Raw genomic sequence first — 70,708 nt, 5'->3', positions numbered from 1 at the left:
GCAGATGTGCAGCTTCCCTTCAAAAGAACTTGCCTTCCAGCTGCCACTTTATACTGGCAGCTCCCAGGCCGCAGAGCATCAGAATCCAGGGCCATTGCCCTGAGGTCACAATCTTCCCAGCAGGCCCTGGCCTGGACTAAATACCACACTGGGCATGCCTCACTTGACCATGCAGTTGCACATGTGCCCCTCCCCACCCTCTCCTCACATTGGCTGCCCTGCTGTCATACCCTCATGGTGGTCTGAGGCTTCTCGAACCCCTCTTTACCCTGCATTAGTGCCTCTCCCAGCTGTTTCTCAGTGATGACTTTCTGTGAAAAGTCAATACACAGGTACACAGCATGTATACAAGAACACATACACACTTATGCACATCCTGCCCTGGACAGAAGTGGGGCTGGTAGAGGCAGTATGCTGCAAATACTCTGCATGGGAAGCACAGGCATCCCTGTAACCTGCAACTCCCTAGATGGGAGGGAGGTTGTCCATGGAAAAGGCCGCAGACTGGTATAAACAGTTCACCAGGAGACCACTTATCATTGGGTTGTTATAACAGTCAAATCTAAAAGTCATCTACATTTCCAGCCATGGAAGTTGGGTTGTGTAACTCTCTGCACCCACACCGTGGAATACCAGGGGGTCACTCAAAAGGCCTCAGGGCAAGTAACAGCTTCTGTGGGAAGATGCCTCCTGCGTGGCATTTGGGGACAGAACAGGTTGAGAGGTGGATACCAATGCACTGCAGTTGGCTCCTTAAACCTCTTCACACATCTTCTGCAATGCGGCAAGGCTCAGGTTGCTGTGCCCTGGTGGCCACTAAGTAAGGAAGCTTGAAGCCTCCACACTGCTCCCTGGCTCCTGACAGAGAAAGAAGGAGGGGGAGTGACAGGGCTTGAAAGGACAGCCACTCTCAGCGTAGGAGGATCAGGGAAATAGTTTTTACTTAACTGACATTTTCCTGTAATTTTTCCACTGAGCGTATGTCACTCTTAATGTTCCAGAAGAGAAAGGGAAATGTCATGGTTCCCATTTCAACACCATGTCTGTGTCTGCCATTTCCTTTGCATTTTGGATAAAACGTTCCCTGCAAGCATATCTTTCTGGAGCATCTATGTTTCCTAGCAGTCCATGTGGTCCCTTAGACCAGAGCCTTAGAAATGACTTCACCTGCAGTCAGGAAGTACCTAGGACATCCTCCCTGAGGGCCACACTTCATCAGGATGTGCATCAGTGGATGACTCAGTACAAACTGGGGCCGACTCAGAGACTACTGAGTATAAGATTCGTCCTAAAGAGTCTTGCTTGTGTAAATAAACTTCAATGTTTGAAGTAAAGTAATGTTATAGTCAGATTTGTTTCAGCTGCCTTTGAATGTACACACGCACACACACACACACACACAGGTATTCCCCAAAAGAAATACACTAAAGTGGTTAACTGATTTAATCCCTAGTGAGTTGAATATGGGTAATTTTAATTTTCTTTTTAGAATATTTCCTTACCTTCTCTCTCTTTTAAGGATTTACTTTTATTTACAATAAGAATATGTTCTCAGTGTTTGCAGGTGCCGAGGTGTCCAGAAGTTGGCATTAGATACCTGGTGCTTGAGTTCAAGGCGGTTGTTAGCAACTCAACATGGGGCCTGGGAACTGATCCTATGTCCTCTGGAAGAGCAGGACGTGCTGTCAAGCACTGAGCCTCTCTTAGCTCCATCCTTGGGCTTCTTGATGCTTACAGAGAACGGCTACAGGTTTTGGAGGGAGTGCAGAGCAACACGAGGAAGGGCTGGGCATTACTGAGGACCAGCTTGGGCCTGCACTTCTGGGAACAGGGTGCTGCAATCACTGACTGCGATGGTTTATATTGTCAACAAAACGAGATAGGATCTAGAATCATGTAGGAGACAATCCTCTAGGGACACCAGTGAGAGATTATCTAGATCAGGCCAGCCTTTGGGCATGACTGTGAGGGCTTATCTAAGTTATGTCAACTGAGGTGAAAGGGCCCACCTTTACTGTAGGCAACATCATCCCACGGGCTGGGGGCCTAGACTACAGGAAATGGAGAAAAGGAGTTGAGCACTAGCATGCACAATTGTGCTTCTCAACTGTGAGTGCCATGTGATGGTGGCCTCCTGCTCCTGCTGCCATTTCCTCCACGCCGAGATGGGCTGTGTCCTTCAAACTGTAACTGAAATGAATCCTTCCTCCCTTAGGTGCTGGGGGAATTTAAGACAGGAATTTTGTCAAGGCAATCTGTACACTGATACATTAAATGGTGCTCCCAGGCTCCAGGAAAGAGGTCTGGCATTTCCTATGAAGCCTCGTGTGGCTCCAGGAAGGACTGAAACTGGAACGAATAAGCTAGCTGCACACACAGAGGCCCAGCCCTGTGCACAGAGGCCATTACCCACTAGGGCATGATATCTTCCAACAGGAGTCTGGTGTGTGGCTGGGGTGAGTTAAGGTCATGGGTACATCCTGAACTTCACTACCCTGACCTGCTGGCAGGTATACGGGAACGTTCCCTGTGAGACTCTTAGAAGAGAAGTTCATTGTCTGCCCCATATACTTGGGGCTGTCTGGATATTGCCCACCTGCTCTGTCCCCAGGCTGTGGCTGAGACATGGCTCACTCTGGGCTGTAGAGCTAGCAAGGGTCTCAGGGACAAGCAGGGTATTTGTAGGCCTTAGTCCCCTCTCATCAAAGGTCTGCCCTGACCCTGGCTGCTCTTTTGGGGTTGAATTGGGGTAACATTCCCACTCATCTTCTCTGTTCCTAGAGGCCCTGGACACATGGCCTGGACTTGAAGTGAACCGTGAGTAGAGGAGCATTAAAATTATGACGACTCTGTACCCATGAGGGGTGTTCCCTGGTATCTAAATCCCTGAGGGCTCTTGCTATCTGTCATAATCCATACTAAAGAAGAGGCTTCCTGGCCCCTTGCTTTTGATTTGTGTGCCATGGTCGTGTTCAGCAACTGCAGGATGACAGCTGGCTGAGTCCTACTGCATCTCCCCCTTTAAAGGACCTCCACGGTGCCCTCTAGACTAGCCTTTGGCAAACACTGAGCGCACATGGAGGACCCAGGAAAGCACCCTCCAGCTTTCTGCTGCCAACTGATACTGGTGTACCCTGAATTCATGTTAGAACTTAACCCCCAAGAGGACTATGTAGGGAGGTTTACTTAGAAGTAATCAGGTCTTTGGGCTCTGCCCCTATAGAAGGCCTGGAGGGATAGGGACTGCCTTCCTGACTGTTTTCTTGGGTGAAGAGATCATGACCTCTGGAAGCAATAGCAGCCTCACCAGACACCAGGTCAGCTGAGACTCAATTGTGAGCTAACAAGGCTATAATATATATAAAATAAGAAAAAATAGGGCCTGGAGAGATGATTCAGTGGTTAAGTGTTTATACTGCTATTCCTGAGGACCTGAGTTCAGTTCCTAATCCCTCTGACCTCTGTGAGCACTTGCATTCAGGTGCATAATACCACACAAACACCTGCACACGTAATTAGAATAATAAAAATAAATCTAAAAAAATCTTTTATTTATTGGCTTTCAGGTCTAACATTTATTGTATCACAAAATAAAGAGGACAGTTAGGAAGGCCTGCTCAGACTACAATAGGTCCTGGGAATGGTTGCGGGCAGCCATTGTACACACTGTTGGCTGTGCACGAACGGGCCTGCCTGCTGTTTGCTCAAGGTGCCCACACTGGGACATAGTCCAGACACTGTTAGAGTCCTCCATGCCACAGGGCACCACCAGGCATCCATCTCAAGAGAAGAATCCCCTTATTCCCACCAGACACAACTTTATTTAGCATATCTTGTGTCAATCAGGTATCCAGGCTGCTCAGACCCAGTGCACAGAACTCAGACTTTGGAACATACAGGAGCATTCTAGAGCTGATGGTGGCCCTGTTCAATAAGTCCACAGGAAAATATTCCCTGAGGCAAAGCCCTCTGGGAGGAAGCTAGAAGCTGTAGGGTCCTGGCTGAGGTCAGCGGGAAGATGTTCCCTGGCACTGTCCTTTAAGTTCTGCCTGGAGCAAGTAAGGGCAGTAGACAGGTGCAGGGTTTATGGAGAGCACCAGACACCCACGTGAGCAGAACAGGCTTCTAACCCTAGCCAGATGGCAGTACACAATGATAAGAGCAGTTTATACCTGTCAGCATCGACTGGACTTCTGTTTTGTCTCTAGTCCATCATTCACTTAAGGGGAGAAATAGTTGTTGATTTAAACATAAGTTTGTAAGCCCCCCCCCCCCCACCACACCACTCTCTCTTCTTGAGACAGGATTTCCCTCTGGAGCCCAGGCTCTTGTGGAACTCACTATGTAGCCCAGGCTGGCTTCACATCTGCCTCTGCCTTTCCACTGCAGAGGGTGGGGGGATAGGGGGTGGGGGGAGGGAAAGGGGTAGGGGGTGGGTGGGAAGATGGGGGGGTGAGGGGGTGTTAAGTCGCCTATGCCACCACACCCAGCTTAACTATGCAAATCCTGCATGCTTAAATCTTCCATTTGTTTCCAATCAGCAAAGAGGAAGATATATTGAATCAAACATTCAGATTTGCCTCTCTTAGAATGATACAGAAACAGGGTGGTGGGGGAGGGGAAGATGGGGTGGCAGTGGGTGGAATGAGAGCCTGATTGATCTTGTCCATCCCCTCCCTGACTGCTGTCCTTCCTGCTTGTCACTCTTTCTGGCTAGGGCCCAGCTCTCCACTGGAAAGTATTTCCTTAGCTGCTGGGCCCTGACTGGACTGACTGGTTAAAGGCTTGAATGGGATCCTGTCTGTGGAAGTACCTTAAACCCCTCACAGCCCCAGGCCAGGCCCCAGTGCGATCTGTAGGAGAAAACCATTGGTAGCTCTGAAGGCTGGGGTCCCTGGGCCCTTCCTACCCATCCCTTTCTGTGTCTGTGCCTGGGGTGCCCTTGGTGCTTTCTCAGCTCTGTCTACTAGGTCTGGGCTGCAGAGGAAGGGCAGAGGCCCTGGCGCCACTGCCTCTTCTGGGTGAGCCTGTGACAGAGGTGTTTACCATGGATGCCTGCCTCTGCTCAGGTCGACCTTTGCCCTTCCACAGCCAGCTGCAGCCTCCTCTCCGGGAGAACCTCTCTGTAGCTCTGTCATTGTCTGTACCACAGCTGTACCTGCTTGTGATGCCCGCCGGCGTTCTGGATCCCTGGTCTTATTCCCAACCATCCCCAGGCTCTGGGCTCACCTGCACTGTCACCACTTCCCATGGCATTCACGTTTTCTAAGGCAGATGCTGTGGCTGGGGAGCTGAAGGAGGAGACCTGTCTCCTTGAGGCTTGTATCAACTGCAACCCTAGCCCTGGAAGCCCCTCTCTCCCTCCCACCTTCCCTGCCCCTCGGGCCCCACACTGGTTCCTGCTCAGGCACCCTTGGAGGAGCCTGCCCCAGGAAGTCTTCCCTGACAGTGGCTCCTCTTCATACCTACACTGCTCCCACATCCTGTCCTCCCCACGGGGGTGGGACTAGGGTAGGGGTTGAACTGAAGGCATTATTGCTTCTTGCTGCTGCTAGCCAGGAGAGTGGTACTACCTTCAAGGCTCTCAGCCAGGTCTGTGCTTGCCTTAGTGACCCTGCTTTTTGCCCCAACCTCCTCCCTTGTTTGCTAAAGGCAGTTAGTTTACCTGAAGGCTCCAGGGCAGGAGTGGTGCATTGTTGACTGGATAACAAGCTTGGCTCTGGGCCCATGAGGCTGCAGTCAGGAAGTCTCAGGCCTGCAGAGAGAACACAAGAGTATTCCAGAGACCCAATACACTGCACATACTTACACAGCTTCTCCAATACATCTGTACACACACAGATGTACAAACAGACACATAAAGATACGTACATCCACGTGGATTTAGAAGCACACCAACCCCCAGTGCACACAAGCTCAGGTATCCATATGAAGGCTCAAAGACCCAAGACCCAAGACACCCAGACATGCATCCCATGAAATCCCAAACACTGACCTCACACGGGAATGCTTCATATATAGTACCACATACTGGCATGAGTATTCTTGTGGACACATACATGTGTGTCTCCCCATCCCTCTCACTCCTCATCTCACTAACACAGCCCTCTGGAGAATCCCAGCCTACACCTACTGCAGCCCCAAGGGGCACAGGCATGTTGGTCTGGCAGCTAGCTGCAGTTTCCTAGGAAACACTGTCACCACCATGTTATTGCAGAGTCTGGAGAGGCCTGGGGCACATGCGGGATGAGCCCAGAGCCTATCTAGAGTTCAGACTACAGAGGATGTGCCAGATGAAAAGGAGATGCTCACTCAAGGATCACTCCTTTAAGCCCTAAGTTTTGCTCCCCTTGGCACCGTGTGCTAGAGCCTGAGGAAGAGCGCTGCTGTGAGAACCCTCTTCTCAGCTACTTGCCTCCACTCTGCAGTGCCCACGGGTGCTTTTGCTCGTGAAACACCTGTCTCACTGGTGGTAAACACACAGACAAAACAACAACAACAAAACAAACCAGCCATGGAAAGGAGGAGCTGAAGAAAGTGGGCCCTAGAGCCCAGCTTGCCCAGAAGGAACAGGATGAGGGTGGAGAGCTATGAGGCCCAGTGCATGCAGAAAGGAACAACAGCCTCAGGGGGGGGGGGTCCGGACTCGAGCCTCACTCCCAGTTTTGCCCCAGACTAATCTTAAGTGTGGGTTCACATGTTGATGGAGACCAGGCAGGGCCAGGAGGATGAGAGAGAACCCTAAGAATGTTGACAGGATGCCCACTCTATCCCATGGTTGCCAAGCTACAGGAAACAAAGCAAGTCAGGGCCTGCCATTGGGACTCTCTGTGGGGTATAGGGGTAACTTCCGGGAGGCCTGGATACCAGGGAACAATCAATGGCTCAGAATGCTAATCATGGAAGGCTGGAATTAGTGTGCAGTAGACCCTGCCCTTCTTGCTAGAGGGATCTTTGGCATATCTGATCCCCAGAGCATCCTCAAGCCAAGAGCTTTGTGTGGATGGAGCATGGGTCACCAGAAAAGGGACAGAGGCATTTACAGGCAGAATTCTAACTCTATTTCCTTCCTACACTGGATGCCAACCCCTGGCTCTGGCTGAACCTGAGTTCTAAGATCTGCAGCGGGCAGGGAGTGTATGTGCTCCTTGGAAGGAGAAAGTTAAAACAACAGGGGTAGAAAATGCAGAATGAATAGACAGGGTAGGAGAGAGCAGGAAAAGACCTGGGAGTACAGAAAGTGGTGGCCCCAGGTAACTGCATAATCTGCAACTGCACTAAGAAGAAGGATGCCTAGTGCTGGTAGGACCACCCTGTCAAGGCTCCTTTTCCTCGAGTCTCTCTTCCTTTCTATGGCAGCATTCTCCCTCCCTGGATCTCTGTGTCCATTCACACAGTACACATTTCTCTACAGGTCTCTACAGGGGGTGGGGGAGTTAGGGGTGGGAGTAAGGGTGGGAGGAGGTGGGGGGGGACGACGACAACACTTGATCTACAGGAGCCAGGCCCAGGCCCCACCCATCTCATCTCCCTGGCTTGCCAGAAGTAAGGACAATGACTATGACAATGAGGTCATGGTCATGACGGTGGTGATGGTGAAGACGTGGAGATGGTTGTGATGGTGGTGAAGATGATGGTGGCAAAAATGATGGCTATGATGATATGGTGATGGTGGTAGAGTTGAAAGTACTAATGTGGATGATGTAAGAGGCAATTGTGATGTGATAGTTTTAGTGGCGTTTATGGAGGTGTTGATAATGAAAAAGATGACAATGAAGGTTCTGATGAAGATAATGAAAGGTGATGATCACAGTGGTGGTGAAGCTGATGGAGGTTTTGATGGTGATAATGGTGATAAGTCAATGGTTCTGATGGTAGTGGTGAAGATGAAAATGATAATGATGATGATGATGGACCACCTGCAACCAACTTCTTAGGCCTCCAGCATGCAGCCACCAGTGACCCTTGCTACTTGTTGGATGCCTGGGATCCCTGGAATGTATTTCTCCCTTTCCTTCTCAGAGCTCTCAGCGACTGACTGAATCACAGGAAGACAGTGAAATGCAACCATGCTATGTGCTGTGTGAGTAGGCATTAATCACATTCCTTCTGCAGAGCTTAATCAGCTCCTCCTAATCAATCTGCTTTTTCTCAGAGTAGACCGGGTAATTCTTTGAGCCATTGTGCAGACAGCAGTCAAAGCCCACCTGGTGCTAATGAAGGTGGAGTTTCAAAAGCAGCATGTTTGATTTTGAAAACGCTTTTTAAAAATTCCTGTTAGCATTTTACTTCTTCTGATTGACAATATTTCCATATGTCTATAGAGCAGAGACTTAATCCATTGGGGATGAGAAACTGAGACAATGGAAACTAACATGTTTATGTTAGTTTCTGATTTCTGATTCAAATAGTCATTTCCTTCTCTTAAGAATATTAGCAGCCTTGGAACTTTGTTTCCAGTAGTTCATATTTCAAGTGTTGTCCATTCTCACTCCAGCCTCAAAGCCTCAGGGATGGTCTGTTGAATATGGGCTTTGGTATCCAGTGCAACTTGTAGTACACATGTTGCTACCCCCCCTCCACACACATACCTGTGCCACTGTAACTGGAGTTTTTTGTGGCCTGTGTGTTTGTTCACTTGAAACAGTGTATGGCAGAATTTGTGGACAGAGGCTTCTATAGGATGTTGCAATGAGAGACCTGACAGTGTGACTATACCTAAACCCATAGAATGTGCAGCTCCAAGAGTCCACTCTCATGTGGTGAGGGGATGTCTGTTGGTAACAGTGTGCATATCAGCTCTGCCAGACAAGTCACCCCACTGACAAAAGTGAAGGACAGGGGAACCACAGAAATCAATGGGACTCTTCAACTATTAGCTAATTTTCTGTAAATTGAAGATGACTCCACAAAATCAAGCCTGTTACCTTTTTGCATCTATTAATTGTGAAATAAAAAGATCCCTTGGCTGCCAACCCGCCCCCTACATATGCACACCACCTTAGAGCAATGCAGGAGTTTGGGAAAGAGGCCCTGGGCCAAGCCAGCAAGTCCACCACCAATTGACCTGCAGCCTGCACCTGCCAGAGCAGATTGCTGTTTGCCTCTGCATATAAGGAATAGGGCTGAATATCATGGAGCCACTGCAGATGGGAAATCATTGGCAGTTATAAACACAGCCTAGGGAGCATCCATGGGCATGCATGGAAGGTACCATCACACTACCTCCTCCCACACAAATGCCAGAATCAGCCAGCAGCCCTGCTCTTTGACACACCTGCTATGATCCATCCCCGGCTATGAAGATCTGAAATTATTTTCTAACATCAGTGTTTCCCATTCTGAATGCACACATGCTTTACTTTCAGCCATTGCAATTACAGTAATTAAACCAAAAAGCTCAACTCTGGGAAGAGGCAAGGTGTTTCCAATTTTGGCATCAATAACATAATTAACATCTGTCCAACATTCTAGGCACTGTGCTGGTGGGTAAAACTATTTTCACTCCCAGTAAACACTAACCCAACCACAAAGCCCCAGAGAGGGCAATACATTTTCCTGTGAAAGATCAGCTTCGCAGCGGGCTGTGGATGTGTAGCTTAATAGGGTCGTTTTCTTCCATATTTTAAAATCCCAGAACCAAATGCAGCTCAACAATCAGGCTAAGTGATTAGTCTGCTTTAGAGCTGATGTGACTGAAGCTAGGCTTTAGCACATTAAACATTTCAGAGGAAAACGTACAATATGCAAGAAGGATGCTGCCAAGCCAAGAAGAGGCCTGTTTGTGGGAATGCTGCCAGTTAGCAGGAGCTCTAGGGAACAGCGTGTAAGACGGAATACTTACAACCAGTCAGTCGCCAGGCTGAGAGCAGTACCGTGCCTCACCTTGTGCGGAACCCAAGCCACATGTGATAGAATTGCAGGCAGCAGAAGACACATCTGGGCCAGTGTGAACTGTGCCTAATGCAGCAGATGCCATGTGCTCGGACTCTGCCTGCTTCATATTTACTGCAGAAGCTGCGAGTGTGTGGACTGACCCCAAACTGCACACACGGGGGGGGGGGGGGCGGAGGCTCAGTGCAAGGAAAGTGTTGTTGACTCTGAATCAAGAGTGTCTTCCTGGGTGCCATCCCGAACAAAAAGGATGCTGACAGGGTGCACGACTGCCCCCCCCCCACTTCAGACCTTGGTCTAAGGCACTCTGAACAGCATGTCTGCTGGAGGAATGGTGGGGTCTCCCTTCCACTAGGGTACTGTCCCTAGTGATCACCCTTAGCAGATAATCTGGTGGTATAGGCTGGATGCCTTCAAATCTGGACAGAAGAGAGGAAGCCCAAGTGAGGCCTTGGAGCCAAGGTATAGTTCAGTCCTGCCCTTGTCTTAATAGAGCTGATGGCTGGCCACAGTGGCCCACTTGTCACTGTAAGTCACCATTATGGCTCCTGCCTGAAAATGATCCATACCTGTGACCCATGGGACCCAGAAATCATATACAAACCCATGTCCACACAGAAACCCATGCAGCAGTGTTCTTGGCAGCTTCATTCACAGTGGTGCAAGGTCTGTCAACAGATGGGCTATTGGGTACGCAGAATGGGGTGTTATGGAGGTGGGTCAGAGATAAAGGGCTTGCCCAGCTTGCAAATGGCCCTGGGTTCAATTTCTATCATTTTAGAAAAACACCCACCCAAGGCAACAAAAATCTTTTTGCAAAATGTGGCACACCCATGTGACAGAATATTATTCAGTCTTAGAAAGGATGGAGCATGGGTGCATACAGCTAACATGGATAAACCTTGGTAACACATTACCCAAATCGTGTGCAGTGTGACTTCATGGACACAGAACATGAACCATCAGGATAGAATGACTCTCACGGCAGAAGTCAGAGTACTGATCATTAGGGCCTGGGATAGAACAGTTAAAAGGAGGAAGGAAGGGGAGTTGGGGGGAAACGTACAGCTCAATAAAAATAAGTAAAAACTAAAAAAAAAAAAAAAAAAATCAAAAACCATTAAAAGGTAAGGAGTTTCCTTCAGATGACATGGTGATGTCCTCAAATAGGCTATAGTGGTGTGTGTGTGTGTGTGTGTGTGTGTGTGTGTGTGTGTGTGTGTGTGTGTGCGCGCGCGCGCATGCACACACATTAAATAGACTCCATTCATTGCACCAGCCATTTAAGCAAGCCCCTCAGTCAGGATGGGCCTCTGTGGTGAGCGGCTACCAGGAAAGACTCATACTTGACAGGGTCCATTCAACGTCCCCATGGGCTGGTGTCTTTACTGCTTGGGCCACCCACCAGGCTCTGGCCTTCCTGTTCCAGGCAAAAACTAAAGAAGGCGGACACGCATTCTGTGACTTCCCAGTGATCTTCCAGGGACCTTCTTAGTGAGCTATGTGACTTATACAGATCTGTCCCTGAGTGTGCCTTTTGTCAAGTGTGCACTCATCTCCCCAGCCCTCTCCTGTGTAAGGCTCTAACCCTTCTGCATGGTTGGGGGCATGGGCAGCCAGTCCTGTGCTCTAGAAACCCTGGACACCTCAGGCCCCTCTGCCCCAGCCCCTCTTCTTCTCTGGGACTACCCCACCATTACCACCACATGGGCCTTGCTATCATGTCTCCTAGACAGTCCAATCATCCCATGACCCTTGTTCTATGGGCAGATACCACTGTGTCCTAATGCCCACTTCCAGATCTCTATGGTTTCAAGTTCTGATTCCCACCTACGCCCTACAGACTAGGCCTTGTGCTACGAATGCTGTTCCTTGCTCTCTTCAGACTAACACTCCAGCTCCTCGGCCTCCACTGTCCCCTCTAGTTGTGGACACCGAATCTGTTCTGCTATGGGCTTCATTGGGCCTCACTCCCATGCTCTGACTCCAGGCTGATCAGGAAGGATAGGAATCCCACTCTTCCTGTGACTTCCTAGAATCACAAGGAAGCCAGCCCTCCCTGTGCCCTACTGTGGCCAGGGCCTGCCTGCCCTAGGCAGGGCTTCCGTAGATCCCAGTGCAAAACCCAAGGCAGTGTCAGGCAGGCAGCAGCTAAAAATAAACCAGCTGGGGCAGAGGCTGGTTGGCGCCTCCGGAGGGGGGCGGGCAGGAAGGGAGCCTGGGCTGGTGACAGCAGTAGCCATAGTCCTAGGAGGGGGTGGGGGCACTGACTCTTCCTTGAATCCACAGAGGCTGTGGGAGGAGGAAGTCAGTCCTGGATCAGACCTGTGGGCAGCTCCCCCTCAAGCCACAGCCCCTCCTTCTGGCTGGGCATTGGTCAGCTCTGGAAGCTTCTTTGGGTTTCTGGGACACAAAACAGCTTAACCCTCTTGAACAGATGACGGCCACTTTCAGCCAGGGACAGGCCCAATCTAGCTATTCAGAAAGCCCACACCCACCTCTGTGTGTGTGTGTGTGTGTGTGTGTGTGTGTGTGTTTATACCTTCTCTCTTCCTGGCTCACTTCACCTCTGTGTGTGTGTGTGTGTGTATGCGTGCGTGCATATGTGTATGAGTGCATACGTGTGTGTGTGTGTGTGTGTGTGTGTGTGTGTGTGTGTGTGTGCCCTCTCTCCCTCTCTCTCTGTTGTGTGTACCTTCTCTCTTCCTGGCTCACTTCTTTCCAGGGCAGACAGGGACAGGGGAGGGGAGGCTCCCATGGGAGCCAATCTCATTTAGGCCATTGCTCTTACTGGAGTGTCCAGAGGGGCAAGATGTCATTAAATACCAGGCAACTGTAAGCAGCCCAGGAGCTGGGCAGGCAGGGGGAATCCCAGGACATGGGGAGATTTGGGGAACATGGAAGGGAGAGCCAGGCGGAGCTTCTTGGTGGCAGGAGGCCAAATCCGAAGAGCAAACATCTGTGAATGCCAGAAGATTCTGCGAAGAGGGAGGAAAGCACATATGGGTGGAGCTCATATACTTTTATCTTTTACTTTATTTTACTGAATTTCTACCACCATCAGTGGTCACTTCAGAGTAAGAGAAAAAGAGAGCCCCGCAATAGCCACACAGGAGTGTGGCACCACTGAGCAGCATCTGGAAGTATCCAGGCTTGGGGCCTTCCTTCTCACTGGACAGGGACCTGGAGCTAGTATGGGTGGGGATGCTAAGCCTTCCCTTTTTACAGTTATAGTACAGGGCTTCAGGCTTGATGTGGGACCCATGGTGTAACCATGTGTCCAGCCCAAAACGATGACTTTGCCCTGGTCCCTTCCCACCTCCTCCTCCTTCCTTAGCCATAAGAGACTCAAGAGAGCTAGGCTGTGGGACTAAAAAGATGCATGCATGCACAGGAATAGCTAAGGTGGCCCCAGGAGTGCAGGGCCAAGTCAGGTCTGTCATGGGGCCAGAAACTCTGTTGTTCAGGCTTCTCTGTCCAGCCTCATCCTGCCCCACATTGCCAGGCCACAGTCCCAGCACCCACAGTCTCTATGGTCATCTGAGCAGGCAGGTAAAGACATGTTCTGGCTGCAATGTGGAGGTATAGGGGGAGTAGAAGCTTGGTAGGGTGAATAGAAGCAGCTCAGACAGGGATGGGAGTTGGGGAGGCTAGTGACCAAGCACAGAGTCCCTTTGTATGCTTGAGACTCCATTACTCTGGGCTCTGCCACAGATCCTCCATGTCACTCTCCATCCAGGCTGTTCAGATCATCAGGCTGCTCAGAACAGTGACAGCTGGCCTCAGCACATGACTGATGGCCAACCCTGATGGAAAGAGGGGATGATGGAGTAAGAGCTGGCTGTAGAATAGGGAGGGTCATGTCACAGCTGCTCACATGAAGGATGCTGGATGATTGGTGGGAGAGAGCCTGCTCTTAGTGTGTCACTATGCTGGGAAGGAATTACACCATCACCTGCACCTGGCTAGAGCCCCGCTCATGTCACCTGCCTCTGAAGGTGAAGGTGTTAGAGCTTCTCTGGTGTCACTCTGCAGTGGATGACTAAAGAGACCCAGCCATTTTCTGTTCTAAGTGGACCAGCTCTTTCTTGTTGGAGTCAATGGGAGTGGGAGGGACTCAGTACCAGCTCTCTCTGCCTGCCCACCACTGACTACACAGAGACCTGCCGTGTTAAGTGTTCTAGGCCTCCTTGTAGGGAACAAACCTTTGTTACCAAGGGGTAATTTCACCAGGACTAGGAGGAGGATCACTCTGAGAGTTGTTCAGAAGAGTCAGGTGTCACCTTCTGGGGACCCCTCCATTAGGGTCAGCCTAGGGGTAAGGGAGGGCCTTGACCCCCTCTCCCCACATTCCCCAGCCTTCTGTGCATTGTTCTAAAATCAGACTAAGAAAGCACCAACGTACTTCTTAAAGACATCCTTAATGACTGAAAGCTACTTGTTCTTCTCATTAGCCTCAAAGCATCATCTATGCCCCAGCATAGCTGCTCTTCTCAGGCTGTGTGTGTGTGTGTGTGTGTGTGTGTGTGTGTGTGTGTGTGTGCATGTGCACAAGCTAGCTTAGGACTCTAGAACTGTTTTGAACACCCTTCCTGAAAGCTTTGGTGCCTTGGACCTCTGAGATCAAGGACAGCTGGAGGGGACACTGACCCGTGGGCAAGCAAGAGGTCTCAACTTAGGGCAAGGAACTGAGCAGGACCAGATTGAATCAGGGTTCTAAGAACTAGAGAGCCAGAGGGGTGACCCAGCCATCAGGGGGAGTACCCAGTACCTCCTTGGCCTCTCCAGGAAGTGCTACAGGAGCATGAGAGGGACTTTCATGGTCTTGAAGCCTGGGAAATGTCAGACATACAAGAAAGAATTCCTTTTGTTTTAGTGACGGGACTCTCCAGTGCCCTGGGGCATTGAGTATACAGGTATCCACAAAGGTAGTGCTTCCCACCTGTGTTGACTAGTTTTATGTCAACTTGACACAAGCTAGAGTCATTGGCGACGAGGGAGTCTCAATTGAGAAAACCCTCCATGGGCTGTAGGCAAGCCTGTAGGACATCTTAGTAATTGACATGGGAGTCCCATTGTGAGTGGTGCCACTCCTGGGCTGGTGGCCCTGGGTGCTATAAAAAAGCAGGCTAAATGAAATCCCTCCCCTTAGAACTCAGGAAACTCCATGAAAGAGGAGGCATAAAGAGTGTACGTCAGAGGAGACAGAGGACTTCAAGAAATCAAAGTTCTCTAAATCAACATGAGCAAAGCTCTTATGAACTCACAGAGACTGAAGCATCATTCATAGGACCTACTCAGACTGGCACCAGGTCCTCTGTGGATATATGATGGCTTCCAGTGTGGCGTTTTTATGAGATTCCTGGGTGTACAAATGAGTGGGCGATTCTTGTGCCTTCTCTTGGCTCTTTTCCTTCCATTGGTTTGTTTGTTCAAATTTGGTGTGATAATTTTTTAATCTTATATTTTATTTTTATATTTTTAATAAATGAATGAAATCTGCTGATAGAGAGAAAGCCAGTTTTTCTCCAGTGGAGTGACACTGGGTATATATCAACCATTCCAGGGCAGGCCTCATACTCAGTAGTTGACATACATACGATAAATGCCACAGGTTTTTTTGCTTGTGTGTGTGTGTGTGTGTGTGTGCTTTTATTTGCTTACAGTTTGATTTTTTAATTTTTGGAGGTCATTTTCTTGATTTAGGGACTCGTATTGGGAGAATATGATCAAATATATTAAATTTAAAATTGTTTTAAATAATACATTTTTTTTTAAATTTAAAAAAGAAAGAACATCTGGGCTGTGATGGCACAAGCCTTTAATCCCAGCACTCCAGAGGCAGAGGCAGGTGGATCTCTGTGAGTTTGAGGCCAGCTTGGAATACAGAATGAGTTCCAGGACAGGCTCCAAAGCTACACAGAGAAACCCTGTCTTGAAAAATCAAAAAGAAAGAAGGGGGTAAGGAAAGGAAGGAAGAAAGGAAGGGAGGGAGGGAGAGAGAGAGAGGCAAGGTGAGCAAGCTGGAGAGAGCAAGCCAGTAAGTAGTACCCTTCCATGGTCTCTGCATCAGCTCCTGCTTCCAGGTTCTTGTCCTGACTTCCTTCAATGATGGACTATGGTGTGAAAGTGAAAGCCAAATAAACCCTTTGCTCCCCACCTTGCTTTTGGTCATGGTGTTTCATCATAGCAACAGTGACCCTGACTAGGACATCACCTTTCATGGTCAGGCACAGGCTCCTCAACCACAACACAGGGTGTTCTGGAGACATCCCACACCCAGAGAACTTTATTTTTCTTTAGCTTTGGAGCCTGTCCTGGAACTAGCTCTTATAGAACAGTCTGGTCTTGAACTCACAGAAATCTGCCTTCTTCTGCCTCCAGAGTGCTGGGATTAAAGGTGTGTACCACTACTGCCTGGCTTGAGAACTAGCTCTCACTGCAGACTCTCAGTTCCCTAGGATAAGGTGTCCAAGGCTGACTGCTCTGAGACCCAACAGGCAGGACACCTTGTAGAGCCCTCTGCACATGTGGGAGGATATCTGACCCCATCCTCTGTGGCCCAGGACCAAGTTCTAAGAGTCGCGCTCACACTGCTTTGATGTAGAACTTGTTTTCATAGACACCAGTCCATGCCACTATCACTGGCCTAAATCCTATCAGAAGCTCTGGCCTAGTGAAGGCTGTGTGTGGCTGAGAGCTGCCCAGGAGCAGGTGGACCTAAGCTCTCTTAGCAGAGACACTGGGCCCTATAACTCTATATTCCCAACTGCCTGGGCTAAAAGAGCGTACCTGGAGACAGACCACATAGGGAACGCCTCTTCCATTTTGATGAGGAAATCGGTCTTCCCCTCTTCAGGTTCTATGGGCCTCAGCCAGGACCTGTGGTTCAAGAATGTGGGCGCTAAAGACAGCTATGGACAGAGGGCAGGGTTAGCCCCCTCTGAGTTGGTACTGGGGTCACTAGGGTACAAAGTTCACACATCATGCTGGCTTGTTTCTTTAGTCTTCAGTAGAGCCTGGGGCAGGTGCCAGTGGCTTTTCCTAGTCTGTTTTTTGTTTTCTGAGACAGGGTTTCACTGTGTAGCCCTGACTGGCCTGAACCTCATTGTTAGGTCCTTCTGCCTCTGCCCATCACACCTGGCTCTGGACTTACACTCATGAAGGTGTATAATGCACTCCACAAAGCACAGGCAGTCTACTTGGTTCTGTTTGCTTCAGATCTATCCCCACCCCCTGCCCAGCAGAGCAGGCCTCCTGAAGAGACAAATCTCTGTCTCAGGCTCCAGATGGCAGGGACCACTTGGCTCAAGATAATTGGAAACATGAATTCCCCCAGCTCAGCCTTTCCCGGGGAACCCCCGAGAGGAAGAACATCAAGCAAGGACATGGTAAAGCACGTGACTGCAGGGTCTCCAGTTGCCAGAGGCTACAACTCAGTCTTACTAGGTTGTAGGACAGAGGTGGGGAGGCCATGCCCGGGAAACAGATGTGGGTGGCTCTTTCACCCACAAAGGCAAGGCTGTCTGCTCTCCTCATCCAAAGCTCCCTCTCATGCAGGGTCCCTACTTCTACATGTGCATTTCAGAGGTTCTCAGGGCCAGACACTGAGGTGCTGGGGGGAAAAATCTGTTGCTCTAGCCATGAGCTGACTGCACAAGGAGCCCCAGAATCTACCTCCCAGTCACCAAAACACATGCCTCCGGACACAAGGGAGTCCAGGATTGGGGAGGGGGGGCTGAAAATAGAGTGTGTGTGTAGAGTCTTGGGGACAAGTGTTCTGATGCCACTTCTTCCTGGAGGGTTTGAATGTGGGGAAGGCTTTGCTTCGACAAAAAGCTGGGGAAACATTCTCCCAAGTCCAGAACCTCAGGGCACCATCAGAGCAGCCCTTGGGCTGGTCAGTAATGGATCTGCGGCAAGCTCCTTGTCCTATGACTTAAAGGCAACCAGTGTTCCCACAGGTTCCTCCTGAGGGCTATGGCACCCTCAACACCCAGAATATTTTCCATTAAAATCAGGAACAAGAAAAGCCACCACCGGGGTCTCGGGACATCCCCCAGCTCTAATTGAGCAAAGGGAGAAAAGGGAGATGACAGGCTCCTCAGGAAGAAAGAGCCACACCATTCCAGGCCCAAGCCTCTGCCTGAGGAACTTAGGGTCCACCAGAAAACCAGGAGGGAGGCAAGGTAGCAGCCTGAAACCACCACCTAGAGTAAAGAGTGGTGCTTGTTTCAGATTCGCATCCTGTCAGGCGACTGCCAGCAAGCAATACAACAGGCACAGTGCCACCTTGACAGGGGTGGCCGCAGGCCTTCTTCAACCCATTAGGGGACTGGAGCCTCTCTCACAGGTCAGGCAGGTGCAGTTTTGAGGCTGTTCCGGCAACAGACTCCTGTTTATCCCTCTTCATGCTTAAACAAAGGCGCAGAGACGGTTTTCTTTGCTTTCTGTTTTCTTTTTGGTCTTGAAAGTGACAGAGGGGAAAGGAATGTGGCCTCACAGGGCAGAGCTGGTATGTCCTAACCTGAGGCCTGTTTTCAGTTCTGCCCTCCCTCTCCCATCCCCCCTCACAGTAGGTGACATAGCAGCATCTCAGATCTAGGCAGCCTTGCAGGGAGCCCAGGAACCTGTGCTTTGAGTGGGGTGTGGAGGAGATGCAACTAGGTTCCTGACTCAAATGCACAGACATCCTATACCCAAGGGCTGGAGAAGGAGAAGCCAATATGTGCAATTTGGTTTCCTCAGGCCTGCAGAATGGGCTCTAACTGAATAGCGAGGCCAGGCCCAGGAGGGTGCTCTGTAGCTAAGCCCAGCACCCACTCAGAAGCCTCACAGGCTGGGCAGAAGGGCCTGCTTCTGTTTGAGGGTGCCTAAGCCTTGCAGCTGCTAACACACAAAGCAGCAAACATGTCGCCAAGCTCCAGGACGGGTTTCAGCTAGGAATGCTGAAGCCTGAATCGTGGAAACAGATACATTCAGCTGAGAGGAGCCATGTGCCCTGAGGTTGGCCCCTCCCTAAGCACACCTGCTCCTCTGGGGACCCAGAGCCAGGCCCATCACTGTGCCCCACATGTTTCTGCACACAGCAGCCAGAGAGGCACACAGGCTCCTTGGATGGAAGTTCCAAGACAGCAGCTCCTCCCTCATTGTCCGTGACCTTGAGAGAAGCAGAAAGGGTAGATGTTACCAAGGGGTCAATTGTAGGGAACAGGACCCTAGTGTGCTCAAGCACTTCCAGGTTTGTATCTGTGTCTCCTCAGCCTTCTGCCTTGGGCTCTATGGCTTTGCAGAGACTATTGTTTCCTCACCAGCCCTCACCAGGCCTCACAACTTCTGGTGCCTATGGCTTAGCCACACTTGAGGAAGTAGAAGATCTTATATGGTGGGAGGCTTTGACCACCCGACCAGCCAAGTCCAGGGGCCAAACACTGGGACACTGGGGGGGGGGGGGAATCTGCTGTTCTAGCAATGAGCTCACTGCACAGGGAGTCCCCCATTCACCGGGACATGCCCTCTGCCCCCAGGATGAGCAAGGGCAGACCTGAAAATAGAGGATGATGACAATGAATGTGTGTGTATATGGAGAGGGGTTGTGGCACCAGCCCTGGTGTCTGGCTTATGGATAATTATTCTGCAGCTCCAGCCTGACCATGGATGCTGCCCAATGAGCACAGATATCTGTAAGCGTTGTGCTTAGCTGAGGTGTTTTGCAGAAATGTGTTCACTCAGCAGTCCTAAGCTAAAATGGATACCTAACATGTCGGAAGCACTGAAGGACTTCTCTTCAGAGCTGCAAATACGCAGGCAGCAGGACTATAAAGCAAATCAGACAGGAAGTAGGGCCACAGCCAACTTCGGAGAGCAGAATCTTTCAAGATCTGCATGAGGGGTTCCTTTTACTCACACAAACCCATGTCTCTCATTCAGCAAGCCACATGCAAACAGGACCTAGGGCGAGGAGTCTCTCCCATCACCCCAGCAACAAAGTACAGGTGGCCCATAAATATACCGCACAACCCTCCTGGTGTCCAGCATTCTGACCTACCCTGGCCCCACAGGCTAACCTACATCCAGCCTGGAACACATGTGAGGAGAGATAGCCACTGTAGGTAGGAAATCCCAGATCTCTGAATGGCCTTGGCATGCCTGTAAGGTCTGGCTAAAATCTGTACAGATGTAACATGTATAGTTACAGAGTGGGTGGATAGCATGCGTAAAAACCACTGCTCCTGCCCCTTCTAATGAGTGCTTTAAGGTTTGAAAGGGGCTCATATTGAGGCCATGCTTTACTGCAAAAAACAAAACAACAATAACAACAACAAAACCAAAACACCTATAAACACTCAGCAGTAGAAACCTTCACTAGGCAAAAGGACAACAATCTTTGAGAGGAGCAGGCTCCTGGCCTCCAGCCTCTCTTTGTCCTACAACTGTGGCCTTCAAAGAAGCCTTTCCCCTCCCACTCTCAGGGAGCTGGCCCCTTACGAGCATTGTGACCAGCAAGGCAGAGAAGCTTAGCTGCTCTGGGTTGCTGACATCCTAGAACACCCTGCCTCCCTAGAAACCTGCAGAACATCAGACTTCTCTTACCCCAGTCCATCCCACCCTGCAGCTTGGGGCACATCTCTACCCAGACCCAGCCTTCTCCATAGCTAAGAAACCTAGAGGGCTCACCCTTTGGCTCCCCAAAGAAAGGACAGGAACAACCCGGAAGCAGATGCTGTTTGATGCTGCTCAACCCTCAGGCTGGTGTCCATGAGCTTGCTTGTGCAAAAATCAGAGGGTCAAGCCTCCCAGGCTAGGATGCCAATTCTGAGAGAGTCAGGGGGGACTACGAGGGATGCCATGCTCATGGCATTTCAAGACACAGATTTTAAAACTCCAGTAATGAATGCAAATAAAGTAAAATTGTATTGACATGTTTGTGTCACAACTTGACTCAGAAATTGTCCTCCAGGCCTTTGAAACACAGAAATGTGGAGGTCCTAGACTGTTGTGTTATTTATCACTGGGGCAACCTTGGTGGTTAGCCCTCCTGGTAGATGGCATTAGTGGTCTTACATCTTAAAACTATATTATATTAAAATACAGTAAAGAAAAAAATGTTTGGCATATACAAAATTAGTGATTATATTATACCATTAGGAGTTAAAGCTTTGCTATAAAGAAAAAAAAAAAAAGTAATTCCCATTACCAGAAGTCAATAAACAGCTCAGGGGTAAGAGCAAGCAGAGAGCATTGAGCAGCCTGGACCCAGGCCTGTGTTCTCAGGAAGTGTGAGGGCTTCAGGCCTGGCCAGAAAGTGTAGAGTACCAGAGTGAGATAATGGGTGTGGCAGGAAGCAGGGCTGCTACCAGATGCCGTGGTCACTGAAGGCCTAGGGCTGATGGGACAAGTGACTTAGGGTGGGCAATCTCAGCAGCACAGGACTCTGGCTGGCTGCAAGCAACAGGGCATGTTGACAAGCTATGCTGTTAGGAAACACTGGCTTGGGATGTAGTTCATGGTTCACTGGACATGTGCCCTGCTAGTCTGTCACCAATCTATCCATTGTTCAGCCAGGCCTTGCTGGATAGCTACTGAGACCTATACGGGAGAGCATGTATGGTTGGGGAAGGATGACACAATCAGTTCACCATGACTGTGAGCCTTGAGACCACAACTGATGGGAACTGGAAAAATTCTCTATAGATAGTAGGCTGACAGCCTCAAGTCAGGACCTTGACCTACCAAAGAGAGTGACTTCTTGTTGGGCAGTCCAAGGAAGGCTCTATGAGATGAAGTCCAAAGCAGATGGGGTCAGGGACCAGCATACAGAGATAGGTGTTGAGACCATGGCCTCTCAACAGAAAACAGGCAGGAGTATTCAGAAGCTCTGGACAGGGTCCATGATGCCCCCAGACACTTTAACACCTGCTATTTCCACTTACTTCCCTTAAACTGTCCTGCCTGCCTGCCTACAGGTTCCCACATGATAACTCAGTGGCAGTGGCAGGGACAGGCCACTGGGAGCCAGTGAGTGGGAAGGCCTGAGTCCCCATAGAAGGCCTAGAATTATAGGCCTTAGTTTCCTTCTGGAACAAAATAATTACAACCTTCCCAGAGGACCTGAATTCCCTGAAAGCAATGCAGAAGTCAGCTGACAACCCATTGGGGAAGCACAAGTACTAGAAGAGGGTGAGCTGGTTTGATGTATTCCACTAAGGGATGTTGTTCAAAGACTGGATTGGGGAGACACTGCGGTGATGGGGGTGGTACACAGCCCACTCCGGGTCTGGGGCCATGTTCTCCTCTCCAGCCAGCAGGCACAGTGCTCTAGCATCTGCAATAGACTGGATCCTGATAAATATCTACTTTCCCAGGAGAAATAAATATCAAGAAGCAGGAAGGCAAGAGGGGCCATCATGTTTCCTGAACTGGCTGTTTCAAATGCCTTCTCAGACGATCATTCTGGAACAAAACTTCCTTCCCTCACAGCACAGACCCCCTGGAGCTCCACAACATAATGGCTCTTTGCAGGTGCCACTGTACAATGAGGCTGGGGTTGGGCCCAGAGGCAGTGGTCCCTCCTACCTCTGTGGGCCCTGGGCCAGTCTATCCTTGAAGCTCAGTCTTCAGGGGAGGTTAGGCACAGGCAATCAGTGGTTACAGGTACTCTGATGAACAGTATGCTGCAAATGTTGACTGAAGGGAATGAGTGACAGGTGGGTAGTACCCCACAGACTTAGACCCTAGCCTCTGGAACCTGGGCACTTCACCTTCTAGGGCATACTTCTGCAGATATAACCTAATTAGATATTTCTAAGATGAGTATACTGAACTATGCAGGTGGGCCCCAAAGCCATTACGGGTCCTTGTCAGAAGGGCAGCTTATGATACCACACTGGGGAAGAGGAAGAAGCCCCGAGATTATGGAGGCAAACTAGAGTGCATTGCCACAGCCAGGAGCACCTGCTGTCACCAGGATATGGAGAGTTGGCTACCTTTCCCTACCCTTCCCAGATTTCAGAGGGAGCCCAGCTGGGCTCAACCCTTTCTTTCAGGCCTCTAACTCTAAAGAACATGGGGCTGGGTGTAGGCCCTATTTTGTGGTAGTCTGTTACCAAGGCCACAGGACAAACTGACTCAAGGCAGGATGACAGTCCAGCAAATGGGGTTGTCCAGGGCATGTGTGCTGTGCTCCCTAAGAAAGCTTTCAACCCAGCAGCCTGGCCTCTCAAAGTTGGGGCCTGGATGCTCCCATGTCTGGGACCTGTAATGACTCCACTGTCCTAGGGGCTAGGTCCTGGGATGGTACTGCATCTTTCCTTGTAGGGAGGTGACATAACTTCTAGTCAACTCAGCAGCCAAGCACTGTGCTGGCTACCTGCCAACTCTGTGCTTCTGTCCACAGATGGCCCGGGTGTTCCAGAAAACAGAAAAGAGGCACCAGCAACCGTTGTAGCTCCCAGGATACCAGGGAAGGGATGCTGTGCCTCTTAAGAGCACAGTGGTACAGGGTAGGCAAGGCCCCATCCCATTGCTATTAGCCCTGAGCCTTCCTCTCTAATCTTACATGTTTTTCTGTCCTTGGAGGTAGTCAGCCCACTCTCTCCTGGACTCCCTTCCTGCTTCCATGGTGCCATTCTCTTATCACCCCCACCACATCCCTTCTCACTAAGGCCCTGAATAGAGCCTTGCCAACTATAACAAGATTCTCCTTCCTACTCTGTCTCCCACAGTACTGTCCCCACCAATGTCATATTGAATGTCCTTTACCTTTAGCCTGTGGTACCAGGGCCCCGAGCTTTCCACTAAAGACACTTTAAGCCAGTCCTTGGGCACTTTGTCACCTCCATTATCCTACCAGGGTCACCCTGAGGTAAGTGTTGTGGGGCAGGCCCTCCTGTCTGAGGATTTAACACCATACATTGCCCACCTTCCTCAGCTTGTTTCAGCACATATAACTGGACCTGCTCACTGCTCTGAGTCCTGTATTGCAGGCACCATTTGTTTCTGGGGTCAGGCCAGAGTCTGGACTACCTGGAACAGGGTCTGGCCTGGAACTGCCTCCCACAATCCCATATGCCCCATTTAGATCTCAAGTCACCTTCTCCAGATAATGGTATAGGTCTGGGTTCCCACAGTATGATCTGCTTCAAATCCCTTGTCCCTTCCTTCCTGGAGCATGCCTGTATGATTGTGACACGCTAATTTGGGAACTGTGACTCACAGATGTCTTCAGGATTCTACACATTCTGCTAGCCCATATCCAATTGAGTATTTGGAGGGTGGGTGACAGACACAGTAGCTAGAGGAGGGGGGAGGGCTGGGAAGGAAGTATCACCACCTCAAGAATATGGACTCAAACAACCTTTTTAAATCTTTGCTGGTCTGGGAGGTAGGTAAAGTCAAGCCCTCCATTTGGGGAGCACTCACTCATCTGTAAGACAAAGGTAGGCGGTCAGCTTCTACAGGGCTCCAGGGAGCAGCATGGGCAGGAAAGGAAGCCTGCCCTGTCCAACCAATAGGCTCTACTTCCAAACAAGAATCCCCAAGAGCTTCTTGTCCCAGCCAACTAAACTCACACTAGAATCCCTGGGCAAACCATCTCTGGTGCCTAACTAGAGAGGGCATGGTGGTCACTTCCAAAAAGAATGAACCTACAAGTTCATTCCTAAGCCTAAAGTGTTGTTATACAACTCACTCACCCACAAGGCAGGTATCATTGTCACCCTGTGGCAGACAAGGATTAACTGGGCTTTCTGTGTATGTATGGAGTGGGGAGAGCCTAGCCTGTACATTGGGATCAAGAGTCATTGAGTCTGACACAAATGATATCATGTCCCAGGAAAGTCCTTGATAAGGGCTGGGGCAACCCCCCTCCCCCCACCCACACCAAGACCTCTCAGCTGGTCCCTTCAGCCATTTGTCAAGATGAGAACAGGGTCTCTCAGGAGTGAGACATTGAGCTCAGTGCCTTTAGAAGGGAACATGTGGCTGTGCTTCCTGTGATGGCTGTCAGCTCGAGAATGGCACAGACACGCCCAGACCCTGAAGGACAGCTGTCCAGTCACAGCTGTCTTCAGGTAGTTGCAGGGCCAGATATGGCCTGCCAGAGGGCTGGACCTGGAAGCCATCCTCCTCCATCAGGCCTTTCCTACCTGAGCTCTATCCTGGGGCAGCTTCCTTTTCTCAAATGTCCAGGCCAGCTGTTATGCCCTTCACTAGATCCCTGTCAGCATTTCAACAGCTCCTGCTTAGAGAGGGCCAGGTCGCCAGGTTCCCTGCCTGTGCCTGTGAAAGCTGAAAGGGCTTAACTCCACTATAAAGCACATTTGTCCACCAGGGGACCCCAATTCATACAGCAGGAGGTTCTAGCTGCAAACACCAGCTCAGATCACTGATGAGCACTTGACCTGCCTGGCAGGAGCCTCCGCTCCATGTTTATAAAGTCCTTACAAAACCAAAACACCAGTCAGACAAGCACCACTGAGCACTTTGCTGCTATAGAGACCCAGTGCTCCACACTCCCAGAAAGCAAAGGGCTGCTGGGTGCACGTTGGTCCAGGCACAGCCCAGGACCTGGGACCAGGCAAACCAGTTGGGTGAGATTTTTTCCCCCTCTGCTTCCGGATAAGCAAGGCCAGCCCAGAACCTACAAGGCTGCATTCTCCAAAGGGGCAGCTAAAGCCTGGCTGGGCTTCCAGAGCCCAGGGGTCCCTTTGGGTAGGGTCTCCAGTTACCATCTGGGTCTACACAGCTGCTATGGTGGGAAGGAAAAGTCAAGCTAGACTCCATCCACCTCTCTCCAGGAGTTGGGTTTACGCCACATAACTGGGGTACGTGAGGGAGGTGCTCAGCCTTCATCCATACTGCCTCCAGCCAAACCAGTGCTGTGACCAGCTGCTGAACAGAGAGCCAAGGCAGGGAAGAGTGGGGAGGGACCAGCAAGGCATAGCCAGGTGGAGAGTGTGCCAGGGCTGGGCGTGGCTGCAGCTGAGCTTTCTCTGATTATCCTGATGGATGCCCTGCCTTTAGATATGCAGAGATGCCAGGCGTGGTGGTGTATGTACACTTTTAATCCCAGCAAAGGCACGTGGATCTCTGTGAGTCCAAGGACAGCCTGGTCTACAAAGTAAGTTCCAGGACAGTCAGGGCTGTTACACTGAGAAACCTTCTTTCGAAAAACCAAAAAAAAAAAGCGAGAGGGAGATACAGAGGCTGCTACCACAGCCACCATGCCTGTTTGTACCTGCCTCGTCCTACACAAGGTCCCAAAACTGAGGAGAAACTGGCAGAGCAGTGAGCAGGCTTGAGAGGTATCCCAGAGTCCTCCTCCTGAACCAGGCATCAGCTGGCCCTACTAAGGCTTGGAAGACTGACAAAAGGCTATCATTCAAGAAACCACCACACCAGAATGATGGAGTGAGCAAGTGGCTTGGGCACTGAAGGAACTAAGACCAAGTCAGGGGTCTGGCTGGAGGTAGATGAACACAGCTCTTGTCTTCTGAGAATAATCACCTGACCCGACCTCCAGGTCTCTGTACTGTGCAATCACATTAAGCCAAGGATTAAGAAAAAACAAAGACGCTGCCTGGAGCCAAGAGAGAGCCCTGGGCCAGACCTCTATAGAGTCATCACCAGGGCAGTCACAGCCGCAAGTAGCTATCAGATGTGAGTATGTCCAGTGAGAAGTGCAAGCTAGTTGTATCCCTCATGTTTCCAGACACCCACATGGTGACTACAGATACAACAGAGATTGCCTCTACTCCATGTGACCACATCCCATAATGCCTCAGTAGCCTGAATGATGTCCCAGGCCCTGTACAGTCCATCTGAGGATTGACTAAACTACAGAGTTCTCCTATGAGAGACCAAGACACTATATAGGGCACCCACCAATCGTAACTGGGTGCACCTGGCCACACTGCACTCAGAACCGTCCAGGAACCATCACACTTGCAAGTGGAGGGAGTGGGTGTGCCAAGGGGAACAGCTCACTTGAGCAGCTGAGGCCAGTTCCACTGGAGGTAGGATGCTGTCCTTGCCGTGCTCCCCTCCTCCCTGCCAGCCAGATGCCTGGGCACCATCGCATGCACCCCCACAAGCAGGCGTTTTAAGGGTTTTAAGGCTATTAGCGAAGAGGATGAAGGCGACTAGGGAAGTAAAAGAAGTTCCCTCAGAGTGACAGAAGATGATGGCCTGCCCTTTGTCCTTTTGCTCTCCCTTTACCCCAGAGTCAGGCAAACTGTATCCCTTTCTCTAAAATCCAAACGAACTCACAGGGAAAGCTTCCTTTGATTAACTGGCTGTAAAACTCAAACAATTGCAAACACACATGCGATAATCAGAATCTCTAAAGCACCTCTGCTGGGATGTATGGGCTCCAGGGAAAACATCAATGAGGGTACTAGTGTTTAGGATAGGCCCTGCTGAGCAACAGGACCAAAGTCTGGCTCCCTGGTGGCTGGATGCTGACACAAGCTCAGGATCACTGCTTCCGGAACAGCAGGCACCCAGTGGACAACAGCACTCACCTGCTCCCGGAACCAAAGTTACATTTCAAACTGGGTCAAGAGCTCCCTTATTTCTGGGGCCACATGTTGTGTGGCATTGGCAGCCTCGGTTATAGCTTTCCGATACATCCCCTTCTTCTTACGGTTAAATCTCAGTTTGAAAAATTCAGAGAAAGGGGACAGTTTTGAAATAGACAAGAATGATGTAGTTGGAGACCCAAACCATGAGACTTTTGCTTCTTGCCAAGAGGGCTCTCCATCCTCCTTCTGGCCAAGGCTGATGTCAAGGACACGTGCTGGCCACCAAGGAAAACCATGAATCTTACCCCACACAACGTCCCCTACAGCCACCGTCCTTCCATCTTCAGTCACACACTGTGAGACGCTCTGTGTATGCAGCCTGACCGTGAGAGGAGGGACCGTCTGGCGAGTGTCAGCAGAAGATGAAGGGACAGAGGCACTGTCACCAGATGACAGGTCTCCTGTGTCTGGGGATGTCACTTCGGAACCAGATGATTTCAATTCATCCAGACTGTCTGTGCTGCACACAGATTCACTGGTACAATCTGCTCTCCTCCCCGGGCAGTCGACAAGAAAAGCCAAGCTATTACGTCCATGTTTACCTTGAGGGGACCTCTTGAGGTCATCATCCTCGCCAGAGCTTCCAGAAGACAAGTCCTCCAACCCATGGGTAGAGCCATCAGCAAAAAGAGCAGGAGAGCCAGCCAGCGGGCCTCGTGGGCATCCATTCAGCTCCTCTACCAGCTCAGCCCTGTACAGAGGCTCCTGCTCCCCATCCCTCAGCCGGTGGGGCTTCAGGCGGATTTTGGGAGGTGGCAGGTCTGAGATGGGAGGCACCGGACGAGTCAGCTTCAGCTTGGGAATGGAATGCCCGCTTGGTGGTCGGTCACCACCTCCCTTGGGCTCCGCATCCCTCACTACCTCTAAGTCCCGGCTGCCATTCTGTAGAGACTGCTGGGGGCAGAAGGGCTCCACAGAGCCATGCACCCTGGATGGGATCTTGACCACCTCACCCTTGCCCTGTGGTGTGCTGTAGGAGATCTTGATGACTGGGCTCCGTGGAACATGCTCTCCAGGAACCCTGTCTTCTTCCCGTTTCTCCCTCTTGCTCCTCCTTGGAGCGGCCGCAGACACGGAGTCAACGTCCTCTGGTTCCTCTGGCTTCCGTTGCTCACTGTCAGGGCCACTGCCTATCCTCCGGCGAGGTCTGGGGGTGGCCAGGGGGCCAGGACTGGCCTCCTGAGGACTCACAGTACTCTTGCATTTCTCACACAGTACTTGGCGTGGCCGCAGGCGGATCGTGCTAAGAATGAGTCTACCAGGATCCCGGTTGCGGGACAGCCGCCGCCGGGTCCGCTTGATGGTCCTGGGTGGGGGCTGCGGCACCCACTGCTGGTAGGTGTTCCTCAGCCATAGTGGGTGGGGAAAGGGGGCACCCTCAAAGTAGGGTGGAAAGGGAGGCAGGTTTCCAGCAGGGAGAGGTGGTATGAGCTGTGGGGGAGGCTCCGGCCCAGCTGTCTTGGGAGGCTGATCCTTCTCGGGGGACTGGTCTTTGTGGTGAGGAGGCAGAGGTCCTGTTCCCAGCTGCATCACTTCTCCAGTTCCCTCCTCAGGCACCTGGCCATGACAGCTGATGACAGAGGGGTTGCCAGCCAGAGGCAGCAGAGTAGATGGAGATAGGCCAAAGAGGCCAGACCTAGTAGAGAGGAAAATCAGAATGAGAATGGGGAGGGTTCTAGCTATGCCCAGCACCTGTCACCTAACAAGCTCTTGGACTGGGAAGCTATCTGTATCTAGATCCAGAGCAATAAATTAACATTAAACAGGTAAAGGCTGACATTAAACAGGTACCCAGGCCCTGCATGTCCTGTGACATGTGGTTTGAAGGCTACCAAGCTTCTAGAAGCCTGAGAAGAACATCTGTATCCTGAAACAGGGCTTGGCCTGAGAGGGAGCCCACCTGCCCCATGGACAAGAGCACAAAACCCAGGTCCCTGTTCATGTACCTCAGTTGTCCTTTCCTTTAGGAGAACTAGGGACTCGGCTTGCTGGGACCTCTAGGCTGGCCTCCTGATCCAAAGAATGTCTCATGGAGCATCCTGGTCCCAGATGTCTACTACACATATGTGCAGGGTGGGCACCACGTGTGGCCAGATCCAGTGTCATGGCCACAGCTTGTGCTGCCTAGAGGTCAGAAGTGCCAAAGCAAAATCTTTGGGCTCTGTAACCTCCCAAAGTCTCATAATTGGCCTCTACTTCCATGGCCCCAAGAAAAGGCTCATCGGCCAACCTGTCAGCCCAGGACCCTGTCCTCGGAAAACAATACAGAGACTCTAATGAGGATGTTGGAAGAAAGGGAAAGCTGGAATACCAGCGCCAGGGAGTACCAGAATTCCTGTGAGAGGAACATAATTCCAGGTCCTGGGGAAGGGAGCAGAGGGCAAGAAGATCATCCCAGGAACTGGAAAACATGGTACCCTGCCCAGACATGACTAATGACTAGAGAAGGCCATAGGATAGCAGGAAGGAATGGCAAGTGGCTGGTTTGGGAGGCAGGGCAGACAAGGGACCAGAGATGGAAAGTTAGTATCTAAAGCCTGCTCCTACAGCCAGCTAGGACATGAAGTGGATGTTCCCTCTGGCCCTTCCTCTTCTTTGTCCATCCCTCCAGCCTCCTCGTGCTGACTACCTGACAGGTGCTGTGCCAGAGGGGGTCAAGGGGCCTGCTTGCTACAGCTCCAGAAGCCTAGGCAGACTCTGCATGCTGAAGACAGACATCCAGTGCTTGGCTGCAAACCCAGGTCCTGATGTGGGCCAGGACCCTCAAGCACCACCACAGGCTGAAGCTGGTCCTTTCCCAGAGTTCAGGGGCCATATTCTCCTCAGAAATGACAGGGCCCTGGCAGCAGGCGACCATTCTTCCTTCCTAGAGCTGTTGCCCTGCCCCTGCTCCGGCCACACCCAAGGCCTGCCTGGTGGGTAAACAGAACAGCTCACCCTAGGTCAAGGCAGACTAGCTGATGACCTTCCCCTAGGAGCCTTGAAAGTAGTTGAGGCCAACTGCTTTAGTGCGTCTAGCCTCTAGGTAGTCAACAGAGGCTGTGATCCTCACTTAAGCTCCTTTAACCCTTCAGCAGTCCCATGGAATGACAAGCAGTGACAGTCTCTCTTCATAGATAAGACAATGAGATGAAGGGACCACAAACATGTCCCAGCTGCCCAGTCCTGTGATGTTGGATCCATGGAGATGGCCATGGCACAGGGAAAAACAAGTGGACAAACCGTGACCTGGCCTGGGGCCCATGGAGGGGGCGTGTGCTACAGCCTGTGGCTCCCAAGGCTTGGCAAAGCCAGCAAGGCCAGGCTGTGCCCCAAGCTGGCCAGTCTCAAGGACAGAAGTCCACAGGAAGTCCTACGGGCTTTGGTAATGAGGGAAACCTGTTAGGGCTCACAATAGATGAAGAGGGCCTGCTGAATGGGTGCATCTTTGGGGGTGGCTAACTTTGGATAGAGGGTGGCTATGTAGGAGAGGTGCCCGGAGATTGGGGAATGTTTCACCAGGACAGGAGCCAGTATCTCCTAGAAGAACAGCATCTTGGAGGAACTCAGAGGCACAGCAAAGTACCTCTGATTTCAGGAAAAATGGGGAAACTGAGCAAGGTTCAGAAGCCCAGGAGATTATAGGAGGGGGTCATATCCCAAAGCAAAAGCAGTACTGACAAAGGCAACAGGGAATAGGGCTCCCAGGAATACTGAGTCTCTCCTGTTCTGCATGGTGTTCTGATAAGGACTCAGTCCTGGGGGCATAGGGCCTAGCCCAAAGTCTTCAGCAAGTCACCAGTGACCAAAACATGTCCTTAGGGACTCACCTGTGGGTATGTCTCAGCCACTCACCCAGAGTAGCCTGGCTAAGGCCAGCCCATGAACAGTAAGAATACAGTTCTGGCTAACTGCCAGAGCTCTGGGCTGCCCCTGCTTGCAGCTGCCTCCATCCGGCTTCCCAGATCCACAGGCAGACCCGGGACTCATGGGGCTGCTGGCGCCCAAGTGGCAACTCCCACCCCCCATGACTGTCTGGGACCTTCCTCCCTGTGTCTGTGGTGGCAGAGGCCATCCTGCCACTGCCTGAGGGTTGGGTCAACAAGCTCCTGGATCAGAGGCATGCGGATGTGCAAAGCTGGGCGGGAGCCTGCGGAAACTCTACATAGCTATGTTGCCAGGAGTCTGCAGCCCCAGGAAGGCCCAAGTCCAAACACCCAAGGCCCCACCTTGGGCTGTTCACCAGGGCTTGCTTAGTTTAGAAAGTCCCCGAAGCTTTTCTGAGGCCCTGCAAATGGCCAAGGAGCAGTAGGGCTGGCTAGAGCTGGATAGGGCCACAGCAGGAAGGTCTTGCAGGAAACAGAGTTGGTTGAGCAGAGGCCTCCAGAGGCCATCTGCTCTGGGAGTCAAGGTGAATAGGTTTTCAGGATAAGTCATAGCCTGAACACCAGAGGAGACCCTTCTCCAGAGCATACAATCGGACCTGTACCACATCCTTAGGCACTGACCCAAGATTTCCAAGGGAGGATGGCTGAGAACCCTGTATCCTGCATAATCAAAGACTTTTTCACACCAATACAGTTCCCAAGCCCTAAGCCAGCCCCCCCCCCAGAAGTTTAGACCAGGCCCACACCACCCCCACTCAGTCAGCCTACATCTCAGTGGTAAAGCCCCCAAGACCAGCATGGCAGTCAGGCTCCCAGCACACCAGCTGTGATGCACAAGGCAGCTGGGGCACCTACCCCCCCCCCCCCAGTTCTGAGTGCCATTGTGACCTCTGTGTCTATCACAATCTCACGAACACCCATCAGCAGCTGAGCCTTCATCTGGAAGGTATGTTCCAGGACAGAACTTGTTGCTCTTTAGCCTGGCAGTGGCTGTGGTCTTGGTCACAGAGGATGTCATGATGATCATCCCAGCAGATGGGCTCAAGAGTTGTGTGGTTTAAGTCCTGAGTCAATGAGACTTCCGCTGTTTGCAGGCTACCCTTCAGCCAGGGTTACCTCACCTGAGCTGCTCAATAAGAGACATACCTTTATGTGTCAACCCCACCCCTTCATGAATGACTTGGGTTAGCACACTTTGGAAGGGATCCTCAAATTTGTAAGCAGGGATCACAGAGGCAGCTTGGCAGAGGCCCTGACTCCTCCCTAGTACAGTGTAACTGCTCAGTGAATGATCAGCAATGCACAGGTATCCAGAGCAGCAGGGAACTTGCTTCAGGCTGCTCTATTGCCAGGCAGCAGATTCAGGCTATAAGTGGGAAGTAGTACTTGGCACTGTACCAGGTGGCTTGCAGGCAAGACCCCCTCAGAGCTTCCCAGCCATCTGCAGACAGGGAAGGGAATCAAAAGAGAAAACATCTTTCAGCCTAACTCCACGATGAACACCAGTGGTGGCTGGATCCAACCTCAGCCCCTTCCACCCAGGAGCCTATGTGAATGAGGCCATCCAGGTAATACTTCCAATCTAGCAGGAGGGACACATAGTAATCAGGAACCATAAAGGGCAACCAGGCCACCAGGTCTGTATCCAAACTATGGGAGCTCTGATGCCTATAAACCCCACAAGTACCCCAAGAATGCTGACTCGATTGGTGCTCTGAGCCCCAAAGGCTCCCCTGAGGTGAGAGGAAACAGGACTTGGGAGCTCTTCCCTGGCTCACATCCAAGGACTGGGTCTCAATAGGAATACGAACAGGTACTGGATGCCGAGGAGAAACTGGTACCTGGGAGGGCAGGTCAGTGTGTGGACCCTGTAGGCTGAAAGCAGACCCTACTGCCAATAACACCCAGAAAGCTCCTAAGCTGTATTTGGTCCTGCCCGACAAGCAGGGCTGTAAATATTAGCTTTGAAACTCACAATACTAGGGGTAGAACACTGGAAACAGAGACCGGGGTGGCCTGCAGGAAAGATTAGGGGTGGGGGAGATGGAGGAATAGTTTCAAGGCCAAGCCTTAGAAGGCCGGAGGGACAGGGAATGGCAGTTTTACTCTTCAGATTCTCTGCAAGGGCACAGCCACAACTAAAACCACTGCAGAGAAGAGCTGTGACCACTGAGGCTGAGCTCCAAGGGGCTCTGGTTATGGTAGTCCCCGGGACACAGACACCCACACATCCTATGCTGCCAGTTCCCATGCTCAGGATCCCAGCAGCAGCTTTTCATGAAGGGTGCATGGATCTGTAAACCAGATTAGCCATGTGCCTCAGGGCAGGGATCCCACTATTTCTATACTGTCTCAGCCACAAGCTAGAACTCTCATGGCCCTTTCTTATTCTGAGCACTGGAGCCTGAAGAGCCGGGGAAATGCTGGTCCTCTGCTGCAGACACTCTCTAGGGAGAGGCCAGAGCAGGCAGCACAGGTAGAGCAGGGGTGCAGCCCTGCAGGCTCAGGACTGAGCCAGACCTGCCTAGGGAGGACAGGGCAGCCATCAGCAGGGTGGGGGAGGGCCTTCACTAGAAGCTTTCAGGTGGCTATTCTGCAGCCCATGAATGTCACCCCATCACATAGGCACATCCTGTGCTAACCAACAAGAGGGGGCACCAGTCACACGGGAGGCCATATGTTAAGTCACATGACTTGTGCATAAATGGCTTCTGGCACATCTAATGAAGACATGTCAGCAGGGTAACTGTCAAAGGAGGAAGGGCTGTACTCTGTGCTGGGAACCCAGGAAAATCTGGGCTTTAGGAAGGGAAAAAGTTGGATCTTTGAAAGCAGAGCCTTTCTCTGTTCCCGATACCAGAATAAAGCCCGGCTGGAGCAGAAGAGTCACAGCCTGATTAATGCCTAATCATTTATCCGGCAGTGACAGCGCACTGCCATGTGACTCTGGGTTCAGGTGGCTGCTCTGCGCCGCAGAAACCCCTGCAAAGGGTGCACAGGTGGTCTCAGGAGCTGAACCCAATGCGCCCCTCCAGTAGAGGCATTGGCCCTGTAACTTGTATCTTCCACTCCCCCGCGCGGCACCTCGCCCACAGCAGTGTTTTTACACCCCGCAGTCGTTGCAGTTGGTCCCCACCAGCCACTCCTGCAAGCCTCGGGACCCATGACAGAGATAGGGCTTCTCCCTTTTGTGACAGGTGAGGCCACCTCGTAGCTGACCCCCTTAAATGAATCACAATTCTGCAAAGAGACGAATCAACAGTGCTTCTGAACAAAGAAAAGTGCGTTAATTATGGCAGATGTGCGGAGTTTCAGGCAATGCTTCCCGTGAGTCCCGGCAGGCTCCCGCAACCCTTCTGCGGGACCGCATGCTCTCCTGCCCCGAAAGTCACCGCGACTTTGGGAGAGAGCCACTTTCGCACCCAGACCGGCGGCCAGCTGGCGCGCCTCGAAACCCCGGCCCGGGAAAAACTGAAAGCGGGCGCCGGGCTTTGCTGCTCTGCCCAGAGCCCGCATCAGAACCTTGAATCGGCGGGGGAGTGTCCCGAGGGATTCCGAGGAGTCCCGGGCCCGCGACCCTGCCCCGCTCACTTTTTCGTGCAATCCAGCAGGATTCCGGCGAAGCTGCGCTCGCCACAGCTCACAGTGACCACCAGAGCGCCGTTGACGACCTGTTCCACCCGCACCGGTAACCGGCAGCCGGCCCGCGGCTCCATGCTCTCGCCGCCTCCGGAGGACGCCCCCGCCCGCCACCGCCGCCGCCGCCGCCGCCGCCGCCGGGTCAGCCCCGCGTGACGCCGCCTGACGTCACAAAGCTCTCTCTGCCGGCCGCCACCGCGGAGCTGGGCTGGGGCGCGCGGCCGCGGGCTGCGATCCCGGGAGCCGGAGGGCGTGGGGCAGTCCGCCCGCAGCTTGCGCCCCACAGCCGGCTCTCAGCTGGGCAGGCAACGCATTGCGGGGCCCCACCGGGCGGAGAGGAGGGTTCGTTAATCTTGCCGCCACGCAGGCTAGGAATGCCCCCTAGGAGGCCCTGCCAGGAACCGAGGGGTGGCAGGGACACTCCTCGGGCCCAGGCCCTTCCCCCACTCTGCTGCTCTGGGTCCCACCCCGAGCCCCACCTCCTTCCTGATCCTGTCCCGGGGCCACTCCCTGAGCCCGCCGCAGCCTGGGGCCCTTCCCCCATGCACCCTGGGGTCCCCTACCTACTAGTCTGTGCTAGTGTACCCTGGCAGCGTCTCCTACGCACGACTCCTATGGCCACTCGGTACTTGGGAAAGTCTGTGGGCGCGTGTTTGAAGCAAGTCAAGCCTGGCCTAGGAGACTCGGGGTGCCGAGGGACAACCAGTGGAACTCTTGCAAGAGGCCTAGTGTCGTCCTGAGCACAAGAGTGACCTGGTACTGGGCAACCCAGGTGTGCTCGACGCCTCCTGTGCGACTATAGGGCTCGCGCCAATTTGAGATCCTCACAGAGCGCCGGGTGGTCAGTCAGCACTAGCGTTAGGGAGGATTATTCCAATCAAAACTCTAGAATCAGTCTCTTGGGTCTCCCCGGATTAGGCACCGCAGCGTGCCTCGCCTAGTGTGCATTATGAAAAGCCGCCTCCCGAGAGCAAGAGCCAGTCTCCCAGGCGCTCGCAGCCTAGCCTGCCTGCGGGGGTAGGCTGGCCATGAGTGGGAGGGAGGTGGCGGCGCCCGGCGGACGCCTGACCGCCACCCCAGACCTCCTCCGGCTTCCGCAAGCACTTGCACTTTGGATCCGGATCCGGACCCGTAACTGATTATCCCTAAGGGTCGGCTGTGTTGCAATGACCAACGGCGTCTGCGACCCAGGACCCTGAGTCTGGTTTACATCTCCTTGATTGGTGGCACCAGGAGAGCAGCGAGGCCCTGACGGCCGCTCTCCTGAGCCCTTGCCCATCTCAGCTTGGGAATGGAGTTCTTGTCCCGCTGGTAAATGACGGCAGCGGAGGACAGTCGAGGCCGCCTCTGGCACCGCTCTACCTAGCTTTAAGGCATCAGTGGCCCTAGTTCCAGAGCAGATGAGAAAACCTGGGCGGAGTCCGGTTGAGGGGCACCGCCCCCCCCCCCCGCGTCTGTTATTTTCATGCCTTCTCTTAAGAGTTGGGTGCAGCAGAATTTGGAGCAAAAATGGTGGCTGCAGGAACCATTCCCAGCCCAGTCCCAGGTGGATGGCTGGTGGGAGGCTGCCCACTCGCTCAGCCCAAATAACAGCTGAGCATCTGTGCCTAAGTACTGGGGATGCTTGCTAAGCACAGACCATAGCAGGACCCCTCCCCCAGTTCAGTAGCTCCCAAGCTGGGGACACCCACAGGTTGTGAGCCACTGGGTCTGTGAGGGAAGGGGAAGTGGAAATAGACACTTGAGTAAGCAGGTGCCCTTGTGGAGGGACTCTCAGGTAACAGAGGCAAGGGGTGGAAAGTAAGTTTGCTAGCTGTCAAGCTTGATGTGGGGTAAGAACAGAGGCTTGCAAACTTTTTGTGTGGTTAAGGGGCTTCTATTCCCAGATGTCAGCAGAAGTAGTTAGGTCATGGTAAGGGACAGGACTGGCTTAGAGGGACACAGACAGGAGGGACTTAGGGAACCTCCTGGGATGCTGGTGGTCAGAGCTGGGGAGTACAGAAAAGGGGCCACAGCCCACTTGTGCTGCTTTCTGTGCCTGCCTGCCAGGTCTGTGTATTTGGAAGCCATTTTTAAAATACTGTTCTCTGTTTGGTAGAATATGTAAGCAGCTAACAAGGAGATGGATTTGCAATTTAAACACAGGCCATTCAGGGCCTCATCCCAGCCCCTAACCACCTGGACAGGGAAGGAGGTCTGCAGCAAGTTGCCACTGCTTTGGAGCCTAGACTTGGCTTCAAGATTCCCCTTCCACAGCTGCCTGGCCCCTACTTGCCACTAGCCCCGTGCCTGCCTCCATCTTGTAGATGACTTCTTTGCAGGTCCTGGCAGAGCACTACCCTTCTGAGTCTCACTGACTCACTCCATACTCCGGTGGGGAGACTCACAGTGTTCCCAAACCATGACCATGAAGGGTGCTGCCACAGCCACAGGCCTGTCCCAGGGTTGCCTGGCCAGATAACTGGTGATGCACAACACACACGCTGGCATACCTGGGCCTGCCTCTGCTTCCGTTTTCTGAATTTACCAGGCCCTGCCTGCTGGGCAGTCCCTTCAACAAGGCCTGACTTTGTCAGAGCTGAGGCTTCTGAGAGTCAAAGGGCCTGGTCTGGGTGGAGGCACAGAGTAAGGGCCGTGATATGCAGGCCTTGGAGACTGGCTCACTAGGTGCTGTGTGGAGTGGGACACTAGGCACTGTGTAGAGTACACCAAGGCTCCCTAGGGGGGCACTGTGGGCAGGCCACACTTCCCTGGATGTCCTCCACAGCAAGGCCTCACTAAGTCTTTGTAACTGAAAATACTGGACCTCCCACAGGTCACAGAGCTTTGGAAGCTGGGCAGGCTCCCTTCTGGCCACCCTGCAAGGGTTGCTTTGAAGAGATCCTGCCCCCTAGAAATCCGAATAATTGTGGCATTCTCCCATTAGGAAATATCTCAAGATTAAGAAAAGAACTCCCCAGAAAACCACTGGCTAAGGTTATGGACTTTGGGTTAAGATTGCAGTATTCTGTGTGACCTTAGAGGGGGTGGGGTGGGGGCTGCCTGCCAGCACCAGTAGAGCAGTGGTTGGAAACATGGCCTGGCTCCACACTGCTACTCCAAGCAGCCTGAGATCAGAGGTCTTCACTTGGGAAGCTGGGATTCATTTTACTATGAAGCTCTGAGTTGGGGAGATTAGCATTTAACAGTGGGTGAGGTGTGGGAAGGGAAAGATACCCAGGGAAAGGGTAAAACAGAATCAAGCAAGGGTGTGGCCCTCTTAAGAGAGTCACGCTTAAGTGTCTTTACAACAGTCATACATATGAATTTGGTGGCTTCTGAAGTTGTGTATCAAGGCTTGCTAAGGAACATTTTTTTTTCTTCAGTAAATAAGAACAAGAAGGTTCCTGGTGTGCACTGGCTAGGATAACAGCAGATAAGGTTAAACCCTAGGTCACAAGAGTTATGTGGACGTTGAGTACTTACTGCAAAAATTTTATGATCTTTGTGAGATTCCCAGAAAGTTTTAGCTTTCTATCTTGGAAAGGAGCAAGACCATATGTGAAGATCATATGCACATAAGCCTTAATCATGGTTCATTAACATTTTTAACACTCTTACTTGATTTATGGTGTCTTACAGGAAGAAGGTAGAGGCAACAGGGCTTTGGAAAGCTTGAGAAAGCATGGCTATTTTGATTTTAAAAATTAGCCAGGGCAGTGATGGCACATGCTTTTAATCCCAACATTCAGGAGGCAGAGGAAGGTAGATCTCTGAGAGTTCGAGGCCAGTATGGTCTACAGAGTGAGTTGCAGGTCAGCCAGGGCTACACAGAGAAACCCTGTCTCTAAAGACATATATGTTAGACACACATACATGTATACATATACGTTAATTGTGTGCATGTGTCTAATATGAGTGCAGACAGGCAGACACGCATATGGAAGCCAGAGAGGACAATGGCGGGCGTGGTGGTGGGGTGTCAGTTCTTGCCTTCTGCCTTGTTGAGTCAGGGTTTCTTGTTTCTGTTGCTATACCTCAGATTAGCTGGCCTGTGAGTTTCTATGCAATTCTCCTGTCTCTTCCTTCTACTTCATCTGTAGGAGTGCTGGGATTACAGATGTACACCACTGCATATTTAAAAGATGTTTTTAAAAAAAAATGGGTTTCAGGGATTGAACTTGGGTTGTTAAGGCTTGGTGGCTAGGACCTCCCACCAACCCCTCTTTTTCTTTTACTTGTTTTCAATGTTTTCTGCGAAATGATTTTTGGTTAAAAGAATAAGATCTGAATTGTACCTCTGGCCCCAGGTGAAGACATGGCATTCTATGCTGCCCAAAAGATCACGAGAGTACAAAGAGGTAACTCAAGTTGGTCTGTCAATCACACGGCCAAGTAACATAACAAATTTAAAGACATAAAGGAGACAAGAGGAATAATCTCTGTAATAAGACTGCACACTGTGCTATCCAGAAGACCCTCCCTCATTGCAGTTGCTTATAGATTTTTGCTGCTAAGCCTGTTTTGTTTTTCTGAGTTCTAACTTAAAAAGCATAACTAGTCTATCTCTTTCCCTTTTCTCCTCCTTTCTTTTTTGAGACATGGTTTCACTTGCTCTGTAGACCAAGTCAGACCTAAAATTCAGAGATTCACTGCCTCTGTCTTCTCAGTGCTGTTAAAGTTATGTACCACCACTCATGCCCAACCTCCTTTTTTAATTAAAATTTTTAAATGTGTATGTGTGCGTGCGCGCACGCGCGCGCGCACACGCACACACACACACACACACACACACACACACACACGTTCCAATGTGTGCCATGGTTCTTTCCTACCATATGGGCTGTGGGGACTAACTAAAGTCAGGCCATCAGGCTTTTCAGTAAGCATGGTCACAGCTGAGCCACCTCTCTGGCTTCCTCCCTCTTTGTCTTTTTTGAAAGACAACCAAACTCCTAAGCCTGCTTGCCCTAACCCTTAGGACATTCTCACTCTGAAGGCCCACCCCCATCCCCATGCAGCTGCTTACAGCTGGTTACCACTAGTTTAAGGATTAGTCTCTTGGGCTAGCATTATGGCTTTGCCAGTAAAGGTACCTGCTACCAAGCCTGATGACCTGAACTCCATTCCCTAGGAACCCACACGATTGAAGAAGAGACCTGGCTTCCTCAAATTGTCCTTTGATCTCCATGTATTTGCCACACTCAAACACACACATGCACACACACACGTACACACACGTACACACACACTACACACACCACAAGTGTAATATTTTATAGAGATGACTTTCTTGTCCTTTTTCTTGTGCCAGAAGCTCCTGGCGTTTCCAGCTTTGTTTTTCTCTCAAACTCCAATAAAATGATCTTTGAGCTTTCTTCCAAGTCTTTTTTTAAAAAAAATTACTTTTTTGTGTGTTGGTGTGTTTTGCTTACATGCACGTTTGTACCATGCATGTGCCTTGTGCCCATGGAGGCCATAATGGGTTGTCAGATCCTCTGGAACTGGAGTTACAGATGATCATGAGCTGCTGTGTGGGTGATCTGGAAGAGCAGTCAATAACTTACCCACTAAGTTACCATCTCCCTAACCCTTCAAACATGTTTTCAATTTCTTTTGTTTACAAGATTAGGAAATTCCAAAGGGGACTCTGTTAACCAGAACTAGCACAAGAGGAAACAGAAAGTTCGAGTAGTTCTATGTCTGCTCCCAAAATCCTGAAGAAAAAGCCCTGAGTTTATAGTCACATCCAGAGCTGGAACCTGACATGCAGCCCCTGAATGAGTGGCAAAAGGATTACAGGGATGGGTAGGACGAGGTTTTAACTTGGGTGATTGATGGTGGGTTGCCCAGGGCTCCTACAGGGTGGAGGTGTCACTGTCCCTGCACAGACAAAGGGTCAAGGCCAAAGGACACTTTGGTTTGAACAACACAGCATGCTCCATTAACCCCATCCCAATGAAGATGGAGCTGCAGAAGTCAGGCCAGAAGTCAGTCTCTCCTTCCCATGGGTCCATGGAAACTAGGACACCTTTGTGGCTTTGGCTCAAGGGCTCTGTTCACTGGATGGTGAAAACGATGACAGAGGAGAACAGTTAGGCTTGCTTACAGCATTCTTTCTTTTAATGCAGTTGAACCTACAGCCTCAGAAGAGAGTCAGGCCTATCCAAAGCTGCAACCTGAGGAGCAGCTGAAGACCCACTAGTCGCCCTCCTGCCAATCACCACACCACACAGGGGTAGCAGCTCCTCACTGTGGGAGGTACTTGTTATCCCTGCTGACACCACTTTCCTAGTATTTTGTGTTAAAAAATATATTTTGAGGCTGTGATGCTGGTGGGTGAAGCGAAAGGTTTCCAGGGAAAGTTGCAAATGGATGTTCTTTGTTCAAGGTCATCTCCAGTTTCAGTTTCCTTAATTCTTCCTGAAGTTTCTTGGCCTTTGGGGAGAATACAAGGAAGTGTAAGTTAGACAGGCAGGACAGGCAACATTTTTAAAAGACTGGATCGAATTTATGCTGCTTGGCCTCAGCCTCCATGATCTACCTAGCAATGGGATTATCTAGTCTTTGGTCAGGATATCAAGCTACTACTATGTAGACTACGGACGGTACCCTTTCTCTAGTTGTTGCTCTCTTTTGAGACAGGGTCTTGTGTAACCCCACTCTGGTGTGAGCTTCACTATGTAGCCAAGTATGGCCTTGGGACTCCTAATCCTCCTCCCTCTACTAAGTGTGGGATTGTAAGCATGTGCCACCATGTCCCATGTGTTGCAGATCAAACACGGGGTTTCATGGATGCCAGGAAAGCTAATTTTTTTTCTTTATTGTTCCTTTCTCTTGCTCTGGCTTCTCCTGAAATAGGCTGTCACATGTTGAACCTCTCAGAACGATCTTCTAATTGTTGCTGTCTTAAAATCTTGTTTCAATTCTGTTGTCCATCTCCTTTTTCTTTTCATTCTACTTCCTGGAGGACTTATTTAATATCACCTCCAAGCACTTGGCCTGGTTCATGGCAGCAGCTGTTTCCATCAATGCCCAGGGATTAATGCTATTAAGTGCTGATGGGGGATGTCATTTTGTAAATATGTTTCTCTTATTGGTTAATGAATAAATCACTGTTGGCAAATAGGAAGGCAAGATAGGTGGGACTAGGAGAGGTGGAGGATTCTGGGAAAGGTAGTGGGGTCATGGCGTGATCTGGAAGAAAGTAATAGAGTCTGGCATTCTCAGTAAGATAAGACCATGTATAAATACATATATTAGTGATTATGGGTTAATATTTAAGACAGAGAAAGCCAATAAGAAACACTAGTAACTGGCCAACAGTTTCATAATATTAATATAGTGTCTCTGTGTGTTATTTTGGGACTGACCAGGCTGTGGGACCAGGCTGGTGGGAAATTGCTCATAACAAAGTGCTGCTGCTGCTGCTTCAAAAATTTGTTTTAAATGTATGACTGTTTTGCCTGCATATATGTATGTGCATCACATATGTGTCTGATGCTACAGAAGTCAGAGATTGCACTAGATCCCCTGGAATTAGAATTAAAGATGATTCTAAATTGCTATGTGGGTGCTGAGAACTGAATTTAGATCCTCCAGAAGAGTAGCAGGTGCTCCAGCTCTATTGTGCCCTTCTTAATTTGGTCTTTGTTTATCCCTTTCTGCTTTCTTGCAAGCTTGTTGAGGTCTCTCTTGAAAGGCCAAGAGCAGGCCGGTTCCTCATTTATCAGGATGAGACCCCAGACAATGACCAGACCTCACAGGTGTTGCTGGCTGAGCACTGGCCACTCTGTGTTGAGCTAATTCCAGGGATCACCTATATAGTCTGTGTGTCAGTTGAGAGGCTTGGAGAGTAGTATACTGAGAAGGCTCTTCCTGCCCTGACAGTGACATGTGGGTAGCCATGGCTCACTCTCTAGGTCCCCAGGACCTCACAGTGGCTCCTCTACATCTACCTGCTCACCTCGGGGCAGACCCCCAAGGTGCCCTCACACACTCAGGAAGACATCACACGGTCACTTTCACCACACCTCTCTCCTGGCTGTAAGAATGAATTCCTTAGGAAGACAGGCTCTGCTGGGTGGGCTAGTGAGACAGTGGTGATTCTCCAGGGGACAGGCTTTAAGCTTTAACCACTGTCCCTAAGTTTGCATCCTTTTTTAAAAGACATTTTTATTAGTCCTTTGAGAATTTTGTCTATCATGTTTTAATTGTATTTACTCACCTCTTCCAACTCTTCCCAGATCTGTGCCCCCTCCCTACCCACCTAACTTTGTGCTCCCCCCACAAAATCCAGTAAGTCCAATTTGTGCTGCCCAAATATTCTTGGATGTGTGACTCACTGAAGTATGGTCAATTGACTGTCACCTGGGGCAGACACTAGGGCATCTTCACTTGCCTATAATTCATTATCAATAGCCTCTCTGCTAGGAATGGGACTTGGTACCAAATCCATGCTGAGATTTGGCCTGGGTTTGCATTCTTGTATTTTAGGCATCTGTAGAATGAATCTCATAACTGGTTGGTGTTTTCTCTCTCTCAGCAGGCTCTTAATACTATACCTCCAGGGACTTCCTTCTTACAAAACTTTGCTGGCCTCATTATGTGTTAGGATACAGGCTCAGCTATTAGGCCAAAGGTCAGATAACAGTTCTGGGAGGCCAGAAGCCAGTGCTGTAGACACCCTGCAACTGGGCATCCAGGGCTTTCTCCTCAAGTTGTTTTGCCCCTACTTTCTCTGTCTAGAATGGTAGCACCAGTTTTGTTTCTTTCTGCTGTGGTGGAATGATGATTAATCTGGGTGCAAACGAGTCGTGCTGATGGGAAAAGTTCATGGTGGGTTTGTGTTTACCTTTGTCCATCTGGACGGGGCAGAGATGGAGTCACAGATAGGCTGTGCAGAAAGCTTGGTCTTGAGTCAGTGTCAGATTAACCTGGAACTAAGCAGTGGCAGGGTCATGGACACCCAAGTACCACTATCACAAAACCTCTTTTTCCTTCTACCAGCTTCCTATCAGAGCAAGAAGGGCCTCTACTCCGTGATTCTCTCAAAAGGCAGGGCCACTGAGGCACAAGGTGGGTGCTGATGGTATCGTATCAGTCAGTAGGTGGGACTGTGGTTAGACTGCAAGAGTCTGGGAAGGGTTTAAGGGCACAATTTGCTCTGTTTAGGAGGTCAGGGGCGTGGCCATTCAGATCTCTGTGGATTTGGCACCCTGTTCTCTTCCCAGGCAACAGCAATGATCCAGCCCTCTCTAAGCAACTCCATTTCAGCCGGAACAGGGCTTCAGCCTCATCTTTGGGTGTGAAGCCTTACGCAAAGACTACACAGACTTGTGGAATGGATCGGTTCTGTCCTCAGAGGCCCTTTGCTAGCACATGCATCCCATTTTGCCTAGTGCAGCTGAGGGCTAACAAGTAGCCAGGATATTTTCTGGAGACCGCTAATACATGTGTGGTAGGCAACCCACATTGTTAGAGGGTACCTGCTCTGCAGTGATATAGAATTCTCTTCCATTAGTGAGACATTCTCAAACGGGGCAACAGATACTCACAGTTTCCAAATCCTGGTTGGCCATCTTCATGTCTTGCAATGGGTTGGTACCCAGGAAGTTTCTAGCACGGATCTGCTGTGTATGCCGCCTTATCTTCTCTTCCAGCTCTGCTAATGGCGAAGCACTGGAACACAAGACACTTGCTACTTGGATGTTGGCCTTAGGCTAGTGGTCCTCATTCCAACCATAGAGAAAGTACCTTTTCTCTTGCAGCCCACAAACCATTTGAGGCACCATGTGGCTCCTTGCCTCCCCCAGAGATGCTGGGTTTGATGCTACAGGGTCATGATGCTTAAACACTCTCAAGTTGGGGCTGGAGAGATGGCTTAGAGGTTAAGAGTACCATGGTGCTTACATAGGGCCTAGGTTTAGTTCCCAGCACCCCATGGCGGCTAACAACCATCTCTAACTTCAGTTAGAGTGCCTATTTTTAGGAGCCCATTTTATATATGTGGAGAACATCATTCCTTTTCATAGGTAAAACAGTTTTGCTGAACCTTTAGACAAAGCAGAGCATCTCATTGATCTGAGATTTTTAAATATGTCTCTATCTCTGTTAACATTGGGCTGAGACTCCAAGGTTGCTATTTGTGGACTGTAAATACACTGATTTAGAATGGCAGAAAGAGGTCAGAAACCCCTGGCTAAATGTCAGGAGCCCCACATCCCTCCCCACACAGTTTAGTAGTCTGCCACCTGCCCTGGACCCTGCATAGCTTCTACACTGTCCCAGAGGCTTGGCTCAGGGATCTCCCCCTCCCTTGTTGGTCCTTTGTTGGCACCAACCTTCCCCAATGCTCTCCTGAGCTCCAGGTGGCCTGAGCTCTTAGGACAATTGCTGTGCTACCATCTCCTGATATCAGCAACCTGGTGAGTCCTTAGCCAGAGACTCCAATATGAGGGTGTTAAGTCCTAAGCTACCATGAACCAGCCTTCTCATGTGTTCTGCCTCCTTTCCTTTCCTTTCCTTTCCTTTCCTTTCCTTTCCTTTCCTTTCCTTTCCTTTCCTTTCCTTTCCTTTCCTTTCCTTTCCTTCCTTCCTTCCTTCCTTTCTTTTTTTTTTTTGTTTTTGTTTTTTGTTTTTTGAGACAGGATTTCTCTGTGGCTTTGGAAGCTGTCCTGGAACTAGCTCTTGTACACCAGGCTGGCCTCGAAATGACAGAGAGCTGCCTGCCTCTGCCTCCTGAGTGCTGGGACTAAAGGCACGTGCCACCACCGCCTGGCCATGTGTTCTGCCTTTCTTTCCTGGAATCTTTTGGCAGGAGCCATCCCCAGCACACCAGGATGGGAGAGCTAGCTATAGTCCTACAGGCTGAAAAACAGCACTGAGGGGAAGACAAGTGCTTAAACCCTGGAACAGCGGGGGCTGGGTGGGGCTGGTGGTGACTGCAGCTGCACCCCTGCAGTTCCAGTCTTCCGTGTCTGCATGGGCATCAGGCAGGGTAATGGAATGCCAAGGGCGGGGACCGGGTCTTCCTAGATCACCACCTATGCTGGGTGCTCACAGCAGGCTGGACAGTCCGTGGCACTTGACGCATGCATTGGGCAGCCTGTGGCATTGAGCTGGGGAGCCCGGAATGCAGAACTGTCACCAACCTCATTTCTGCACTTCTCTGTGCCATCCTCTCTCTGCTGTACTTCACTTTCCCGAATGGATTCACTGCCGTTTTCTCGTGGTCTATCAGGTCGGTGGCAAAGGGAATCTTTGATGCCATCTAGAAAAATGCAACAAGGTATTTCCAGTAATGCATGAAAAAAGCTGTTCTTCCCCACAGCCCCACTTGCCTGGCTCGTGAGCTTGCCCTTAATCCTGCTAGGCCACCCAGGGGGACATTCTTTATGGGCACCCCAGTCCTATGTCTTGACTAACAGTCACGCCCACCTTGTTCCTTGATTCAGGCATCTCTCAAATGCCCAACAGACTAGGCTGGAGTGGAGGCAATATACAGCAATGGACCCTAGGGGCGTTCAAGGTTGCTACAGTTGATCTAGGATATCCTGAGACTTTGTCACATGACAGAAAACACATGACTGTAACTGGACCCAAGTCATTTACACAGGTGTGAGTTAGTTTTAAATCACAAAGTTTCAAGCTAATACAGAAGTGCTAACACAAACCAAGTATATAAAGCGCAGGCCTTGAAGTTGGCCAGCCTGCAGGAGAGAGCTTCTGGCCATGGATCTAGACATCATGAGTAGGACATTTGACAAACCTACATGTGACTCAAGTTTTTCTCCCTGAAAAAGAAACTGCATCCTGAAGAACACCAGGGCATGCCCAGATGTGCCCATTGGCACTGCCCACCCTCCTACCCCCTTGCACTCCACAGCCCTCAAGGCCAAGTAGTGCTAGCTCGTTCCACAGAGTTCTGTCAGTGTGTTTCCAGGACATTCCGCAGCCCTTCTGCCATGTCACCACATCGGTTCCGTCTCAGACTTCACTAAACTGTAGAAAGTGAGAACAGAGCATGGGGAGAGGGACCTAGCTTAGAGAAGAAACTTATGTGCCCTTTGTAATGTTAATGGATTACCTGGAGTCAGGGAAACACAGCCCTGCTCTTCACCAAATCCCAGGCACACTCCTTATCTGGACTGCCTGAAGTCACTCAGACTGATGGCCACCCATACCCTATTTGGCCTTCCTTACCCACTGTGATTCATGTTGCCTGTCTTCCTAGTAGCCCTGCCTTCTGTCCCACAGCCTGGGTCATGCTGTCACCTGACTGCTGTGGTCTTCCTCCAGGGCCTCTCTGTCACAGACACATCTCTAGGCTACTCTTCAAATTCTCCTCTGGCTATGACTTGAGCTCTCCCTTCTGATCCCATCTCCCCATTCCCACCCAGTCTTTCCTGCTCTGCTCAGTCTTAAGAGACAAGCTATGCCTCAATCCTAACCCTGACTTCTTGAGAACCTGAGCTGTCCTTTTCCCTCTGAATACTAGAGGTAAGGGAGTTTCATCCTAGTAATTACAGAAACAGAAGTTGAGACTAGAGACATTTCGATCTTACTCCCAGGTGTTTTGCTGAAGTGGCCAGCTTCCTGCAGAGCCATCAGATGGCATCTGAAGCTGTGTCTGCAGTTCTAGCCAGCAGATACTCCTGGACAGGACATGCTGGTAAGGGCAACAAAGGCCACGTGACCAGAGCTGCTCACTGCTGCCTCCAGGGGATGAGATGGGGAACTAACCCAGCCCCAGATTCAGGAACTTAAGTGTGTGTGCATCTGTCTACAGTGTGCAAGGTACATGCATACGTGCCCCTTAGGGGGAGGCATGCTGTCAGACTCCAAGGCTGACTAGATAAAAGTGAGATTGGGTGGAAGGTGTGAGACCAGGCCAGGGGAGGGGCCTGGTTTCTGCTGTGTGCTATCTGCCTGCAAGGGTGGACTTTGAGCTCAGCCAGACGTGACTCCCTATCAGACCTGTATCTTCCCTTCTCAGCAGAAGATTTCCAGGGCTGGGGTCTTATCTGCCAGCATGTGCAGTTCAAACCAGCATTCCTGGCGCTCCAAAAGGCCTGGAACCCAGGAAGATACAGTTAGAGGACAGGAGCCACCACACCCTTCTTTTACAGCCAACCCCACCCCGGAAATGCATAGGGCTGGGACACAGCTAAATTCCACATGCTTGCTGGCTGTGACAGCTGCCTTACCATAGGTCAAAAGTCTTCCAAAGAAATTCCAACAGAAGGAAATGCATGATGCTAAATCCAGGTGGTTTATTCCCTTAACGTCAGACATTTTTTTTTTTTTTTTTAAGAATCAAAAGCATGCATTTGTGGGAGGGAGCTCATCTATACATATTTTTCTATTATAGAAAAACACAGGCAAGAAAAATTCATCCAAATACCCAATTCTCTATTAACAAAAAGAATGTAAATGCTTGAAAACTGGGCAAATCTTTAGGCACAGAGAGTATTGGTAGCTGCCTGGGGGCGGTTCTCAACAGCTTTACAAGAGAGTGTCAGACATGCAATTGCTATGGAGGCTCAGAAAAAAAAAAAGGACTCAAAGGTCACAGGCAAGGCTGTTGGCTTCAGAACAACATGGGGAAGAGAAATGTCATACTTTTCTGAATATGGCAGTAGATCTGGAGTCCCACCCAGTGTCCAATTCAGAAGTCTTTAAGCAGTCAGTGCCTGCATGGGATATGATCTGCACACTTACGGGTCACAGGAAGCACAGGCAAGACAAGTGGGCTTTGCAATGGCAGTTCCTCATCCCACATGCTAGCTACCCGGGGTTGGCACAGTCTCTAGGCTGGAGCATCAGCTCCGCCCAGCAGCCTCCAGCTATGCACAGCACCCTGGCACCCTCTAGCGATCTCCAGCTCAATAACAGGAGCCTGTATAGACTGAGAGCTTCCCCTAGCTGGCACAGGGACATACTACCTACTGGGAGTTTGTGCAGATGACAAAATACACAACGAAACACATTTGTTCACATTCTTCCAATTAGATTGTTGTCATCTCTGAAAAAATGAACTCTCCAAAGAACACTAGTTGATTTTTTTTTTTTTTTGAGACAAGGCCCCAATGTGGCCCAGGCTGGCTTCAAACTCAATCCATAGTTGATTCTCCTGTCTCCGCCACCCAAAATCGTGCCCAGTTTCTGCGGTGCTGAGGCTCTTACCCAGGGCTTTGTGTGTGCCAGGAAGGCACTCGTCAATTGAGCCCCATTATTAAGATGATTTCCCAGAAGGCTGCTGGGGACTGTGTTCACAGACTGTTCATAGTGCAGGTGCCTCAGCTGGACAGGTAGGGCAGCGCACACCGAATGACTTTCTAGCCATTTAGAATTTCTCTTGTGAACAGATTGTCACAGTCCATTTTTCTTTTAATCTTTGATTTCTTCAAAAATATTTTAAAAGATTTATTTTTATTTTATGTGCACTGAGTTATTTGCCTATGTGTGTGTGTGTGTGTGTGTGTGTGTGTGTGTGTGTGTGTGTGTGTACAAGAGGTCACTGAATCCCTTGGAACTGGAGTAACAGACAGTTGTGAGCATCCATGTGGGTACTGGGCACTGAACATGGGTTCCCTGTAAGAATAACAAGTGTTCTTAACCACTGAGTATTCTTTCCAGCCCTCTTTGGTACCTTTCCTTCCTTCCTTCTTCCTTTCTTCCTTCCTTTCTTCCTTCCTTCCTTTCTTTTTTTCTTTTTCTTCCTTTCTTCCTTCCTTCTTTCTTTCTCTTCCTTCCTTGCTTCCTTCCTTGTTTTCTTCCTTCCTTCCTTTCTTCCTTCCTTTCTTTCTTCCTTTCTTTTTTTCTTTTTCTTTCTTGCTTCCTTCCTTCCTTCTTTTTTTTTTTTTTTTTTTTTTTTTTTGAGCTACCACCCAGTTAATAGAAGTATTTTTATTTTTTTACACATAGAAAACAAGATGGATGCAACAGTGAACACTTTGCATAGTACATGGTGTTAAATGAATAAGGAACACACAGCCCTATCTGACCTCACACACAGTGCAGAAGGCAGTGACCAAAGCTGGCTTTCAGCAGGCTTTCTCTGGAAGCCTCTGTTGTCCTCACTACATTAGGAAGATCCTGCTTCAGGCTCCAGGATGACTTTAAGGAACTAATTTTGAAAAAGGCTTCCTGGGTAAAAAGTGCATGTGACACGAGGTAACACGTCTGTTTGGGCTGGAGGAACCCAAATCTCCTGCACTTCCGTTCCAGGAGTGACCACCCCTCTGGCCAGAGATGAGTAGTAGCACACAGGTGACAGAGCTGTGTCTCTGCTGATCATGAGCAGGGGACACATACTACCCAGGGACTCTACCAGCATCAGAATGTGAAAGCCCCACCCTCTACTTTCTGTCACTCTCCTGGGGCATTCTACTATAGCAAACATTTCCATGGCTTCTTCCTTCCTTCCTTCCTTCCTTCCTTCCTTCCTTCCTTCCTTCCTTCCTTCCTTCCTTCTTTCCTTCCTTCCTTCTCCCTCCCTCCCCGCTCTCTTTCTTGTTTTTTCAAGATAGGGTTTCTCTGTGTAGCTTTTGGAGTCTGTCCTGAAACCTGCTCTGTAGACTAGGTTGGCCTAGAACTCACAGAGATCCACCTGACTTGACTCTGCCTCCTGAGTGCAGAGATTAAAGGTCTGCTCCACCACCACCCAGCCTTTCTTTTTTCTCAAGGTAACAAAGCATTGTTTGAGTTAGATGAACAATGGCAACCTGGAGACAGTTAGGTGTTAAAAGAACCCGGTGACAGAACCCTGGCTAGCCATCAGCTGCCAGCCCTACTGCAGATGAGCCCTACCAGACATCAGTGACTATGGGTCCTGCTAAGAGATCAGCAGTGGCCTCTGCTTCAGACAAGGTGTACCAGAACTCAGTGACACATGGACATGACTCACTGCCAGCAAGGCCCTACCGAAGATTTGGTGATGAAGGGTCCTGGTTGGAATCATTAATAATGAGTCTCAAGGCCTGGATCAACATGACTGCAGGGGGACAAACATGCTGTCCTGAAAGGGGTCAAGACTGGTGTCTTACTTTTCTAAGGCCACTTATACAAGGAAGAGTTTATTTGGTGCTTGGTTACAGGTTCAGTGAGTTAGTCCATGACCATCATGGTGGGGAGCATGGCGGCGAGCAGGCAGGCAGGCAGGCATGACTCTGGAGCAGTGGCTGGGAGCTTACATGTTGAGATAACAGTTGAGCAGAAAGGGAGCTAACTGGGAGTGGTGTGACTTTTGAAGCTTCGAAGTCCAGCCCTGGTGACACAGCCTCCAACAAGGCCACATGTCCTAATTCTTTCCTAACAGTTCTCCCAACTGTGGACCAAGCATTAAAACATATAAGCCCATGGAGATTATTCTCATTCAAACTACCACAGGGTACACTATGAACCCCTGACAAACTGCTCAGAGAAACATACAACACTGCTCTGTGGTAGCTTTGCCCCTAATCCAAATCTCTTGCTAAACCCTAGGAAGTGAAATCAGATGGTGATACAACAGACAAAAGTCACTGTTCAGCACTGTCCTAGAGCATCAGGTCAGCAGAGCCACCCAGACGGAGCACACCAGGGAACAATGCTAGGTGATAAGAGGATCCTACCAGAGAAGTTTGTGACAGGCAGTCTTCCTTTAGGTCCTCATACTACAGTACCAGGAATGCCTATTCCGAGGAGTACCGCTCTGTGATCTAGATGTCAACATCAAAGGGGTGTATGGAGCTCTGTACTGACTTCAGAACTTTACTGTAAGTTCTAAAATTTATCTTTTGTTTGTTTGTGCATACTGACCTTACCTGCAGGCCAGCATACCTTGATCAGAACAGCCTGTGCAAACCCTTGGGACCCTCTTTAACTATTCACTTAACCAATGGCTTACTTGGTACAGGAACTTTTTTTTTTTTTGGACACAGGGTTTCTCTGTGTAGCTCTGGCTGTTCTGGAACTTACTTTGTGGATCAGGTTGGCCTTGAACTTTACAGAGATCCACCCGTCTTTGCTTCCCAAGGGTAGGGATAGATGAAGCACCCTGCCTGCCTGGAACCAAGTACAGAGGGGCACCAGGCACATTCTGGAGGACCAGCCAGCTCCCTGGGGCTGATTGGTCCCTATACCTGCTCTGATTGTTCCCTATACCCTACTGGAACAGCATCTGCAAGTGGACGGGAAGGGATTCAGAGGGGCACTATGCAACCATTCTGTGAAACACAGACTGAGATGGGGGACTCTGGGGTCAGAGACAGTTAGCAAGGCTACTGTTCTTTAGGTCTTAAGGTGACTGACATGAAAGTGCAGACTTTACAGGATGGTGCCCAACCTATTTGATCCTTCCTCCTCAAGGCTGTCCTCTTTCCCTTCGGAACATTGAGTCCTTAAGATGGAACCAGTAGTCAGTGGGCAGAGAGCAGCCTCGAAGGCCAGGTCCTGCACACGGAGGCCTCAGCCACAGTGCTCTCAGAGTAGGACTATGTACAGCACTCCTGACTCAGAGGGGTGGCCCAAACACTGTGTGTGAGCCCCACCATGCTCACACATGGGGTCAGAACCACCTGACCTGCCACGTACCATGTTCTTATGTGGAGGCTGGAATTTATTGGCCTCCCTCCTGCTCCTCATCAGCTGGGTCTGCTCTCTCCACTCCTGCAGAGCTCTCTTGTCTCTGGAGAAGAAGCATGGTCACATTGGAGTCACAAGCTATACGTTACTGCAAGCAGAGCTTGCAAGATCCGCTGTCATTTGAGCTGCACAAAGCCTTCCCCCATCGACCTGTTCATAGAGAGTTAGTGGAAGGCTGGGAGTCCCCTTCCCTTCAGCTGGGCTTCTTCCAGTCACGTTGAGCAGAGGTGGGGTAGGCAGAAGCCAGCTGAGACCCGCTGGATGCAGGGTGCACTTCCTGCTGCAGGTTGATACCTTGCTGTGGCAGCCGGGTTCCCCAAATCCCACCGACCAGGGAAGAACCAGCTAGGCTGCAGGCACTGACTCCATCCCAGGCTGCAGACCCTGCTCAGGGTCATGGAAGCTTCTCACAAGATATTGGTCTTTCTCTTTAAATAATATTTACCTTCCATCTCACTCAATCCCAAGGCCAAGTGAACATCTAGGGATAGAGTTCACAACATCTAGAGTGGCAGGGATGCAGATGAGGGCTTGCCACATTAAAGCCACTTCTGCTGTCCCAAATCCACCTGACTACTGGAACCAGCTCTAGCCATCAACTCCAGTGGCTGGGGTCCCAGGTCCCTTTCCAGATTGGCCTCTTCTTGCCCTACTCAGAGACAGCTGTGCACTGGCTCATGCTTGCCCTGTCTGGGCCTGGGCCTCCTCATCTCCCTTTTCCCTCCTCAACTCTCTCCTATCTAGGTGCCAGGGTCCTCTGGGTTCCAACATGGGGTACAGATCTGGGTCCTTCCCTATACCCCCTCCAAGGTGTAGCTGTGTCCTGCCACCTGCCTAGATGGTCCAAGTCCCCAGCCCTCAGTGTTCAGACATGTTCCAAATCTTCTACTTAGCTCCTGGACAAGGAATTCCATTCACTCTTCCAGCTCTCCATCACAGAGAGCAGGAGAGATCTGCTCACCCTGCAGGAAGCTCCCAATTGGGAAAGTGGGAGCCCCATAGCTCCTCAGCAAGGGACAACAACAGAGGCAGGACAATGGAGATAATTCGCTGGTTCTTTGTATACAAGGCATGTTCTCAACAAAGCTGAGTGATCCACTAAGGAAGAAGACAACTGACTGCAGGGTTTCTGGTATGATGCTGGCCATGGGCCACCATGGATGTTGCTTGTGAGCAGTCTGTCCCCATCAGGTCCCAGACAAACAGAGGCAGAATTCCTGATTGTGGCCTCAGGAGGTTTATTTATAGCCAGACTTCAGAGGGGGAGGAGTGGGAGGCTTCAGATATCTGAGCCTGATGCTGCCAGGATCCCAGATCCTGACAGGACAGGGGAGGAAAAGTGAGGAAAATTAAGTAGGAGAGAGAGAAGATGAAGTCAAAGGCATTGTGTGGGATGTGACTAAGAGCTCACAGAGGCTATATGGACAAAGAGTCTGCCCTTGCTTTCACCACCCTGCACATGTCCACTGGGATCCCCCACTGGCCAAACCCAACCATGAAGCTTGGGGCCCTGTGGTACTGTAGATGTGGTCCATACTGGCTGGTTGCAGGGGGCCCGTAACAGGACACAGCTGGATTGTCAGTGGAGCTGTAGGGCAGAGGAGAATAGTTGTTGAGAATGGGATAGGTGACAAGCTAGCCACATGAAACCAATGGTGCCACCAACATGAGGGAAGCTCACAGGTGACCAATCACGACTGACAACATACCTTAGATATGATGGCAGGCCCTAGGGGTGGGCAGGGGAGGAGAAAGGCACTTGGGTGGGTGGGGGGGGCCCACACAAAAAAAGCTCAAGGCACTTGAAAATGCAGACAGGGGACAGTAAACTGCCCAAAGGATGCCCATTAACTACCACATTGTGCGAGTCTAAGAAGTCTCTGGACTGCCAAGCAAGAGCCTGGGCATTTCAGAAAACTACAGACTGTGTGAAGTGCGTGAGGGCTTCCAAAGGAGGGAAGGTGCCTGGCCAGGAGAACAGAAGCCACCAGACCTCGCCTGAGGTTGGTGACAATATCATACCAGCACAGTTGGCCACTGGGCCCCCAATCCTGATGCTATCCCATCCCAAGCACACCTCCTCCGCTGCTCCAGCATTGTTTCCTTTTCTTGGAGTTCCCTGAGAGCAGCCATATGACTGTCGTCCCTGTTTGTATGAGCTGTGGTTTGGTACATTGAAGGGAGGCTGGGCAAGATGCCTTTGAAGGAGGTGGACTTCTTTCTAAAAAAGAAAAAGAAAATCACAAAATGATGAGAGCTAAAAATGTAACTTCATGATGGTCACTCATATCTGTGGGAGATAACAGTGCTGAATATGTGCAGATTTCAAAGAAGGATTATAGAGCTGGGCGGTGGTGGTGCATGCCTTTAATCCCAGTGAGGCAGAGGCAAGCAGATCTCTGTGAGTTCGAGGCCAACCTGGTCTAGAAAACTAGTTACAGGACAGGCTCCAAAGTTACACAGAGAAACCCTGTCTTGAAAACAAACAAACAAACAAACAAAAATGGGTTATAGTATATGATCTTGACTCAAAAAACAAAACAGAACAAACAAACAAACAAAAAATCAACAACCAAAACCAAGACCCCAGCTCCTCTTCAATAAATAACAGAAAAGCTTTAAAGGGGTCTTGGTGGGAATACTGGATACTGAAATAGTCACTGGTCCCAGCTACAGCAATCCAGGGACAGCATCAGTACTGATCCACGTCAGCTGAGGACACTGTCCTCCAGATGTCCACCAGCTACTGAACTTCTGAAGTCCAGAGGAAAGGTCATCTTTAAACCACTCCCAGGAGGTGGCACAGGGTCAGCAGGGGAACCAGAGGGAGTGTGGCCACATACTGAATATCCCAAGCTCTCAAGCCATATCAGTCTCCCAGGGCTGTGTCCTGGTATCTATGACTGAAAAAGAGACCAACTTATAAAGTACTTCCAGAGCCATGACTGCTAGAATATGCTATGATTATTATTCACCACAGTCAGTGTAAAAGAGGAAAAAGGCTTCTAAACAGCAGAGCAGATGCTACTGCTCTCTACCGATGACTTGGCACTGAGAACATTCCAGCAGCCCAGGCCACCAAGACCATATGCTAAGGTGCAGGGTGTCAAGCACTCCAAACCTTGGCTGCATCATTTGTGAATGCTTTAAGCTTTAGATGAATACTCAAGCCCAGGAGCTGCAGGGATAATTCAGTGGGCGAAGTGCTTGCCACACAAGTGTGAGGGCCTGAGCTTGGCTTCCAGGCACTCATGCAGAAACCAAGAGTAATGGCTCACACCTGCTGCCCCAGCACTGTGAAGTCGGGGGCGGAGGCAGCTGCTCCCAAATAGCAAGCTCCAGGTTCAGTGAGGGACCCTGTCTCCAAGATCAAGGCAGAGAGTGAGACATTTGAAGTTATCCTCTAGCCTCCCTCGGTGCATACATGGGCAAGTGTACCCATACATGTGCATATACACATCCCACAAATAACATTTACAATTTTCAAAACCACAGTATAGTCCAAGCAGGCCCCTGCCTGTCATCTTCAGACTCCCAGCTCCTGTAGTTATCTTCCCAAATGCCAGGTAGTTTTAAACCACTGGCTACTGTCAGCTCTAAGACTGTCACTCCGGGAGCCCATTATTCTTCCCTGAGATATGACGACGGCACACTTCATTCTCTTTCTCCATACATGCAGTACCACATGCCACACACATCTGCTACATGTACACACATTACACACCACACCGAAGCTTTCATCCACATGGTCTACTCTGCTGAGTGTGCTCTGTGACACTGGTGTGTTCTGGTCTTATACTCAGGACTTACTCAACATAGCCTAAATAATGTTTTTAGAATAGACAGTCATTTTAGAAAGTGGACCTTGTGCTTCAATCCTTACCTGCCTGCGGGGCCTGGCTTCCGGTGCCTTTTCTCCTTGGCATTTAGTGCTGCCCTGAGATTTGGAGGTAGCTCAACAGCCAAGAGCTTCTTCTCCAATACATCCACCTTCTCATTCTCTACAATCTCCTGCCTCAGCTTCCAGAAGCGCTTGATCTCCTCCTCACTGGGCCAGTTCTCGGAGGAGGCGCTGGATCTGCAGTGCTCACTCAGGTCTAGCCTGTCCATGGGTGGGAAGAAGTCAGCCTTCTCCTTCACCACAGCTGCCTTATGGCTTGGGACATTCAGGCCTTTCTCATTAGATGTGCCTTTCCGGGATTGAGCCAGCACAGGGTATGGAAGGTCACTGAGGTTCATGTTAACCACCGAGACTTCTGGTAGAATAAAATGACACACATTTTAGTACTTGTGGGGCCAATCTTCATTGTCAGCTTGTCTGGATTTGGAATCACCTAGAAGACACACCTGTATCACAATGAGGGCATTTGCAGAGAGGTTTGACTAGAGGGAAGACACACACAACAGCTGCTGGGCAGGGATGGACACACTGCTTGAAGAGCCCTGATCTCCTTGCACCCTCTCCACCTAAGTTACCCTTTAGCCCATGTACATGAGGCATTCTTGCCACCCTTATGGACGTTTCTGCTCCTGCCCCCCCTCACTTCGCCCCCTGCCCCTGCCAAGATATCTTGAGTCTTTATTTCCAATTAAAAGCTATCCCATATGCCTGCTGTTCTTTGGCAATACGGTGCTGACTTTTTAGAGATTTTAGTTCTGTGTGAACTGAGAAAAGACAAATTTTGACTCCTTGTGGCTCCGGCCCACTGAGGACATAGGCTGCAAACTTGCCCTCAGATGGGAAGCCGCTCCACACCATGAGTCAGGAGGTGCAGGACTGGACCCCACCATCTAGCCTCTTCTGATCTTAAACATTAAACATCTTAGCCACTCTATGGTTGACAACCCCTTCCTTAAATTTGAGTAACATACAGAACAGAGGTGACTTCCAGTCACAAACTTTACCACAGAGTGTCACACGGACGCCCATCATCTGTCACATCATGGTGGACCTGCACCCCTACAGCTGTTGTAGTGACACTTCTTACACCATTTCCTGGGCCCAGATCCAGAGCTTTCCTGGAAATGAGGTGCATTCAACCTTCTATGCCTTTAGGGCCTCCAATCTGGAGCAGAGTTAACTCCTCTTCATGCCATCCTCACTTCTCAACAGCGCAGATTACCTGCCAGAATGCTGCTTTCTCACTGGGGTCTACACACACATCCTCTAGTTTCTGCACCATGTGCCACCAGGTGTTGCCCCAGTTCCCTGCCCCCAATCCTTAGCATAATGGTTGCTGCATCCAGACTCTCACTCCTGCCTCTCAGTAACCCATAGTCCCCTGCTTGCTCCTGCTCCTGCAAGACATGAATTGCTTCCTGTAGTGCCTTTCCTCTCTTACCCTGTCCTTGTCAACCCGTCCTTCATACAAGTCTCCTAAGGGCTTGCTAAAGTGCAGCCCCTCTCCTTCCCTGGCTGCCCAATGCCACTCTCAAGTTTCCCACGACTCCTCCAAAATCATCCACGGGCCTTTGAACCCCTATCTCAGAGCTGATTCTGGAGACACAAACTAAGGCCTTTTATGAATATGATTGTTTTAAAACATTGCAACCCAGCACATACATGATATGTCAAGGCAAAGATTGATTGCTATTCCTCTCCCTTCCTCTCCTTTGTGGCTGGGTCAATATATTGACAAAATTGGACAGTTTAGTAAGTATCCTGCAAGGAGACAGCATGCTTACTAAGCTAGTTCCTGGTATCTGGGCAGGAACAGGATATGCTTCTTGGAGCATTTTAAAAAGCTGTCTCGAGGAGCACAAGGATCCCCAAGGCAATTGCTTGCTAGTGGTTGTAGGTGATGACTGCTCTACTTGCTTTCTCCCATGAACTTTTACAATATCTACCCAGACAGGTGTGGACTGCTCAGAGTGGACTTGAGCCAGGGCAAGGCATGGCATTTGGGCCAGTTTAGGGGCTGGCATTTGCCATGGGAGCCCCACAGAGGCTGAAGAAGTTGTTCTGTCTGGTTCTGATCATCTAGTCATAGGAAACACTACAAACCCTGAGGTGACTCATCTCCAGGGAAGGCATTTTCCACCGAGCAGATCCGTAGGAAGGTCAGGATGGCTACCAAGCCTTTCTGCACGATCAGGTGAGGAGGGAATTCCAGAGGACAGTGTCTCAGGTTCAGTGCCTTCAGTGTGGTGACCTGCCCTGCAGTGGAGGGGGAGCTTCTTAGAGGGGGACCCAGGAGGGAGAGGAGGGCAGAGGAGGAAGGTGACAAACATCTGATGTTTCCTTTTAAGAACTCTTCAGGTGGGGCCAGAAAGCTGGCTCAGTGAGTTAAGGCACTGCCACCAAGCCTGATGACTTGAATTCCATCCCTGGGACCCACACTCCTACAAGTCGTCCTCTGGCCTCCACACTCATGCCATGGTACTACTGCACACTCGCAAAATAAATAAATGTAATAAAAAGTATGAACAAAACTCTTCAGGGGAGACAGATAATCAATGATAATAAAAACAAACCAATCAACAGCAAGCTTCAAGTGAAATTCGTAGCAGAAAGTGGCTACATTACCAAAAATGTCTCTTTGTACCATAAAAGCTATGTGACATATAAAGAAAAGAATAGGCCCTACAGGGAGGTGACAGGAGACAGGTGTCACAGACACTGCCCTTAGGCAGCCCAGATTAGCAAATAAAGGCTTCAGCAGCCATTATAAATATAGCCAAGAAAAAAAGGAAAGTAAGATGTAAAAAACAACAACAGCAAAAAAAAAAAAAAAAAAGATGCATAACTAATTCAAGGAAAATATAACACATAGTCAAATAGGAGTGCTAACGAAACAAAGTATCAAAAAGTGCCAAGAGTTCTGGAGTTGAACATGGCAATAACTGCAACGAAAAGTTTAGCAGAGGAACTTAGCAGTGGATATAAGATGGAGCAGAGAATGCAGCTATGTTGAGAGTTCTTGCCTAGTCTGTGCAAGAATCAGGGTTCCATGCCCAGCATTAACCAGGTATGGTGGCATGTGCTGAGGTTTCAGGTAGAGTCATGGAGATCTTGAGTTCAAGGTTATCGTCAGTTACATGGGGACATGGGGGAGTTCAAGGCCAGCTTGGGCTACAAAACACTGTCAAAAGAAGGAAGAGGAGGAGAAAGAGATGGGGAAACAGTTGATGGTGATTGACATTTATCATTCATTTATTTATACATTTGTTTCTGTGGACACAGGATCTCATTCTACTGCTGCCCAGGCTGGCCTAGAATTCACCATTTAACCCAGGTTGTCCTCAAACACACAGCAATCCTCCTGTGTCATGTCCCAAGTTCTGGGATTACAGGCTTGAGTTACCCAACTTGGTTGAATTGACACTTTCTAAGACTGTCTTAGAGTTCGCTTCCCACCCCCGTCTCAAGCTGAAGTGAAAACAAGCCATGGCCTTCCATATTTGTTCTTGTGCATGACAGACCAACTCATGGGCTCTATTTCCTACCATGTGTGTCATTTTGGGCGCCTTCCCCCACACTTCCACTTCTAGATGGGCACCATGGCCAACTGATGGTGTTGAGAAGAAAGACTAAGGGAAGCCAAAGATGTCTTTATGGTGCTTTAGTGACAGAATGGCACCAAACACTGTCGCCTGCTTACCCGGAGCCTCTGACTCAGTAAGCAACTATCATGAAGTCACTGTGTTCTCATGCCTGCTGCTTCCTTTCCCTTCCAGCTGCCAGTGCCCAAACTTCCTGCCTTCTAGTAGCTGTGAGTGGACTGCACAGGTCACTTCTGCATTTTTATCTGGCTTGACAGCCTCTGTCTTTTAAAATGAAACGCACCATTCACCACAGAAAGCCAGAGTGAGAATTTCCAGTGTATAACTAAATAACAAGCTGTGCTACTCTTCACAATTAACCAGGGTGATTTGGAGACATTCTGGTGTGTCTGTGAGGTGTCTCCAGAGAGGTTTCACCAAGGGGAGGGGGGGCCTGAATGTGAGCAGCACCGTCCCATGGATCAGGGTCCTTGACTGAAAAGGCAAAAAGCAGAAAGCCACAAGCACCAGTATTCCCTGTTCTCTGCCTCCTGAGCTGTCCCAGCTGCATATCCTGTCACAGTGAACTCTGTCTTGCCTTCTTTGACGTGAGCCAAAACAAATCCTTCTACTTTCAAGCTATGTTGTCAAGGGTTCGGTCACAGCAATGAAGAAGATAACTTTAACATAGCCCATGGGTGAACTGCACCGGAAAACATGTTTCACTGAAGGACAGTCACAACACTCGGCCGCAGTGAAGGCTGTGTTTAGGACAAATGTATGTTGGAAAAGAGAAATCTGAAACCAAAATCCAAGTTTCCACTCAACAAAGTTGAAAAAAAAAAAAAGCAAATCAAACTTAGACAAAGATAAGAGAGAGTAGAGAAGACAAATCAATGTGAAGGGGAAATTTTGCATACTCCTCATCTACAGCAGAGAAAATGCACACAAGGGAGTGAGTGGCCCCACAAATCCACTTGGGCCTCAGAAGCACATGTGAACCAAAGAATCAAGGAACTGAGACTAAGTTCAAAGGAAGGCACGGAACCCAAACAGCTAGGACTCAACACTGGCTCCCAGAGAGAACAAAGCCACATGCCAGCAGCACACAGCATGATATGACCAAGTTTTCTTAGGCTGTGTGCTATATGCAAAGCTCATCTGGCCTTGGCACAGACAACACATGTGTTAACAGCTCCTCTGCCTGAGAGTAGGCACCCTATAAGGAACATGGAGACAGCCCTCTGGAAAAGCTCCTTGTGGGGAGTATTGTGATAAGTATTGTGTTAAATAAGAGAGAAAGCCCCAGCCACAGTGGGTAGCACTGTTCCCAGGGCTGGGATCCTGCACTGTAGAAAAGGAAGAAAATGAGCCAGGCACTGACATTCACCTCTTTCTGCCTCCTGCTTGGAGATACCATGTGACCTCCTGCCTCTGTCACTTCCCCTCTGTGAACCTTTGGGCTGTGAGCCCAAACAATCTTTACTTCCTTAAGCTGTTTTTGTTAGAGCATCTTATCACAGCGACTGGAAAAGTAACTCATAAACTGGGAGAGAGCCTTTGAACATCTTGCTGCCTCCCTCCCTCTATTATGCCTCACCCCTCCATCATGAGCCCCAGGAACTTCAGAGCATTTAAAGCCACCTTTCACTTTATTGTGGTACTTACCTAGCTCAACGGGTAACATTTTGATAGGATTTCTTTCTAAAAGCAAAGTTTTCAAATGTCTTTAAAAGAAAACAAAGCAACAATTTAGAAAGCAAAAGATTAAAAGATCATTTGTAAAAAGTGTCAAAGTCCTCATCTTCCTTTTCTTGGTTATTGACATCCTAACACACATCCACACTATGTACTATTAGCAACCACCTCAGAATAGGAGGGCAGCAGGAGAGCTACCTTGAATTCTGTCCTGCACCTATTATGGCGTTTCGTTTGTTTGTTTTGTTATTACTTTTCAAGACAGGATTTCTATGTGCAGTCCTGGCTGTCCTAGCATTCTCTCTGTAGACCAGGCTGTCCTCAAACTCACAGAGATTCACTTGTCTCTGCTTCCCAAGTGCTGAGATTATCATTTTTAATTCTTAAGACGATGCCCATTATTAGTTTATTGCTTTCTCCTTCTCTTTACTTCTCAGGGACCTTCACCTAAAATCTGGCATAAGGTCTCAGGTGGCTTATTCCTTCACTGTACTGTCTACTCAAAGATGGGTCTCTCTCATGGCCATCTCAGTGCAAGCAGAGAGTAGGGCTCTGGGCTGAGCTACACCCAGACTCCAAATGATGCTGAACCCATTGCCCTCTGGACTGATGGGCTTAGTGTGATCACATCTGATGGGCCTGAAGCAAAGAGAAGGCATGCTGGGGTGGAGAGCACTATAGCCTCAGCACATGGAGCAAAGCTCATGCCTGCTTACTTCATCACTCACCACAGTGTTACTTTCACAGGCGTTCTTATTATTTGAAGTTTGTTTTTGAGACAGTTTTACTCTACAGCACGGCTGGCTCTAGACCTTGCAATGCAGACCAGGATGGTTCCAATTTTTCAACAATCCTCCTGCCTCTACCTCTCCAGTGCTAGGATTACAGTCACACACATCTTGCCTTATTTGAATTTTTATGAATAAACTTTTCTTTTGAAAGATTTTTTAAAAAGTTTTGTGTGCATGCACGGTTTTTATGCCCTATGTGTACATACACACACCATGTGTCCATGGAGGCCTAAAGAGGGTAACTAAAGTTACAGATGGTCCTGAACTGCTCATGTGGGTGTTCGCAGAGAGCCTAACCTGCTCCTCTGCAAGTGCAGCAAGCCCTTCAACCGCTGACCTATCTCTTCTGCCCTAAGAAACTTAACCTAATGTGCATGGAGGCTGGTTACTTGAACCGTCCTGACTCAGCTCATGGGCTTTGCTGTGGTGACCTTTAAACCTGCTTGTATGGAAGAGGCAGCAAGGATTCAGCTCTCTGTGAGCTGACTGAGACTCAGAACAGATGACTCAGCATTGTGCCTGGACTTTGCCAAAGGCAAAGGCATTCCAGCTCATTGGCTTGAGTTCTTTTTGAAGAACTTATAGTATTTAATACTTACCAAATGTTAAGTTGAAAGTATGTGGAGGGGGATTCTGCCTGTCATGATGAACCTGTGTCAGTCTCTATAGACTGTCCTCTGTGTGAACCTCAGTACCAACTCACAACTGAGCATACACCTGCCAGCTTGTAGCCTCAGGAGAGGGAATCAGTGTGCCTTGTTTTAGTCTCTGCACCCACATTTACATATCCACACACAGAGGAGGGGGCCTCTGATGATACTGTTGTTTTAATTTTTTTTAACTTTAAAGCCTTTAATGAGCCCATAATTACTTAAAATTTCTAATTAATATGTTTCAGCCCTTCAGCAAGTAGATCCAATTTTAATGGCATAATGGGTGTAAAATCAGAGGCTCAATTATAAATTAAACAACACAAAGCAGCTGGCTTGGACTGTCAAAATCCAAGGATTCCAGATCTGAGAATTAGGCATCCCTTTTGAAAAGAAACAATAAGTGGGCTCCTCAGAGGCAGGGTTCATGTGACCTTAACCCTCAGGGACAACAACTACCGGACAGACTGAGTGCTAACCATAAAGTAATTTGTGGACAAACACCACTCAGCTGTCCCCACTTGTGAGGAAGAAAACCGCTCTGCACAGGCCACAGGCTCAGAAGACCAAGTGGCTTGGCCAGGCAGGCATCACTGGGTGGAAACAGCCCTGATATCCATTCAAAATATCCAGCTCTGCTGTCTCAACCACCTGCTGGTCAGGCACGTGCTCACCCCTCATCGGTCCCATGCAGGGTTTATCCTGTAGGCTCCAAGGTCCCCAGCACTCCAAGGAGGGTTCTTGGTGCAGCCCCAGCTCAGAAACAGCAAAACAAGCTGTTCCCCGCTGAGCTGGAGACTGAAGAGCAAAGGCTTTTGCTTTCACTATCATTTGTGTGAAGTACTCACCCCCCCATTTTTATTTAAATTTTTTCACACAATACTTTTTGAACGATACTTAAGAAAATGGAGCTTCCAGAGCAAGCCAGGCTCCTCTGCAAACCTTATGCTGAAACACAGTGGACTCATGATCTCCTACACTGGAACTGGGGTCAACCTCTACACCTCTGTTTTCTAGTCTCCTGTCGATGTCAATCCCCCTGCTCCAGTCACTTGGCCAAGCCTCCCACATGGGCCACTGCCCTGGCTGCCTGCCAACTCCTTCTCTCCTTTGCCCTCCAGCTTGCTTCCTTAGGCAGTGATCGGGGGCCAGGTCTAATTCTTTCCCTACTCACATTCGGTTCTTTCAAAATAAATTTCTAAGTTGAGAACACAGACCCCAAACCTTGGAGGCCTTCTCGGCCCCATTTCCTACCATGTCCCTGATACCTGGTAAGGGACTTGTCAGCTCTTTCCTGTGCCCAGATGTGTGAGGTGAGAGGCGGGCCTGAAGTGAGTATCCAGGGCAGATGTAACACTGGTACAGGGGGACATGGCACAGAGAGAGGGCCCAGGAAAGGAGGTGGTGAGTCTGCAGGGGAGTATTGGGTGGAAGGCTGGTTGTCAAGGGTGAGCTCTGTAACTGGGAGTTCCAGGAAACCCTGGGAAGCTGGGGTGGGGGGTGGGAGAGCACGAACGTGGCAAGTCAGTCTATATTGCTTGCTTGGAGGGTTTCCAGCTTTCCAAAAGGGGCAAAACTCCCCCGCAAGAGACAGGGAGGGTTCTCCCAGGCCCATGACAAAGTATGGCCGGGTTTTTATATATGCAGGGTACTCCTGAGCTTAGCTGGTTTCCCACAGCAGGGTCAGGGTGGAACCAGTTATGCAAGAAACCATGTGGACTTTCTAGAAGAGGCACCAAGGCTGCCATGTTCTACCATGTTAAAGAGCCCATCACAACATGGTTAGCTGCACCTGGATCTACTGACCATGTATCTGTGAGCTGTGTCTTCTTTTGAGACCTGCCTCTGCTTCCTAAGTGCCCAGCCCAGTTGGAGACAACCGACTTGCACACCTAAGGAGCAGACCCTTACCTGTGAGAGCCGATCCCAGAAGGAAGAGACCTGATCTTGTTGTAACGGAGGTCCAGCCATGTCAGGTTGGGCAGCAGCTGGAAGAAATCCCTTGGAATCCCACTGAGCGAATTCCTCTGCAGGTGTAATTGCTTCCACAGAAGGGGACCAGAGGATGCTTTGTCAGCCAGTGAAATTTAAAACAGGATGTATCCAAAAACCATCTCCAAAGAGACTAAAACAACCACAACTACATGTCAAACCGGAAAAAAATTACCCTTAAAGAATATAAACAGTAGACACAAGAATTGGAGAGATTTAAAACCTAACACTGTTTCCCTTCTCCCTGGCCACACCCAGTACCATCCTCACAGCAAACCCAGTGAACAAACAGTAAGAGCCTGACTCATTCCAAGTTAGCAGTTAGGAGGGAGCTATGGGACACAGATACAGTCTACTGTAGCATGATTTGTGGTGACCAGCCACACAGAAATGAGCCATCACCCAGGTAGGAAGACATGATCCATTTGATCTAAGCTCTGTAAAATCTTGTCCCACTTTGAAACCACAGTGGATACTTGAAGCCACAAACAGCACTGGGACATTGTTTGCCTATCTGTGCACTCCCACAATGAAGTGTAGCAGGTGAAGTCCGCACAGCAAGAGACCACTAATAACCAATAAAGCTATAGAATGGTTATAAGGACACATTTTATGTGATTAAAACATGATTTGTTCCTGATATTTTCTATTGGACATTCCTGGGTAAGGGAAAATACTATCACTTACATGAATTATATATGTAATATTTAACACATACATAATTCATATATATGATTTTATTATTATTGTGAATTACATGTGTGCATGGTGTGCATGCACAGAGCAGCATACATGTGAAAAATCAAAAGACAACTTTGTGGAACCAGTTATTTCTTCCACCTTTACATGGGTTCTGGGGATAGAACTCAGGTTGCTAGGCAAGCTTGAACTTACCTCCCTAGCCATCTTGCCAGCTCATGTATGTGTAATTTTGCAGTCACACTGTGGTTGGGTTATAGGCCATTTTTAAAATGCCTCCATAAATGTTACTGCTATATGCTGTAAGAGTTGTATCGTCCACATTTACACCTGCATCCACACTTGTCATGGGGCAACATCAGATGAACAGAACACTGACCTTAGAGCCAAGCTGCCTGAGTATAAATCTAGGTTTCAAAAACTATTAGCAATGTGACCTTGAGCAAGGTCTTGCGCCCCTCTGTTCTCCAGTGTCCTCGCCCGCAGAGTGGAGGTAATAGGACCTCCCTGGCAGGGTGGCACAGGAAATGTGAGTGTGCTGCTTTCCTAGTCCAGGAGCCAGAGGCGGCTTCCCTCCTTCAGGGTTTCACTGCTCTCAATTCTACTGATCCCATCTGCTTAATATAGATGACTTCCAAACATTTGGGGCTAGAGACATGGCTCAGTGGACCCAGGTTCAATTCCAAGCACCCACATGGCAGGTCACAACTGTCTGTAACTATAAATCCAGGGGTCCCAACACTACTACACAGGTAAAACAACAGTGCATGTAAAAATAAATGTTAAAAAAAGAAAATAAAACATCAGTTTGGAAACCATCAGTCTCTGACTGCTGGAAGCTGGCATGGTTTCTGGAGAGCAAAGTGGCAGTTAGGAGTACATGATATGACAAATATCTTTGACTCCACGCTTATGCATACTTTCAAGTTCACAGAATACATACCCCACATACAACATGTATGCCTCTACGTAATGCATGTCTCCATTTACATACATCCCCCAGGAACATAAGAATACATATCCACATCCATATACATGTGCCTGTCTCTAGACATGTGAGGATACTTTTCCTTTTCCACATGTGGACATGCCTTCTTCAATCATATGGTAGCAGAAGTCACTCCACACAGCATGTTTATGCCTGCATCATACATATGAGGGGACACATCCCTATACATTCATGTGTATCTCTGAGCACATGAGGACACATGTTCTTAAAGACATGCACATGCAAGCCTCCATTGTGACTCTGCTTGGCCCTTTGTATGCTCTTTTCCTGTATGTGTGAGCTAATCCTGATACTCAAGACTGGAAACCAAGGTTCCTTCTGAATGTGGGAAAATGAACATTAGGGAGGTTAACATGCTATCATCCCTCCCCAGAAAGCCTACAACGCTGGCTCTGCTCTGTCTGGAGTCAGTCATGCTGTTGTGTCCTTCCTCCAAGTTCTAGTGTGAGCAGGGTTCTTTCCATGTCCTCTGAGCATCATCAATGTCTCCAGCATGGAATTTACAACTTCAGGGACTGATTGATAAATACTTGCAAAATGCAGCCCATAACCGATAATGGTCTATAGCTTTGGGTAGTTATTACCTCACTGTTTTTTTTTTTTTTTTTTTTTTTTTTTTTTCTCGAGACAGAGTTTCTTTGTGTGGCTCTGGCTGTCCTGGGACTTGCTCTGTAGACCAAGCTGGCCTCAAACTCTGAGATCTGCCTGCCTTTGCCTCCCAAGTCCTGGGATTAATGGTGTGTAACACCATCTTTTGGCTGATTTTTTTTCATAGTAATACATTCATAGCAACATCTGTCTTCTCAGCTAGTCATGAGTCTGGGTTAGATGTATGTTACTGTATCATCTTACAACAAATCACAGTAATATTTCTAGGTTCCCGAAGAAGCTGAATGCAATTTAAAGACATTCCATGACACAAGGGCAGTGCCAGCACTGCTGGGGTATCCTCTACCCTGTCTGCCATCAACACTGCTTGCTCCAGAAAGCTTGGGGACAATGCAACATGACTAAGGAGTGCCCTGAAGGGGGGCTGACACAAAGGAAAGCCGTGTCCAAGACCACAGCAAAGTCCAAGGTAACAAGAGAATACTTCCATTTTCACAGTTCCAAGGGGCTGCAGAAAGACACATGTTTTAAATCAGAGACCTAGCCTGTTTGGGCAGTGGTCTCCTCCAAGGCTGATCTCAGCATGGGACTTTCCCATGAAGAAAGACAACCTGCAGGGTAGAGAAGGCTGTCCCATTTTTATACCTGACATACACACACACACTCTCTCTGTTGCCTGGTACCACATCTCAATTTCTCTTTGTTGTGGTCAGCCTATGAAACCCAAGTTAACCCCACAAGAAGGACAAAAGCCCAGTGCTGATTCTGTTTCTGGCTGCAAGCATCTGTGCACCACACCCTCCCAGGAACTGGGCACTTACTTGAAGGTTGGGAATTTTAAAGAACTCTCCCAAATGGCACAGGCCTCTTTGACTCAGGTCTAAAATTGGTGAGGAAGAGAAGATGACTCCCTCAAAACTCGTTTCATTAGCATCTCTGGAAAAGGAACCAGGTATGCCCTTGACAACAGCAGCATCCTCAGGATCACTGGCAGCGTCCTCCACCACTGCATTGGTGCTGGTGTCCTCCATCTGATGCCCTCCAGGGGCTACCGCTCATTCTTCTTGGTGTGGAGTCACCTGGAGACAGGAAGGGGGAGGAGGTGCTAGCCAACAGAAGTCACACCAGGCAGGGTGCATCTGCAGGGGCTTGACTTGCTGAAAAGGCAACAGTACCATGAATTCGACTTTTAAACTTTTAAATATTGGAACACAAGAAGGCCTTGGTTAAATTCTTTGCTCCTCGCACTGTACCATAAAATTTAATGATGATTATGATCTGAGGAGGAGGTTCAAGTAGCCCAGGCTGGCCTCCAACTCACTGTGGTGAGCTTTGAATTCCTAATTTCCCAGCATCTACCTTCAAAGTGTTAGGATTATAGGCAACTATACACCTGGCTACAATTTAACTGGAAAGTACCAGTGAAAACAAGCGTGAAAACTAGGATGAAAACAGACAGACTTTTAAAGTTTGCAAACCAACTGGGGGAAGGGTTTCTGGTAATCCAGTTTCCTATTTCTATGCTGGTTCTCCGCTCCCTGTGTCCAAGACCCTGAAGTCAGGAAGCCAGCCCCCTGCTCCTAGTCTGGCCCAGGCCAGACCAAATAGGGGGGCACCGAGGAAAAACTTAGGCAATGTCAATCTTCCATCGTAGTTCAATAATCCTTTTGCTTTGTCAGAGTATACTTTCAAAACAATCCTAGCAAAGACGATGACTAGAATGCTTGTAGATTTGAGATCATTTGTCAGCTAGACAACCCAAAGACTGGCACACGTGCCTAAATGTCACTCTCCTTTAGGGAGAAGGTAATTTTTCATGGGGAGCCTAGATCTGCTTGGCAGATGAGCCCCCCCCCCCATCTCCACGCTGGGGAAGGGCTGCCTAAGGTCTCCAGGTCTTTGCACACTCCGTGGTTTGTTGTTTCTTTTATCTACACCTTGGAAATAGGAGGAAAGGATTCTGCCTCCAACAGATTACGTTGTGAGGCAAATTTGTTGACAAGTGATGGTGAGGTTTCCACACTGGGGCTGGGTTAGGCAGAACTCAATTTCTATCCTGGGGGTGGGGGCCACAGCCACTGTAGAGGGTCAGGGGTCATAGTCGTTTCCCACCACCGCACTTTCAGAGGCCAGTGTTCAAAGGACTCCAAGCAGACCCACAGCCCGGTAGGCCAGTCCCTGAGCCGGTCCTGCCCATCAACCCCGGAGTTCACGCCTACCATCCCGGTGGCCCCGCCCCACAGTCCTACATCGTTCAATCAGAAGCTCGCTTCCTTCCAGTCCGGCAGGGCCAGCGGTGATTGACATCGCAGCACCCCACCCTCCTCCCTACGAGCCTCCTCCACGCCCACCTGTGACTCCGCCCCGGCACGCCGGCTGCCCCGCCTCCGAGAGGCTCAGGCACCATCTAACAAAGGAGCCGCGCGGCACACGCCGTCGCCACGGAGACGCAGCTGTCTTACGGAGGCCGGAGGGCGTCAAGCCGCGGGGCGGGGGTGGGGTGCCTTCGGTACGTGTGTGCTTACGGCCTCTTACGCTGGAGGTGGGTGACAAGGCTAGAAAGAGACTACTAGTAGGCAGGCGGGTGGATTTGGGGAGGGGACTCGAAGGAGATCGAGCGATGCTTCTGCTGATCAGACCAATGTCTTCCAGGGCAATGGATCCTCTGGCCGCAGGCTGCCCTGAGCTGACCGCTGCCCTCCGCGCCTGCGCAGAGGTAGCAGCTGGTGCAGGGTTTGAGGCAGAGAGGTGTCCTTGTCGCTTCCGGGGCTGGTTGGGTATAGACCCTCTGAACGGGAACACTTGGGGACTGCATTCTGGGAGGCAGCTCAACCAGAGCCATACCCACTAAACCACATCATACTCCAGAGGAAAGGGATACCGATAGAAAAGAGAGATTACCAGAACATGGTGAACTGCCTTAAAACCAGATCCGGTGGGGATAGAAGCTCTGTTGCGGGTCCCAGAAGATCCCGAGCACTGCTGTGATGCCACTCCTTTCTGGAAGCCAGAACTTGAGATCTTAGAAAGTCTCACAGGTTTTAGTGAGTAATATGTCACACACAGGGCATCGTGACACGTGATCAAATTACCGGAAACCACCGGAAATGAACTGGTCTGGATAATAAGGTGTGCTCTCAGCTATAGTGCACATTGATGTAATTTTGCTAAACAGCAAGAGCAGAAAGCA

General features: G+C 49.8%; 2 protein-coding genes across 3 annotated transcripts; both read right to left on the bottom strand.

Moving 5' to 3' along the window:
- Nucleotides 1-18,331: 18,331 nt before the first annotated feature.
- Pwwp2b (PWWP domain containing 2B) lies at nucleotides 18,332-35,166 on the bottom strand. Of its 2 annotated transcripts, none has more exons than XM_051193274.1 (3): nucleotides 34,934-35,166; nucleotides 27,417-29,112; nucleotides 18,332-19,054 (listed from the first exon to the last, which is right to left on the bottom strand). In XM_051193274.1, exons 1-2 carry the CDS (start codon nucleotides 35,056-35,058, stop codon nucleotides 27,435-27,437), a joined length of 1,803 nt encoding a protein of 600 aa, XP_051049231.1. In that variant the 5' UTR covers nucleotides 35,059-35,166; the 3' UTR covers nucleotides 18,332-19,054; nucleotides 27,417-27,434. The 2 variants fall into 2 exon arrangements, with proteins under 2 accessions (XP_051049231.1, XP_051049232.1); XM_051193275.1 differs by having other exon boundaries at nucleotides 27,722-29,112.
- A 5,889-nt stretch (nucleotides 35,167-41,055) lies between these two features.
- Lrrc27 (leucine rich repeat containing 27) lies at nucleotides 41,056-68,608 on the bottom strand. The gene is made up of 10 exons (XM_051193277.1): nucleotides 68,340-68,608; nucleotides 65,121-65,251; nucleotides 61,739-61,797; nucleotides 58,593-58,745; nucleotides 56,472-56,844; nucleotides 54,666-54,809; nucleotides 52,538-52,631; nucleotides 46,114-46,232; nucleotides 44,518-44,641; nucleotides 41,056-41,398 (listed from the first exon to the last, which is right to left on the bottom strand). Exons 1-10 carry the CDS (start codon nucleotides 68,547-68,549, stop codon nucleotides 41,252-41,254), a joined length of 1,554 nt encoding a protein of 517 aa, XP_051049234.1. The 5' UTR covers nucleotides 68,550-68,608; the 3' UTR covers nucleotides 41,056-41,251.
- Nucleotides 68,609-70,708: the final 2,100 nt, after the last annotated feature.

Source organism: Phodopus roborovskii, unplaced genomic scaffold (assembly GCF_943737965.1).
Source record: "Phodopus roborovskii unplaced genomic scaffold, PHOROB, whole genome shotgun sequence".
Lineage (NCBI taxonomy): Eukaryota > Metazoa > Chordata > Mammalia > Rodentia > Cricetidae > Phodopus > Phodopus roborovskii.
This window is presented reverse-complemented; position numbering and strand designations above follow the sequence as displayed.

Coding starts and splice junctions, on each gene's coding strand:
- Pwwp2b (XM_051193274.1), bottom strand. CDS start 35,058: ATGGAGCCGCGGGCCGGCTGCCGGTTACCGGTGCGGGTGGAACAGGTC. Junction 29,113..34,933: donor CTGCTGGATTGCACGAAAAA/GTGAGCGGGGCA, acceptor CCTCTCTACTAG/GTCTGGCCTCTTTGGCCTAT.
- Lrrc27 (XM_051193277.1), bottom strand. CDS start 68,549: ATGGAGGACACCAGCACCAATGCAGTGGTGGAGGACGCTGCCAGTGAT. Junction 65,252..68,339: donor TTAAAATTCCCAACCTTCAA/GTAAGTGCCCAG, acceptor CTTCTGTGGAAG/CAATTACACCTGCAGAGGAA. Junction 46,233..52,537: donor AGCCTCCACATAAGAACATG/GTACGTGGCAGG, acceptor GCATTTTTCTAG/ATGGCATCAAAGATTCCCTT.